The sequence below is a fragment of the Phaethon aethereus genome, assembly GCF_964289735.1.
Source record: "Phaethon aethereus genome assembly, chromosome: 16".
Taxonomy (NCBI): Eukaryota; Metazoa; Chordata; class Aves; order Phaethontiformes; family Phaethontidae; genus Phaethon; species Phaethon aethereus.
The window spans coordinates 16349792-16410739 of NC_138592.1; the positions used below are offsets into that span (position 1 = coordinate 16349792).

Here is a 60948-nt window from a genome sequence, read left to right on the forward strand (position 1 = left end):
CAGTAATGAATTTAAGGAGTGACTGTAAAGTTAAATAAGAAACTACTGGAGTGATAAGAGAAATTGCCTAGAAGCTGACTTGTTAAAAGTGAACTTTGCATTAAAAGTATACTTGATATCGCTATGCTACTGAAATGAAATAGTACAAAAAAATTAACATGGAATAGGTGAACCATAAAAAGGACAAAGACAAATAAAAGCTGAAAATGTGTCTGAGATACAGTTGTCTGAGCTGCTGCTTTAGTACACAGTATAGTGGCAAAGTAAAAAGAAGCAAGAAGGAGCATAATTTAGTGATTAAATTCACACCAGCATTGTGCTTGGTAGCCAAGTATTGTAGTCGTCCAGTTTTTATTACATCTGAGGGTTGGCAATCTCTACCCAGCAGAAACTGTGCGATGGGGCAAAACGGGCTGATCTTAGTCATCCTCAGAGAGGCATAGACATCCAGTCTAGAAGATATGATGATATATTCTAACCTACTTCAAACCACAGGCAGGGATTTTCAGTCCCAGAAGCTTACTCAGGTTCTGTGTTCTCCCACAGCAACTCAATGGTGGTATCCTCTTTGTCCTGCTTAACATGATGTCCCGGGGTCGAGAAAAGCCCTGGCCATGCAAACTCCCTGGCAGAGGGGAGAAGGGCTGGCTGGGGCAACGCTGGCCAGCTGAGGACAGCTAAGCATTAACGCTGCACTCCCTGCTGCTCACTCGCTCCGGGCTTTGGTAGTGTGCTCTGCATACCCGCAAACACAGAGTGCCTTAAAGGGCACTGCCTGTATGACGTGAAATCCCAGTCAGAAAGAAATTACAGGAAGGGAGAGGAGCAGGAACAGTTACAGATCTGCTAGAGAAAAAGCAATCACATCATGCCAGCAGCAACAGCTTGGAGCGTGTGGTGAGCAGTTCTGGGACCGGCCACCAAGACTTGGGTGCTGTGGCACAAGACCCCAGGACTCAAGGGATGCAGCTCTATACATACCATCCGTGCCCGGCTGATCAGAGACCGGAGCAAATCCTTAATGCTGTTAGCTTTGTTTCTTTGGAAAATCACAGTGGCTTGAGTCTGGCCAGACACCGTCAGGAGCGACGTCCCTGGCCACCCCAGTTCCAGCTCTGGGGGGTGCACATCAGACATGAGCGGAAAGTAGGTGCCAGATGTTAGTTCAGAGTTGAGGGAGGACCTGTCTCCAGTGTCCGCATCGCCAGGGTCAGCCTCTTTGTCTTTCATTGCATTTGGATCTGGAAAGCTTTCATTTCTCTGATGGCTCATATATTCCATGTCCAGGGTGGAAAGAAAAGGCAGCTCCCGTTCCTCAGCGATGGCACTCAGGTAACCGCGTTCCCCCTGCTCGAGAAAGGCGTCTATGGCAAGCCTGGCTGTTTCACTGTGCTGGAGCACCAGTGGGGTGGGCTCCCTCCACCACGGCTTCTTCAGCTGCTCTAGGCGGCTCTTCAGTGGCCCAGACACCCCTTGCTGGCTCCCATACCTGCGGTGGAACTGAGGTCTCACCTCTACTGCTAGGTAGTTGAACATGACCGGAGCTGTTGATGCTAAGCCTCTCCAGCTGGATTAGTCCTCTGTCCGACTCCAGGTCTTTCTGGCCCTCTTGCACTCCTGAGCTCCTCCCAACAGGTTCCTTCAGGACTCAGCATGAGTTCCACTCCTCTGCTTGGGAGTTAATCACCAGGTACAGCCTCCCACTCTGGGGGAGGAGCTGGCTTTCCCCAGCTCCTTCACTTGGCTTCCTCAGACACACACCTGATACTTGGTGCTTAGAGTACCCCTTTTGCAAGGGGAGGAAGATCAGCTCTTCGAGCTGCTCCTTCCCTGTAACTGATTCATGTACTGCCCTCCCCTTCCCTACCGAGAGGTCCCCACCCTTGGCCAAGCAGGCTCTAACCTGTTTTGTCCCTCATTGTGCTCAGAGTGGAAATGCAGATGCTGAAACTTGTTCCTGCTTGAAATTTGTTCCAAATCAAACACGCTTCTCAGTGTCAGTTATAATGAAACACAAATATCCCAAGTGGGTAATCAGACTCGGCCAAGAAACTTATTCATCCCTGAACCATAGCTAACGCTCCTCCTTAGCATTTTTTTGGAGCCCGGGCTCTGCCAGGCTGGCACCTGGCAGAGAAGCCAAAAGACCATCTTTTTTTGATATCACAGTGTTTGTATGAAGCACAGCAGGAGTCTTAGCACAGCTCATGTCATTAGATACCACAGGCTACAAGAGCAATAGCTCATGCGGACTTTTAGCATCTCCCTGGAAATCCTTCAGGGAAGGGACATTCAAACTTAGGAGTCTGGTGCTGTGGGAATGTTGATACTGTCCACATGCTGCGTATTTTGGGATTACGTAACTCCACCTTCCCAAAAGCATCATGGAGCTATTTTTGGAGAAACTATACCAGCAGACGTTAATATGTGATTTAAAATGCTGTCTTAGGAACGCACCACCCAGAACACAACGCAGTACGTGAAAAATTGTGCACAGGAGGCAAGACAGGAGTTCCCGGACTGCAATGCGGACCTCCCCCACCCCGTTCAGCTCACTTACCCTGGAGCTACTGAACTCCACAGAGGCTACCCAGAGAATGAAGAACTGGCTGGACAGTTGATCTAATCAGCTAGCCTGTTATCTGCAAGTTACAAAAACCCTGTGGATTAAATCCATCCAGGCTAAATTAAATCCTTGAAAAGCTAAATGTCTGCTCTCTAACAATCACCTGGCTATAGTCAATGGAGCGAGACAGCCATGCCTAATTGTGAACCAGCACATTCAGACACTCACTTCTAAGTCAGCTGGGATGAATCACGTGCCCAGGGGATCACTCTCCACGGACCACATCTGGAGTGGGATTATTAATTTACATTAGCTGTCTAGTCTTTCGATCCCTGAAGTCAGAATGAACTCTTACCGGGACTGTGCAAACTGCAAGAACAGAAGCAAAGGTACATTGAATCAGAACATTTAAGTTGCCTGCCAGAGCTGTGCTGTAATGCAGCAAGCAGGCGCAGAGTTAGCAGCCATGGCCCGTAGATTTGAGACAGAATTATAATAAAGCTGCTGGCATAGAAGTGTTACAGGTGTAAGTAAGTGTTTGAGCAGCTCTAAAGAACAACATGGACTTAAAATGTGAGGTAAACAGCCAAACACAATGTAAGGAAGTTTGGGGAAAAAACAAAGGGAAGGGGTTATAACATGATGGGCCTTTTTCTGGAACTGCTTTGCCAGGATGATAACGTCACCTTGGTGATAACATAAAAGAAGGGCAATATCACCCTACTTTTTGCCTTCCTAAAGAGCTGAGAAGAGTGCGAATTTATAAAAAGTCATCAAATAGGTGTTCTGCCAGAAAAGCAACTGCTGCTGACTCTGTAAAGGGATTTCCACTGTTTCCAGCTGGTGTTTGGTAATGATCTACTCTCCCTCCAGTAATTTCTCATGGACCTCAGCACGTGAAAGCCCCTGTGATGCGCCTCTCCAGACAGGCTTCTCAGGCTGGGCTTCCTCAGTGTTGGTGGGGAGAGGCAGAGATTTCCAGGCAGGCAGTTACGTCACCCTGCAGCCAACATCTGAAACAGGTCAGGTGTCGTGTGCCATGAAAGTGCTTCTCTCTCTCCACTGAGCAGGAGGAGAGCTCAGGCTGCCAAAGTCAGTCAGTGACAGAGGTTTACCATGCAGACACCTAAATTTAGATGAGAAGTATCCTCTCTCTGCTGTTTGGCAAAGAGATAAATGTCTATAATTGGCACTCCACAGACTGATTGGCCAAGACAGGATGTGGGAATCACATCAGCCGATTTTTGCCAGCTAAAAGCAAGGATCTTATCTGGAAGTGTTGTCTACACACCTTTGCCAATCAACAGAGAAAGAAAAGGGGAAAATTCCCACTGGCTAAACACAGACACCAAGTCCCACTTCAAGCCAATGTCCCTAGGCAGCTATACTCTGGCTGATACCTGAGCTCAGCCAGGATCCAAGCATTAGGCAATACTTCATTCTTGTGTCCCACTACAGATGTCCTTGGAGCTCATCAAACACAAATACCTTGCCTGGGCTTTCCAGAAAATGTACCTGCTGCTTCCTCTTCAAGTGCAAATGGAAAGGAGCTTGCCAAGTCATTTCATGGTAGTATAGTTCTTGGAGAGCACTCACTCGGGAACACAAGAAACCAAATTTGATTTTTTCCCTGCTCTTTATTTCAGACTGAAATCCACATCTTAGAATCACAGAATCATTAAGGTTGAAAAAGGCCTTTTAAGATCATCAAGTCCAACCATCAACCCAACACCACCATGCCCACTAAACCATGTCCCAAAGTGCCACGTCCACATGTTTTTTGAACACTTCCAGTGATAGTGACTCCACCACTTCCCTGGGCAGCCTGTTCCAATGTTTGACCACTCTCGCAGTAAAGAAATTTTTCCTAATAGCCCATCTAAACCTCCCCTGGCGCAACTTGAGGCCATTTCCTCTCGTCCTATCACTTGGGAGACTAACCCCCACCTCACTACAACCCCCTTTCAGGTAGCTGTAGAGAGCGATAAGGTCTCCCCTCAGCCTCCTCTTCTCCAGACTGAACAACCCCAGTTCACTCAGCCGCTCCTCGTAAGACTTGTGCTCCAGACCCCTCACCAGCTTTGTTGCCCTTCTCTGGACACACTCCAGCAGCTCAATGGCCTTCTTGTAGTGAGGGGCCCAAAAACACAGTATTTGAGATGCGGCCTCACCAGTGGTGAGTACAAGGGCACGACCACCTCGCAAGTCCTGCTGGCCACACTGTTGCTGATACAGGCCAGACTGCTGTTGGCCTTCTTGGCCACCTGGGCACACACATCTCGGTGCTTAAAGACACTTACCGATAGGTATTTATGGAAGGCATCTGCATAGCAATGTTCCACTGTGCAGAATTCACTGGCCAGAGGTAAACAGCAAGTGCAGCTAGACAAGAAAAATGCAAATTTTAGTTACTGCACTGAGATCTGTGTCTGCACTGAGCTCACAGACAGAGCAGTGCAAAGTCAAATCTCCCAGTTTTTTCCCCGAGGTTCCTGACTAAGGCATTACAGAATCATTCTTCTAAATACAGCGGCAGCACACAAATTCTTTGTTTCATTTTTTCTGTTTGTATGTTAAGATTCTTCCAAATTGGGGGAGAGAGAGCTTTGCACCCACTGGGATGAAGTAGGGCACTGGACACCAGTTGACAGCTATAGGCCAAATGATCTAACTGTTAGTGATGGCAGGGATGGTAGACAACCCTACCTCCTCCACTGGCTCCCTGCTCAGTGGTGTGCCCAGCATATAGGTTCTTTCCAGTTGCCACTCTGAGGTCCCTACCACCCACCTGCCATGTAGTGAAGCCAACATGTGGCCATGGAATCACTCTGGTGGCCCTTCGAGGTCCTGCCCTGAGCTGCTCAGGGTGCTGATTCACAGCTGTCGTGAGAAGGACCACAGCGTGCCTGTTCCCTAGGCTGCTGCCCTGTATTGAAGATGTGAAACAGCACGTGCAGACACCTCTTCCTTCTCTCCTTTCAAAGGAAATACACAGAAGTAGAATTGGGCATTGTAACATCAGTGGCTCTAGTTAACAGCAGGAAGAGGGTACAAAGGGGAGGATGTGGGACAATGAGCAAATCCTCATAAGATGCCTGGCCTTGACAGGATGTGGAGCAGCCCAGGAGGCTGGCAGGTGGGATGGGGAATGAACGAGCCTGGCTCAGTCTTTTAGTCAGTGACATCATCATTAATGAAGGCTTTGCATGTGCAAGACTCCTTGCTTCCTAAATAAATATGAAGGAGCTCTTACCTCCTGGGATTGCTGCAGTAGCACACCAACACTGACAGGATCCAGCCTCAGCAACATGTTGCAGGGTCCTCCAACCTGAACATACCTGCAAAAGGCAAGAAGAACGGGACAGTTGATATTTTCTGGTTCCTGCACTTGTGTGCAGGAAATTGTTTATACTAGTCTGCCCCAGGTCCCTCAAGCAGATCTATTGCCACTTGACCTAAACTGCCTGGTTGCTCCCAGCACATCACATCTGGAGCAGCCAGTGAAATGTAACAGCAGAAGGTGGAATCATGTTTGTGTGAGCTCCTGCTCCACATTCCCAGTGGAAGGATGAGGCCCAAACATCTCTTCTATGCCACAAAGGAGCAGAGCAAGCTGTTAAGCAGGTTGAATGACTGTACGCAAAACAAGTACTCCCTCAACATGTTCAGCAACTTCAGGAAGAACACATGTAGGATGCACAGGACAGCCCTAAACACCCGAAGAAAGGTCAGCAGCAAAAAAAAGCTCACCAGAGGAGTCTGAGAAGGATCACAAGACTATTAATACGCAACTGCCCCATCACAGTGCAGGAAGCCAGGCAGCCCACAGCACCCGTGGGCAATATTCCCTTTGCAGGAGAGAAGAGAGGCTGAGACTTCACAAGCAAAGCACAACTGCCTAAGCAGCAGAGCCTACCACTCACGCAGGTTGATCCTCAGGGTCTTTCCTATGTCCTTGCCAACTTTTCTAGGCTCCTGTGTAAGCTTCTGCCCTGCCCTTGACTTCTCAGACCTTCAGAAAAAGACAGACAGCACTGAGGGCCAGACTGGGCAGACACAATATGCCCAAAAGATGGAGATACTGCACCCTAAGGCATGTGGCAGTGGTAGACTTACCATCACCCAGACTGCTGGAAGAGGTGTTAATCTAGCCTTAGGACACCAAAGGGGCAGTCAAGCCTGATACAGCACTGTTCAGCAGAAAGAACAGGGCACGGGTTTATCACAGTCTCTTGTAGAGAAAAGAGAAAAAAAGTCTTGATTAGAGTTTATTATACAAGACAACAGAGATCAGACAATGCGGGGCAAATGTGAAAAGGAAGATGGGGAGGGCAGGAGCCTATACAAGGGGTGTCCACTAAGAAATCAGCTGCCACCAGCATTATCCAAAAAAACCCCATGTACCCCTAAGACCACAACCAAACATCCGCACTGGGGCCTGAGAAGCTGGAAAACATCACAATAGATGACCGCTGTATTCACAGCACAGTTATTAGCAGTAGAAAGACACTCAATAATTTCTAGGTATTAATGTAAACATTTACGACTCCCAACACTGGTATTTTCATCTTCCTGGAAGGAAGCACACAGAGTCCAGTTTTGGAGCTCAAGACGGGCAGTGAATTGTTCAGCATACCTGTAGAGGGGATCAGCAGACTTTTCCAAATGCTCAAGCAGTACTTCAGCACATCTCTGGGAAGCAGACCACTTTTGCTACACACTCAGGATTAAACTGGTCCCGCAGAAATGCTACAAGCAGACTGCACCAGGTCTATGTTGATTTGAATTTCTGAAGGAAGACCTCCTCCGTAGGGTTTTGGAAGTAGGAGAGTGTGGAAAAATATGAGTGGGTCACAGGGTATGTATGGTATGGCTCCCGCTGCTCCTCAGAGCGGTGTCATGCAGTGGCATACATCACAGGGACCATGCTTGCAGAACCAGCCACCATCCCCTCCCAGCTGATACTTACCCTCCCATGGCTTTGCTATTCTTCACCTACTCTATGTTCATATAATTTAAAGCTCTGGTGGAAAAATTTGCTCTTATTCAGTCTTCAGTTTCTGTTTACCTCATTTGCCAAGCCAAAGGCAGGGTGAGACAGGTCAGTGGTTAAGTCCAACTGCTATGTCAGGAGCAGCAATTCTGACCTGAGGGCTTGGTGTGGCAGAAGCATGGCTAAAAACTTCACTTGGTGGAAGGTGAGGATAGGAGTCAGAAATCTGGGAAGTGGTTAACTGCACTTTAACAGGGCTTAAGCACCTGGAGAGTACAGGAAATGCGGAGGTCATCAAGGATGTCCGTGCTCTTAGCACTTTAGCTGTTCAAAGAAGCAGGAGAAAACCATTACATAGAAAGGCAGTGTGAACACAGAAGCCAAGATGACACAGAAAAACATTTAACCACCTAAAGTACAGAGTAGGCAGCGAACACTATCAGATTACTTCCTCCCCCCCCAATGTGTCATCAATCTGGAGGAAGAGACTTCCCAAGTTTGACCCAGTGGGAAAAAACATGCACCTACTCTCCCACTGATGTAAAACAGCAGAGAAGGAAGGGAAGACAGTGAGCGTTGGTTCTTCTTTTCTGCTCACAGAAACAAGAAAGCCAAGATGTAGCTGAAATAATGACTGCTTCCTCGAGGCTCATGTCTTGATTTTAAGACATCTGGGAAAGTTGGAGGAACAAGTCCTTTGGAATAATAAGCAATGTCCTAATTCCATATATGAGATAGGAGATTGGACTAGATGATTAGGTGCTCAACATGGCTCCTTCCAGAAGAAATGCGCATGCATATAGTCACTTAAAATACAGTGTGTCCCCAAGTCCATGCTGAGACCACTTTAAAAAAACCCAGCAGCATAAAGAAAGAACTGTCCATAAGAAAACACCTTCAATCATTCCCTCTGCAAAACCTCAAAAATGGGAAAAGATGGGCTTTACAATGCTTGGTTAAAAAAATCTGCATTCTGCTGCACTTGAAGCAGTACTGTGCGTAGGAACCACATTTAACTGCTAATCATTGCTGCTGTAATGCTTACAAGGCACAGATTTTGCTACTGGAAACGTAGTCTCTCTCAAAGACTCTAAATTCTGGTTGTAAATATGTCTTATATAAAAGATATTGGCACGCACCTCTCAAGAGTAAGAGAGGTCACATTCTACATCCAAATCCTGTCTCCAGGATTAGTTACTAATGGCTGGGAAGCAAAGTCTTCTCTTGTCCTGTGTAGCCTCCAGTGTATTTTTCATCTCTAACAGATTACCCTTTTAATTCATAGACAGTTTCTGCCTTATTCTCTTAACAGGCCCCACACACTTCTGTCCAAAACAGACCCTGACTGCTGGCTCAGCCCTGTAACAGCAGGGTGGTTGAAGGCATTTTATGGAACAAGCAGAGCACCATGATTATAGGTCTTTATTCTCATATTAATAAAAAGTGCAAAAGCAGATGCCAATGACCACAATCTGGCACCGTGATTTCTGGAGCCTCCTGTCCATACAGGAAAGGGTTCAATTTTGACCACATGGCTCTCCCATATTCAGAGTACAAGAGGCATTGTCATCTCCAGACTAGCGGTCCTGTGAATTCTACTGGCTTGCTGGCTTCACAGCATCAGCACCACAGACACTACAGGCTCTCTGACCCGTGGGCAGCGCCAGGTTGGATGGTGATGTACTCCCAGTCCCGTGTTCCCATGGCACGGATACCATGAATGCAGGTTTAAATTACATAGCAGGAAAGGGGTTAAAGTTTAAATGACTGTTTTGTATATGAATTAATGTATGTAGCTTTGAGCCAAAATATCTACCATTAATTTTTCCACCTATTTCAGGAGCAGTAAGATACACAAAGTATAGTTTATTTTGGTACTTGGTATACTTCACTCTCATTAAAAATAAATTAATCAGCAAATTCCTACACAGCTCAGCCTTCTTTTATGTAAATACAACCCAGCTGTAATGAATTACAAGGTGTTATTATCTCACACACACTGTATAATACTTCACACATAAGAGGTTTCTCTGCTTAGCTCAGCTTTCAACAAAAGCATCTTAAATAAACTGCAAGCAAGTTGTTTGGTCTGTAATGTTTTCACAGAGAAGGGATACACCTCACACATAGAGGGTTTCTTTACATGACTCATTTTATAACAAGTTAAACTGAGGAAGTTCGCCTTGGAAAAAAATAACAAAATGCCTTTTTTATACACAGAAGGCTCCCTAAGAGAAGATTAAAAAAAAAAAAAAGGCAAGCCAGTGTTTGAGAGCCTATATTCTGCATCCCACTGCTCTTCACACAGAGAAGGGATGTCAAATATTGCCCAAAACACACAATATGAAGAAAGCAACTTCAGAAGGAAGAACAGTCACAGCCAGGCACAGTCACACTTTCACCAGATTAAGGATTCACAAATTAAGGATTAATTTCACAAATTAAGGATTATCACCTTTGAATTTTGTTTAATAGTTTTATTAGGAATAAGTCCTGATATTATAGGGTTTATTCTTATCAAAAGCTCATATGGCACAGAAAACACATACACATCAATTTTACCCAGACTGACATTTATTATTGAATAGGATTTTAGACAGGAGAGAAATGAAAACTGTTTTTGTCACCGACCTAGAAATAGCCCGGTGAACCATCCACCAATGCCGTGCACCTCAGCCTCTGCTGATTTAATCAGAGGAGCTCTTCCTCCTGTAACTACTCTGTTGGCATAAGTTGCCTGCACAGCCATATAAAGTTTTCACTGCGGTTGATAAGTCTTGTTAAAAAGCCCTGGACCGCTGCTTGGGGGGATGGAGGATAGGGATAGCATAGTCCTGTCCCATTAAGAGCCATGGACAGAAACAGGGATGTTCTTTTCATAAAGAAATTCTTAGACCACAACTCTAAAAAGAACATGGAAGTATCAGCAAGGCAGACTGAAATACCAAGGACTCCAAGGCAGTTTTTAGTGACAACCCAGCCACAGTTTGGACTCAACTCTCATTAAGATGGCTAGAGTCACAGAGGATTAACAGGGACTGTGCATTAGTCTTCGCATCCTCCTATCCTTGTGCAACAGAGCAGAGAGTTTCTAAAAAGGATTTTCACAGAAAACCCTTCAGAATCTGTTAAAGCAATTCTTAAATCCACTAAAGCAAAAATAGGCCATTCCATCTTGGTATCAGGCTTTTAAAATACATTAACATCTAATATGCAAAGCTCAGATTTGCATTCAGAACCGCACAGTGAGCAGAGGAACACCGTTGTATCTCTATGCAGCAGCTCTCCAAATGAGGCAAAGGACAGAAATGTATTCTTGAGATAAGTCTAAGTCATGGTAAAACATCTGGTTTCCTAAAGACAGAAGGCATGTCTTTCAATTTGTCAGCAAGGACCACTGAGTGCCATAAAAAGGACAGAGGTTCTGAAACCAACTAGTGTTATTTGCGGGTGAATATTCGGAAGAGTATGGCTGTCCAATTTGCTACTGAGTCACCACGGATAGGATATCTAATTAAATATTTTTTTTTTTTCAACAGCAGATTTTCCTTCCTGACCCCACAGCTTCAGTCCAGTTCAATTTCCAGCCTGCTTCCCAAGCTGATCTGACAAATTGATAGAAGTGTCAGGCGCCGGTGCTCTCAGAGTCCTTCATCATTGTAAACAGGGGAAAGGGGCTTGAGGATACTGCGGGCGTTGCTCTCCACGAGCGGCCGCCAGCTCACCTCACCCGTCAGCAGCAGGTCCTCCCCGCTCAGCGCATCCAGGTGCTGCACCTGCAAGGACAGGACATTAGCGCAAGGCATCCCATCACCCATTCAAGTTCCTCAAGAGCTATGCAAACACGCTGCTTTCCAGAAAGCAAGCAGAACAGGGAGATTTTAGCATGCTTTGCCATTTGTGTGAGGCAGACCTAAAAAGATAATTTACGACTGCTTAAGCCATGGAAAGCCTAGGAGGTAAGTATCTGCAGATCCACTGGAGCTAACTGCATAAGGTCTTCTATTAAGACCTTAGCTAATGCTTCCTCTGAAAGTTTGGCAACAGGACAAAGAAGAACCAGGCAAAGCTAACATGAGTCATTTTATCTTCCTGGCAGTTAATTCAGATGACACACTGCTAGCACCATCATCTACATGGAGTGCTCTCATAAAAGTGGTTTCACATAGACCAAGGCTTTTCACTACACAAAAAAAGCCTGACAGCAGGGAACATCTGAGACTTATAAAAGCACATGAGCTGGAGGAGATGAACATGGAATGAATACTCATTCTCACAATACAAGAAATAATTGGGATCAAATGAAATTTTAAGGTGCAATGTAAGCAAAATATAAAAACTCTTGTCACACAACAGAGGGTTAACTTGCTGCCACAGGACACTGTAAAGGCCGGGGGGGGGGTGGTGTAGGGAGGAAGTCCATCAAGGGTCCGTAAAAGACAAAACCACCACCACTGGCTCAGGAAGTCTGTGGACACAGATTGCAAGGAGAGTTCACCAGGGAAATGGTACACATGCTTGCCCTGTTACTATAATCTTCTCTGGCATCCACTAATAGCCACTGTTAAAGACAGGACCAGCAAGAAATTGTTGGAAAGACCTTGTACACAATGCTTACTGGAAACAAAAGATAATTTGACATGGAGTTTCTCAACAGAGGAAAGAATAAACCAATGGCCACAGAGGGTCAGGCTAAACAGCCAACTAAGCACAATATCCTGTTTCAGAGTGTCATCATCAGCAGATTCCCCAGGAGGACTCAAGTACAACACATGCATACAATGTTATTTTCCTTGTTTATTTTCCCTCCCTCTCAAAATTTGTTAGTTCAGGGATTTTTAGCCCAAAATAGTTGTTGTGGATTTAATAGCCCTGGACAGACTTCTCTTCCATAAACCTTGCCAGTGGCTTTGGAACCCACATCCAATTGTAGCATCCCAAACAACCAGGGGCAATGTTATGCCCCCACATTCTTTTATCAGTGATCAGCCTTTCCTTGCTCACCTTTCATATGCCTTCCAAGATTTCTCAGAGCTGTCTCTCATTTTCTCTCAGCTGTTTTTCAGGCAGGGGATCCTACTCATTGCTAATGAAGGAGCCGTTTCAGTTAATCTTTCTTTTTTCTTGATGGTTGGAACCCAAACCATACACATTATTCAAGATCACAAGGGTAATATGGATTTAAAAAGTGGCATGACAACACTATTTTATTCTCTATTCCTTCCTTATTAGTTCTGAGCATTTGTTTTATTTTTTTTTAAACACTACAGAATGCTGAGTTGACATTTTGATAATCCAATTATAATCTCAAGGACTTGTTCCTGTGTGGTAACAGACAGTTTAGAGCTCATCAATATGTATGTAAAGCTGGGACTGTTTTTCTCAAGTGCACCACTTCAGAGTTATCTACAGGAATGACCTGTCTTCACAGAAGCTATGCTGATTCTTCCCCAAAGGTCCATATGTATCTGTGTGATCAGTCTCCTATTCAACTGCTGATTGCTTCTGTCCTATCCTTTGCTTGAACATACAGAAGTGCAACAAATTCCCCACTTGGCAGCAAACTGTCCCAAATGACATACTTTTTATATGTTTGCTCCCTGACAATCTTTAGTTTTAAGCTTTCCTATAGCCTCACTGATACTAAGCATCAGCAACCTTAAGCATTAAGTCTGTCCCTCCTGAGAAGCCCTCAAGCATTCCAAAAGTACCCTCAGTTCCTTACAATGTTCAGCCCTTTACTTCCCATACCATTTTCTCAGACACACACTGAAATCTCTATCTGGTCCTGAACATAGTATTGGAAACATTACAGAGAATGCTGTTGTAGAGGTTCTGGTCTTCAATTCCCTGTCCAACAGCCTACACTCTTCCTCTAAAACATCTCTCACCCCTTTTCTGTCTTTGGTACCCACATGGACTATATCCTGGTACATCCTACCAACATTTCCTAAAAACCTGGTTCACAAACCTCCTAAGGTTTGAGAGCACAAACACTACTTAATATTGGTTCCTCCAGGTAATAACTGAAAGAAACAGAAATAATTCTGGAAAACAAAACCTTTTACTACTTTCCCAGAAAGATCATCAGGAGACTTTCAAGCTCTGTGTGCTTCTTCATAATGAAGAGGATCCCAGTTATAATTCTACAACAAGTTGCAGCCCATTTCTGGCACATTTTGTCAAGCCCCTCCATAGCATAGATCCACAAAAGGATGAGCAAGATTGCTTTCAACATTCTGTGAATTTCTCTGCAGCCATTTTTCAGCAAATTGCAGTAAACATCAGGTATTTTTTAAATTTTTACCTTTTCCTCCTAAAAATAATCACTGAATACAAAAATCAGTTATATTTATGAGGAGAACTGAACTACATAGTATGCAAGCAATAAAAGTAAATATTAAATATTTGAAAACAGAGAATGAAGAGAAGTCGCACTATGAGCTGCAGTGTACCTGTTTGCGCACATATTCTACGAGTAACTCCAGATGCCGAGGGTCCTCACAGTTCCTGTTAAAAAGGTTTCTCCAAAGAGCTGCTGCTAGAACATGATCATCAGACAAGATTCCCTAAAGGAAATACAGAAGGGGATTAAAAGCTGCATGTGAAGAGGGTCTGAACACAAGACAACCACATTACTCTACTTGGCGACTGACAATATTAAACTGTCTCAAAGCCCACAGCTGCTATGGACTGTACATATGAAAAGACATGAACATCACACTTTCCCAGAATGGAAAAACAACACTGGCCTTAAATTAATTTACAGAGCAGCTTGTAACAAATACTCTGGCAAGTTAACTGGGAAAAAAACTGGGTCAGGGTATTCCTAATGTACGAGCCAATAATTGCATTTCTATGTTATGAAATCTTTACCATAAAAATTTTGGCCTTACAGAGAAGATGGCACCACCTCACAGCATTGTATGAAGCCCATGACACTTGGAAAAGAAAAATTAATGGATATTTAATACAATGTTGTAGAAATGTAGTCAGGACTTTGCTATTTTGCTTTGCTTTTCTATTTTTCATTCTAAATGAGAAAGAGAGAACTCCTCCTCAAGAACTATCTAGATTTTTCCAGCTAAATCTAGTATTAAATTTGGCTTATACAAGAACCACATCCATGAGCAGTTTTTGTCTAAATTCTCTCCCACTTTTATTGTCCTTTTAGATTATGTGATGTTATCACCATAGTCTCATAACTCGTGCCTTCTGCTGACTATGTGCCAAAGGCAAAGGAGGACTTCAAAATATTCAGTTAAAAATGAAAAAGGTCAGAATTTGACTTTAATTTAACTACACATTTTGTTTCCAAAAAGACTGTTAACAAAAAAAGAAAAGAAAAAAAAAAAAAAAGACAAACACAGGCAGACATATCCTGGCTATACTTAAAACTAGATTAAAGACTTGCATGCATAACACTGTCCACAACTCTATGAAGTTTACATTTACAATATATTGATAATGCAAATCACCATGCAAAAAATAGTATCACCATGTGAGTAAGAGCATCTGAAGAGCAACACCCACTAGAGAAAAAAAATAACTAAAAGAGATGATGTAATTGTATTTTCTTCTTGAAAGCCCTGCAGACACTTGTGCACAGTGGTGCTTTTGCCTCCCATCTTATTAGCTACTTCCTATGAATACCCTCTCACATAGACTCGCTATAAATACTCTTTGCATTCAAAGTATAGCTGAGTACGATGGGATTCAGAGGGAGGAAATGAGTTATCAATGGTCAAGCAGTGCTGGTGAAGCAGTACAAAGAACATCCCTCCTTCCATGTCCTATGGTTTAAATCGATATGCCATGTGCTTTCTTTTTTCTCAGAAGCACTTTAATTCAAGGCATAAGATGATTGCAATAACTAAGAAGTCTGCTTCCATAATGTAACATTTCTTCACATATATGTACAGCAAATGTTTTACCCATCTAGAGTATTCTGTGTTCATAAATTAGATGGATTAGATGGTCTATTTGTTCTTGCATATTCTCTGAGAACATCTTTCTTACCTCATCATATCCAAATAGAGCTGCGTAGAAATTTTCTGCCATACTTCTCAAATCTTCCTTTAGAACAACAGAATTAATCTGAAAAATAAACCAGAACACACCATCTGTATAGACTGTAAGGAGGAGGTGATGAGAAAATATTATTAATTTCACTCTGAGTAGGCAAAGAAGAAACAGGGCCTTGGCCCACATAGGTTAGGATTTGGCTGCAAGTAACAATTTTAGTGCAGTCAAACATTTGAGAACAACATGCAACACAGCTCTGTTAATTCTGTACACAAATGAAAGTCTGTGTTACTCAGAATATATGAATGGCAGAAAAATCCTCAGCCAACAGCACTGACATATAGCTACCTGAGCAGAGAAAAAAGGCAGCTGGGCAAAGAGCGAAGGCAAGGCTGTCCTTTCAGTGGCAGCACAGGCTAAGATAATGAAGGCTCCGCTGTATTTTATCTATTAAGCAGGTTTTCCAGACCTTGAGTCTTTCACACAGGTCTTTGAGAAACTTGGAGGTTTTTCAACTTTTTTTCTAAAGCATGGTCTCCAGAGCTGGACGTGCTATTACAGTAAAAGTACAGTAATGCTAAAGATAGAGGCACCATCCCTACCACTACTCCTTCCTTACTTGTCAATATTGACTTTCTCATTCAGGAATCACATAAATTCTGTTTCTACAGCATCTCACTAGAAGCTCAGACTTACCTGACTGACTAAATTTCTTTCAGAGTTTCTGATGATCCAGCTACTTCCCCCTATGGTGTAAGTATGACTCAGTCCAGGTTCCAAACTGACTTTTAACTAAATTTAACAGTTGCTTAAATATTTGCTGGTTTGGCCTAAGCCACCCATTGGCTTGCAGAACTGATCCCATGTGAGCTTAAGCCAGAACCAAAAGGAGATCAACTGCTAGGTCCAGAGGGATGGGCTGAAAATACCTCGCGTCCATCTCCCTCATACTCTCCTGTCTATTCCTTCTGCCTGTACCTTTTACTTCTATCAACAAAATGGTTTAATAAACAGTGCCTCTCCCGAGGGCTAAGCTACACTTCAGAGTGGTAAAGCTGCTTCGTTGTATTGACTCTCATGAGAGATCTAAGAGATACTGAGCATTTCTTTTCTCACATACAACGCAAGTATAAATGACAAGGGTAATTACCTTCATACCTGCATACTAGCTGGACACTTACGTATGAGACTGCATCTGGGAGACAGGTTTTAGAAAAAAGAAACCGCAAACAGGAATACAGGGTTGGACATCACTTCTAAGATGGAATAAGCACAGCTGCCTTTGATGTACAGCTTATCACAAGGCTAAAAGCTGTGAAAACTCACATACCTAAAATCTTAATACTTATGACAGTGTGAACCACATGTCCTAAATACTTTCTTAGTACCCTTAAGATTACTCATCTTGGTAATTATGCAACAGCTTTTCTATCAAAATATGAATTAGTTTTTGCCATGCTAGCAAGTCTCCAGTTCAAACATTCTTCCATTAAACCACTATCTTTTTTCATCTGTTGATTTTTATAGAAATGCATATTGTGCAAACACAAGCAAAATGCCTTTTATGTCAGTTACTCATATTTTCCCATTAATATAAACTATTAAAATTCATGCAGATATTTTATAGGCTATCAAGATTTGGAGACTGGCTATTACTGAATGTTTAAAAAAAGAACTAAACATAAGAAATCAGAGGGTTAAATGATGACTGCAACTTCTGTAATGACTTAATTAAATTTTTATTGAGTACATAAACTATGATGTCATTTCTACCCAACCATGCTCAAACTTTCTATGCATGTCAGAGATCGTGGTTTTTCTCAATAGAACATACTTCTAAATAAGCTGCACTTCTACAGCTCTAATAAGGGGGAGCAGGTCTCATGTAACACACTCAATAAATTATCCTTCCATTTTAAACAAACAAATTCCATGAGTTATTATATATTTGCCACGCACTTTTTATGACATAATAAAAATGTTACCTCAAGGATTACTTAACACATACTACAAATGTTACAGCAGGCAACTGCAAGGGGCAAAGAAAACAAATAGTCCCATTACAGAGACAAGTCCTGGACTATACATCCCTAGGGAAGCAGCTTTCTATACTAAAAACAAAGAGCAGCAGCTTTAAGCTAGCAAGAAATAGATTGATGAAGGAGATAACCAAGTTAAACAAACATGGCAATAAATACATCTTAAAAGACAAACAGTTTAAAATATAAAGTATGACTTTGGGGATGAAGCAGTATCTTAGGCAATAAAAATACACGTGAAGGAATATCACAGTTTCTGAAGAATATAACCGACACTGGCTAAGTGCAGACATAGTAGGAAAAAATCCCGCTTTGTAAGAGTAAATCCAAATCAGCATTTGTTGGAAATGCTTCCTCTTTTTAAGCTTGTACACGTTCTTACCTCTGGCAAGTTTCATGGCCTGGTTGGTCATGATTCTGCTGACTCTTCCACAGTTTGTTACTAAGAAGAAAAACTGCTAGATGATTCCAACTGAGTAATTGCTAATAACAAGAAAAAAATCAATAACATCTGGAGCTCTTCTAGGCACTTAGCCCCTTTGCCTTCTGTGGAACAACCCATTGCAGAGCTGTCACCAGAATAAATTTATATACCATCTCCTAAATTGACACACAGAACTATCTTAGTTCAAAACAAGGAATACATTTCTGGTACATCTCTCACATTTACAAGACCTTTAAAAAAAGGAAATGTACAGCTAATGTATCTTCCTAGTACGCATCACAACTTTTCATTGAAAGACTCCATGCTCCCACATTCTGCCTGCAAGATGACTGCAGCATATGACTACTGCATTTTGGTTATTATATTGCAGTAAGAAAGTTCATCTTCAGCCTGAACAAGTTCAACATGCACCAGTCAACAGCCAACTGGTGAGGCTTACTGAGGAAAGTAAGAGCTCACTGCTTTATTGTATATGCTGGACATGTATGAAAAATCTTATGTACGGGCACAGTTTTTAAAGTTAAATCTGCTATAGGATTAGTCCATATTAATGTCTTTTGTTGGACCGAGAGCATTCTTTTGTAATGAATCTCCTCCTCATCCCCACTTACCATGCTTTGGGTTACACTGCAGAGAAGTCTCAGCATGCACAAACTGAAAAATGCACTCCAATGTGCTCTACCTTCTAAGAGGCATTCATCCCACAGGATCAGCCTTGAACCAGCACAAGGTAAAGATCATCCCCATGGAGCAGGGACGCTGGATCATCAACTGTTTCACTCAGCAAATGTGTTCCTGTCAGACCCCACTAAATGCTAGTGTAGACGTAGATGATGTCCACAGGCTACACTATTTGAAAGCACTTTAACAGGAGTTTCCTTCTGTTATGGCTTTTGCCAGCATGTGTTGCACCCTAAAGCTACTTTAACACAATCCATCCATAGATTATAAAGCCAGAAGAGACACTTCTAACTGCACTTTGTACAAGCGCTAGTCATTGAATTTCATGCAGCAATTCCTCTCTTTAGGCCATAAGTTATGGTTGAACTAGATTTTTTTATGAAGAGATTTCAGCCAGAAGAAATGATTAGATCATAGAACCTGACCCTCTGCATATCACAGACCATTACATTTCACTGAGTTACCTCTGAACTAAGCTCAGTAAGTTGTGTTTGGCTAAAACATATCACCCTCACAGTTGAACACGTGTATCTCATTTCATATTTGAATTTTCTGGCTTAAGCTTCCACCCCCTCATTCTTATTAGACCATTCCTGCTAGAATAAAAAGCCTCTTCTGTACAATGTATTTGCTCCTGTACCTGTATGCAGCAGATGTGTCAGCACAGTCGCCTTTTCAAACTAAGATTACACTCTTTAAGGTAACGTTTACACTAGGTGCATTAATGTACTACATCATCAGTGCACTCCTGGAGTGGTCAGAGTTGTAATAGCAAAGTATGCTGATCCAGTCAAAATGAATCCATCTCTTGTGCAAAACAAGTCACACGGGTATGAGTACACTTTTGTTGTTTGACAGAGTCTACTCTGGGGACTTCTGTTAGCCACACTGCCATAAACAGCGACCGACTCCTACTGACACTTCTGATTACTGGAGCATTCAATATCAGTAGAAGTTCCTGAAGGAGATACAGGACAAATCTTTCCTGATAGAAAAAGTCACCCCTCAAACATTTAGGTTTTTTTATGCACCTTCTCTCAAGTCGCATTTGGAAAGAATGACTTATAATATATAATTTACATTAGTTATAAATAATATATAACCACATATAGTTATATATGGATTTTTTAAGTGTTTGCTGCCCTTTTTAATAAATGCACATGACATTAAATTGGAAAACCTGCACACAGCCCTTTTATTAGCTTCAATAACATAACTATTACTTGTAGGACAGTAATTTTGAAAATGATTAAGACTGTAGCTAGGATCAAAAAGATTAAATTAATAAAACAGATTAAAAATATCTCTGTAGAAAGGGGTCAAAAAGGCCAGTTCCTTCAGGCAATCTCACATAGTTGTGAAATGACAAGGATATTGCAGAAATTCTTTTTCCAATCTTCATTCTTTGAGTCTTTTATTTGCAAACAAGCTTACTGCCTTGTAATTAGCTACAGCTGTGAGTCCCCATATACTTTAAAATATTAACTTTTGTGATAAATTCTCTAATTTTCTAATTAAAAGTAATTAATTTTGTAATGCACCTCAGTAGATAATTAACGTCAGAGAACAGTCTTTAAAGCCTTCTTCAGTGTTCAGTGACAACCTACTTCAATATTGTATTAACCTAGACAAAAGCTAAATGTTAGACTGTATCAGAACCAGTTCCTGCCAAAATCTTCAATCCATAAAAACAACATGTTAATCGAAAAAGACTTTTGCATGCTCCGCTACCTTCATAATAATTGCATAATCATCAATAACACTCCTCAGAGCATGTTTATTTCAAGCACAGAAAAACAAGTTATACAACATTACCTTCATATTTCAGCAAAAACAGATGGTCACCCGTAGCCATCTAGTATCAAGAAAAGGAGGTATGTTTCTATCCTGCAGTCTATTAATTTGGAAACTCTGCCATGGTAACAGTTTAAGATGCAGAGTATAATCACAGTACAATCCTAACTATATTAAATACATGAGGGCTTATTCCAAATGCCTTTTTCTCTGTAGTATATGGCTGGCAGAGCTCATTGACAACTTCTCAAGAGAAGCATCAGGGAAAAGAGGTCAAATCACTGTGCTCGTTAGCATAAGCTAGTTATGCTTATTCTCTGTAAGGTTGTAGAGGGTTTTTCCTGTAATGCCTCTTTTAACTTGCTAAAAGCCTAAAACTGATCATGAACATGTTTCTGAACACACCAGAATCAAGAATTCAGTCTGATAAACTGAAAGTAAGTTACATAACCAAGTGTAAAAGAGGCACTTGGAGAAGACAGTAGTAAAGGTAAATCAATTAAGATGTTCACCATGAGCACTTACAGAGATGCTGGAAAACTTGATCTCTTTACTGAGACAAACCTCAGTAACTGTCAGAGAGAGTCACACACAAGAAACACTGTACTGGGTCAGAGCAAGGGGCCACTTAACATGGTACCTTGCCTTCAACAGTAGCCAGACATGCTGAGGAAAGTAAAAAGACTACAAGCTGATACATGCTTCCTCCAAGTATTCTTCCTGTCAATTTCAGCTCAGGACAATTCTTAACCCTTGATGTTTGCTTATATAGCAACTTTCAAAGGGTCCCTATGACAAACAACTTGTCCAGTAAACTTCCTGCATCCACAACATGCTTCAGCAAGAAGTACCCACGATGAGAATCTCCATCTCCTCTATGTTTCTTCTGAAACTGCCTCCTGCTAGTTTCCTCTGGTGGCCCAGTTTTTTTCACTGGATGAGACAGTGAATGCACATTGCTCCATCACCTTCTCATGGCACTCAGAATTCTGAGGGTCCATCATATTTCATGTGATATGATTTGCCCATAGAAAAAGATTTAAGATGACTTATTAAAAGTCAAAAGCAACAAAATCCCTGGGATCATAAAGTACTAGACTAATAATTTAATAGGGCTGCAGAGCCATGAAAGGTGGCATCCACTTCGAAAAGTATTTCAGCAGAAGGAAGTAAGTACAAATTAGTAGAAAACACAATAATAAATGAAAATAACAATCACAGATGTCCCTGCTCACTGCAAGGGGGCTGGACTAGATGACCTTTAAAGGTCCCTTCCAACCCAAAGATTCTATGATTCTGTGATGATTCTATGACCAGTAATATTCAGTGCTGATAAAGGTACTAGTAGTAGGTGTTAAAAAAACCCCCACCATAAAATTTATATAACAATGTGCACACGTTTAGCAGCTTCAACTGTGGAAATGGATCTTAAAGAGATTCTGTGGAGAAATCTCAAAAAAAATTCAGTTCAACAATTCAACAGTTTAGAAAAAGACAAATAAATTTTAGGAATTACTATGAAAGGAATATAGAACAAAAGAGGAACCCTATACTGCCATAAATCTAGTGTGCCCACACATAAAGTGCTGCACATATTTATTACCTTTTCATCTCAGAACAGATCAAAAAGAAACAAAAAGACACACAGAAAGGACCAAGGTGCTTAGACATATGAGGAAACACTAGTTATATTCAGGAAGAAATGAGGAGGAAGATGATAGAGCAGTTAAATCATGAGTGGTATCATGCAGGTAAACAGGGAATTACTGTTCACCATTTCTCATTAAAAAAGACGTAGAAAAGAAGCTGATGAAATGACCAAATAATACTTCAAAAATAAAAGTACTTTCTCATGCAACACAATTAAGTGGCAGAAGTCATTGCCGCAGGACATTAAAGAGCAAAAAATAGCAAAGGGGTAAAAAAGGGACTGCACATTCATAGAGGATTTCTGTTAGTAGATGCTAAATACGATGGTCCCCATGCAACTCTCATATTACTCGTTAGTGAATGCTGAGAGAATATACCAGAAGAAATACTGATACAAAGTTCTGTTTCGTATACTTTTTGCCAAATATCTCTGGTCATTGCTAGAAATAGTACACTGGATCTTCATTGGGCACTAGAAGAATGACTTCTGAGTATGCTTGGGTTTGTTCATTTTTTGCTGATCTTTGCAGACATTGACTGGTATCTCTTCTGTCTGTGTGTGTCTTCCTGCCCTGACTTGCAGCAAGACAGCCACAGCTCACTGGATGACCCTGGACACCAGTCATCAGGTCACTTTACTGACTTGATAGGAATTTCACCTGAAATATGGCAGTGCGATTAAAAAAAAAAAGAAAAAAGTTACCTTTACCCCAGCTTTTAGTAACCTCATGGGAAGAGGCTAGGAATAAGAGCAAGAATGATCCTGCTCATACCAAATAGATCATCCTCCCCTAGGGGGGAAAAATAATTTAAAAAATACTTTCTCCAAGAATTTTGGACCAGAATAAGTTTCTATTGGATACGAACAGCAAATCACCTATCTCCTCTCCAAAAGAGCAAGGCACATCTCTCCTAAAAAACTCTCCACAAAAAAAGTTTATTTCATTTCAAAATGGAATGACAATTGCTAGGGTCCATACAATTAGTAAGCAACTAACAAGCCTAATCCTTGATGCTAACACCTAGTACTGCTACAATCTTTACCCAGTGATTGAGTCCAGGACAAATGTAAATACTCACTCTTACTATCTCACTTTCAAATTAATTTTTGCAGTGCCTAGCAGACTGCCTTATTTCTGTTTGCTCTACCAGGCTTCCCACTATTTCCTAGCACAGCCCTGTTTGACATTCTCCCGTCAGTTCCACATTTGGGTAAAATTCTAATTTGAAGTCACAATGCTTTCACCTTCCACCAATATTCTGCACCTTCTGGTTTCAATCATAAGCTGAGAAAAACCCGATTTCCCCAAGCACTCCTCCTCCCCAGGGCTTCAAACACACACATGCCACAGAACAGTTAACAGTTAAATAATTTCTTGCCAATATTTTAAGAGTGCAGAAGGTTCCAAATTGCTGGTAAAATAAACAATGCCAGATTGTGAAAACTCCTGCCTGCCATATACTCTGATGTTAACAAGAGTTTCTTTATTACTGTAACCTTTCAGAAGCGAACAAAAATTATTTCTCTACCCTAATTCTGCCCTCAAGTAAAAGGCAAAGGAGGAAAGCAAACCATGAAAAAGCTGCATGGTAAGATACTGTGAGTTTTCCATCTTACTTCTGTATTTCATTCAGGCTTGATGCTGCTGTGAATAAACTTCCAGAAGATCCTAAAAGCGTGGGCAAGGATTTTAAGAAGCCAAAAAGTTTCCTTACACACTGTTTCCTGAATAACACAGATTAAACCTACATATGGGCCATCTTCCCATTTACAAGTACATAATAAAACAGGAAATACAAAAGGTCAAATTTAGATGCTCTTAATGAGACACATTGTTTTCAAGCTCCTCAGCACATAGCTCTGTCCTATGGGGCTTTAGCCATGGACTTCCATCAACTACAAGGTCTCTGCCATTTCCTCACTTTTAAAAAATTAAGTCTTCAAATAGCCTCTACAAATAGAAGGAACTGCTAGAACTTTTAGCACGAACGAGACAAATGACTATATAGTTCAGGTGACACCCCCTAAGGCACTGGTCATTCACAGGCTTGACAGCCTTCCTTACCTACCAAATCCAAAATCCATACCCAAGCCATCCAAAAACCAATTCAGATCAGTGTTGCTCATTTCACATATACCAAGATTGTACTGACCCCATCTTCCATCCACGATATCCACACCTAGCTGAATTTCCCTAGTTATGAGCAATCATTCTTGTGGCCACAAGGCCACCTGACTAACTTGAAAGTCAACATGATGTGTGTTTTGCTAGCAACAAACTGAGATCTCTAAGATCAGATACGCTGGTATCTTGGTCAAATCTTTTAACCTTTTGCGTTATTTCCTGCCCTTTGAATATGGAAACAACAACATTCAAGTTCTTAGAGAAGTGTAATGATGATTAACTAGTTATTATCAATAGAGATACAGCAAGTGCTGTGTATGACCAGAAACAGAAGAGGAAGACACAACAACTGAGGACAGACAAGGGAATAGAATGTATCTACTGAGATTCCCAAACCAGAATGGAAAACAGAAAACCACATCAGTTTGTCTAGACGTGTACAAAAGTATCATATGCCATTGCTTATACTAAAGCAGTAAAAGAAATCAAAGGGCCAAGCAAGCATGAAAGCAAGCACTGGAATTATTGAATGTATTGTATTTGCACTTCTTGATAATTATCATCCATTCTACTGTGAGAGTTGTTAGCAAAAGCAGTCAAAAATAAAGGGCTTCACAGAGCTGCCAGTTTTTTAAATGGATAAAGTGGGACAGAGAAGTCAGAAAATGAAGTAGCAAAATAAACTGAGTTCTAACAGGAAAATACAAACGTTTGCAACCTGCTTACCTATCTAGGCTACAAGGCACTGCAGTATGTGTACCGTAAACACGGAGATATTGTGTCTGCAGCAGAATTTCAACTGGCCTTTGAAGGAGTTTGATAATGGAAGTCACGCAGAGCTTCTTACAGGAGCAGCTGATGCACACCGCCAGCACTGCCAGGTTGCCAACCCACTCCCCCAGTATATACTACAGAAGCAAAAAAAACACTAGTGGAGACAGTCAGGAGATGTAATGCCATAGTGAGCAATAAGCCAGAGAGATGATCCTTGCAGCAGTTTTTGGAAGACATAATGAGTGATGTCTAGGTCAGAGAGAGAAAAAGATGAGACATAAGGATACTAGCAGAGGAAAGCACTGACGATGGCAAATATACAACTGGGATTTAAGGTAGGAAAGTGAGCGTTCAGATGAAGAAATAAAGGAATCACAGAAGAAAGATCTGGAGTTGAAAGAAGCAAAGTCATGAAGACACTTCAACATGCAAGGGTGGGTTTGAAGCAAGCAGACGAGGATAGATCCTGAGTTTCCACTGTGGACCTTTGCAACAGGAGGCTGCTGGATTAGCATGTTGAATAAAGGCAGCATGCGACCATTGAATCAGTGAAGCGGCATGCCAGGGATGGACAGCAGGCACAACTGGCCCTGATGGTTGTAAAAGAATTAGTTGAACATGAAGGAACACAAGGGTAAGAAGAGAAGTGGTGGTGCCAGTCTGACGTACAGAAAGGGGTCCTCCAAGAAAACAAAGAGAATCAACAAGAGAGGTAAGAAAAGGTAGAGAGATGAACTAGTATGTCTACAACATAAGAAGCAGGAAGGGAGTGTGTGACATACTGGCAGAGGGGAAATGTGAAAACAGGGGCATAACCTGAAAAGGGAATCAGACACAAGCTCCAATGAATTCAGGCATCAGGATAACACAAAGATGATCAAGGACAAAGAGGGGAAAAAAACATTCAGAATGGGTACAATGAATTAAGACCTTAAGTAATTGCTTATGGATTGCAAGTAATGCCAAAATTAGGCGTACCTGAAAACACTAAGGCAGTCAGCAAAGCAAACAATGGGGAAGTGAACTTTGACTGCACCTGACAACACAAAAGTGTCTGGCAACAAGGCAACCCAGGAAACAGGACCATGCTCTTCTAACAGGATAGCAAGGACTGAGAGAGAACAAGGCTAATTACCACAGTTGTACAGATAAAAGCTTGATGAAGATCCTATGAGCCTGAATGTATTGGCTGTCACAGAGAAAAGAGAGAAAAGAATTTCTTTTGCACACTGTGCCTCTTTCTCTCCTGGAAACAATCACTTGTAGCCTGTAAAGCTGCACTCAAGTTTTGCTCTGAGAAAGAAAGCAATAAAACAAAGTTATTAATCCTTCCCCAAAACAAAGGTTAGAGAAAAGATCCCAAGTACTGAACAGAACTCACTTGTGCCATCTGTGCCCTATGAAGACAAGTCCAGAATTTGTGCAAAGTACAGCACTTCGGCCATTCCCTCCTTTAGCCAGAATTAGCATTCGGAAGCATTCAGCGGAAGCTGGATGTGTACAGAAAACCAACCAACCCCTCCTTGTCAGCAGCAGCTACCAAACACCATCAGGTACCTGCAACTAGAGCCTCCTGACAGAGGAGGAAGGGAGCAGCCAGAGACACTGCAGAAGGTGGCAGTGGTGACTGGTGGGCTGGGGGAGCCAAGCACAGCTGCAGACTGGTTTAATCAAAGCCACAACACATGGGTGCTGTCGAGTCTGCCAGAGACACGAGAAGAAGCTGTGCGAGGGGAAGGGAATGAGCAGCCTCTCAAACCCCCGCAGCACCTCTGCACCGTACCAGAACCTTAACTGATGCTTATGTTACTGTCTTTCAAGACAGGAAGGCACTGAAAACATAAGGAAATGCTATGTTATTCATTCCTGAAGTGGAAGGAGAAGATATCAGTGACATTCTACCAGCAGCAAAAAGCACAAGCAACAATATGATTAAAATGTATTGGGAACAACACAGAACCTCTCAGTGGTTTGTTTGATTACTCTGATTTAGGAATCTTAGTATTTTTCGGTATTTACAAAGGAGCTTAAAAGTGTATTCATGTTTTCACTGCAGCAGCTTAGAGTTGTTAAAAAAGAATTACAGCCACAACATGAGATACCTTGCTCTCAAGAGTCTCAAAAGGCTTAGCCAAGCAGACCAGCTGATCTCAGTTGAGGAATTCTGGGGCAAGCTCCAAGAAATAGGAAGCTGATAATGTAAATGTCCAAAATACGTAGCATCCCACCATGTTACTTAACGCTGCAGTGACCGCAGGCAAATCACAAACTGGATCATGAGTGATGCACATAGCGCTGGCAGGAACCAGGGAACAGCGACAATGTGGCTGCTACCCATCCTGCTGGGCCTGGAGACTGCGGCAGGTTCTGCAAGGATCATTTTCCCGTTTCCATCATCATCTTTACACTGCCAAAATAAAAATTATGCAGTCGTGGTGAGTCGTAATTTCATTGCTCAACATTTGAATTTTGGCAACTACATTATGTTCTGCAGAGTTTGAGGAGCACGGGGCAGCACTTAACACCTACAAGCACTGCATGGTAAAATCGATGTTGGCATGCAAGTCCCACTGGTGCAGAACGTGGGGAATAATGAGAAAGGCATTTCTAGAAAAGGTGCTATAAGGCAGCTTCCAGTGAAATTCTTGCAGGCACCAGAGGGAGGCACAAAACAGGCCAAGGACACTACCTTACAGTTACAGGATCCAACACATCTGGGAAATTTAAATTGATTTTTTCATGCCAGACTCTACAGAAAATTAGGGCAGGCCAGTTGAAAAGAACCCAAGCTTATATTATACCTTGATTTCAACACCAGGTATCCTTGGCATGCCCCAAACACACCTATATTTCACACAGCCAGGTGTGTTAGTTGCATGGGCACTGGTTCTAGAACAACTACATTAAAAACAAGATAAGAAAGAGACCCCTATTTCAAAACTCCATGACCTGGTAAAGCTAAATTTGCATCACCATGCATACTGTTTGTTCCAGACCTCATCACAGTCAAGATATTTTCAAGGTAACATTCCATACACATGCATTTTTCTGCATATTTAAATTATTAAGATTTCCAAAATCAAATGCACTGAATTTACTCTGGAACTGTACCTGATACTATTATTCATCTATGAAATGACAAAATACTGGAAACTTGGTGTGAGCTTTCAAGCTCTTTGAGAAAGGATCAAGGGTTGATGAACTATTTCTTTTGTGATGTTCTTAAAACACTGAGTTCAGTTAAAACATATCATACAATGCCTGGTATCCTATTAAAAAAAAAAAAAGCACAAACCACACAATTTTGTATCTCACTACTTTAGCAAGTTGTTTATTTTAAACAGAAACTGGTAAGACTTTATATATTATGTTTTCTAAATAGTCACCAAGAAACCTCATAACATTTTTCTCCTTAAAATGTCCTAGTAAAGTTATATGTTTCAAAATATACATAGACCATTTGAAACGAAAACTTTCCCTCCTTAGTTTTATAGGTTTCTAAAAACCTTTTTCAGCTGTACTAAACACTATCCTCTATCTCATATCCCAATTCATTTCCTCAAACAAAATCACTACCTTCTCTTCAATATTTTGCTTCAGTACACTTCCTCCACCTCAACTCCCCCGTCCACTGCACTGCCAGAATACTGCACACCCTTTCCTTCGGCCCCAGCTCTGCCCCTCTTCTCCCATGATAATGCAGGTTCTGTTCTGTGCATCCCAAATTGACTCCATGTCTTCCCATCAGATTTTAGAGACAGGCCTGAAAAGGGCCACCTGAGCGTTCAAGTTCAGGAGCTTCCCACTGTGGGTGAATAAACCACAATAGTTCAACTCATACAAAGATCAAGGTCTATTTCAAAATTATACCTATTTTACACCCTGTCCTCTCATCTTCTGAAGCCATTCTAGAATCTTATTTGTCTCACGGACCATGATTTCTGAGTCTTTAGTTACAAGTGTCAGACTTCTTGTTCTCCACAGTAAGAATAACTCAAACTGAACTGTATCAAGTTTAGGAATTTTTGTAGCTTCTGGAAGGTAAAATGGCATTTTTAATCACCTGAAGTCTTCTAATTGTGAAAAGAGTATCAAGACAGAAAATGGTGTTCAAGTTCACAGAGCTAAATCCTGCTCTCAGTTACACTGATGTGAACCATGTTATTGGTTCTGACGGCATTACTTCAGATGTACAGCAATGTAACTGAGAGCAAATCATGGGTCACTGTATATAAACAGCTCTAGCTAAAAGTATAACAAAGACTGTATTGTGCTATGCACAGCAGAGCCAATAAACGAATTCAAAAGACACCTAGATGTGTTCCTGGAAAAAAAGGGGGCAGGGGTCTAAGTGGTCTGGTGGGAAAACAGGAAAGTGAGATTAAGATAAATTAAAACAGATTTGGCACACTAGGCTTGACAGCCTCTCCTATGTTATCTCTCTTGCAGCTTTTAGAACATGTATGGTTATAAAATGAGTTGTTATTTTGCACTGGAAGAAAAAGGTAGTCATTTCAGAAGCAGAATGCCACCAAACACACAAGACTAAAGCCATTAAAATGAGCCTACCACAATTTACAGGTATTTGAATAAAGCCTGATGGATCTTTCTAAGACAGCATCTGATTTGCACCCAGAAGTATTAGTATGGGGTTCTTGGAGGAAGGGGAGTGGGGTGAGGAAGGGGTGTTGAGATTTTTGGTGTTTAGTTTTTTGGGGGGTTGCGTTTTTTTTCTTGGGGGGAGTGGGGTGGGGTGTGCGTCTATTTTTTTTATTATTTTAACTTCATATCTATTATCAGCTGAAATCCCGCTCCAGGGAACTCTAGTATCTATAAGTCCTGATCAACTCTGCAGCTTTATCTAAGGGTATTAAACTACACTGAAACTTCTACCAACTGCTTTTATATACACACAGTTACCAAAACACAATACTCGGGTCAGTAAGGTTAATATTCAGGTTGCTAAAGAACTCTGTTAGGAAGACAAATACGTATTTCTAGTGCCGACTGAATTCTCCTTACAAACTGAGTAGGCAGCTGCCAGTTTGCATAGTATAAATTCACTGCAAGCCACAAGGTGGAGATCTCTGGCAGAGCAGGATCGAAAGGAAGTCTTTTACCCAGCCTAATGTTACTATTAACACTTTGAGCCATTGCATCAAGCCAATTTTTCTGTTTGTTTTTAAAGTTTGATAGAAATGTCACTAGTGGAAAAATTAAGTAAAGAGTACTGGTTAGCCACAGAACTGGACACACCTGGCTGCAAACCCACCAAAAGAAACTGACTTCATTAGTACGAGGGACAGCAGAGTAAAATTTATATCTGAAATATGCCTGCACCAGTAGAATTTGCTGAGGCCACAGGCTCTCTCTGTGTTTTTACAGCTGTGTCAAGTTTTGGTTTCTGACTCTTGCCGACATTCAGGAGGGCTGAAGGAGCTCAGGCTAACAGGTCCCAAAACTTTGTAGCTGAGATTTAGATCTCAGCAATTTTAACAACCAGGTTTTGAAATAATACAAACTCCATTTGGGAGTTGGAACTGATGTAAATTAGTAGTTAAAATGCCTTACATTCCACCACTTTCGGCTCCAATGAACTTCTACATTTAAGAGCAGATGGCATATTTTAATAAGAAAATCAATATCAATTCAGGAGTATCCATTTTCTGCATCAAATGTTGGAAATGTTGCTAGATATGGAAATGAGTTGAAGAACTGTAGCTTTGTCTGTTAACAACTTAAACTAACTGCATCCTAGTTAAACTATTTCATACAAGTGCTTTGTCACTTATACCACAATACAGGAATGTACTAATCGGAGTTAAATATTGACCTTTGATACCCTGCATGAGAGAAAAAGCAGGGAATGGAATTTCCCAGCCTCCTAGGAACTATGCAGATAATTTAGTGCCCTAAAAGTATTCAATAAAATTTCTTTCCATTTAACTTCTGAGAAAGGCTCAGACTCTGAAATTTGAAAGCATCGACAGAGGAACATTAATGTCATCTTCTTTTTATCTACTATTCTTACCTTGATATATTTAACTATCTTCTTTTGGAGGCAGAATATATACTGATTGCAGGACTAAATTACTTGAAAATAAACAGCTATTACACATACTCCTCAATCAGCTCACAAACCCTTTGTTATCACCTCAGCTTCATTTTAAAAGAACCAGTAGGGATAAATACACCAAATTTAGTAAGTAGAACCTACCATCTAGAATAACTGCCTGATACTTATCACTTAAAACTTCTTGCAATTGCTAAAGCTGAGATGTGAGAAAGAGTTCAATCAGGGTGCATCTATGTGGTGGGGAGGAAAGTAAGTGAAGAATAATGAAGCATGGAAGAAACAGGAACTGCCCAGGCAGGGGCAGGGCTGAAGTGGTATATTAAGCTAGGATCACCAGCACCAAGAAAGGAAAATAAAGCAATGATAAGGAACAAGGAAACAGCTAACCTCTTCAAATATCAATGCATAAATTGTTTTCATCTAACATACAATAAATACTACCAGAAGAGACTAAAAAGTTCATTCATCTTGACAAAATAATGACTGAAAGATTAGGAGTAATTAAAAGATGAAAGAAAAAGAAAAATCACCGAGGTTACGAAGTGCCCTATGCCTCCACAAACACTACAGGGAAGAGAACAATCTAATTTCCAAGTTTACAATCTGGGAGAGTTCACTACACTTTCTTACACACCCTTAGTGCCTGGTCTAGTTAGCTGTTACCTCAAGAGTTCACATTCTCTCACAAGGAGTCTCATTAAAATCAATGGGCCTCTGTGCAGCTAAACTATATTAAATATACACACAGATGTAACTGTTTTTGAGATCAAGCCTTTAAATGTATACATGCTTCATTTAAGCATCAGCTATTGCCACATAAAAGCTATGTTAACACTAGGTTACAGTCAGAAGTATATTATAGGAATCATATTCTTGCAAACTAAGCATGCTCATTATTAGATTGCATGATCACTATTACAAACAAAGATTGCAAAATTTAAATTCAAGGATAAACTGAATAGATGCCCAACCTGCCAAAGCAGAGAACAATGGCATTCAAACAACTTAAGATCTCCTTCCAGTTGCATCATACAGCAACCATACCATTATAATTGTCCTGGTTTCAGACGAGATAGAGTTAATTTTCTTACAACTCATGTACTCATGCCTCTAGGGTCGAGGAGGTTAAACCACAACAATAATATGCATGTATTAACATTTGAGGCTCCAGATTGCATGAAAACATAAGGACACTGGTGGTGTTTTTTACACTTTAGGGAATTTTGGGGAGCAATGGAATAGTTTAGTTTGCAGAAATGGAAACCCTGTGCCTCCCTTTACAAAGAACTGACTGTAAGCATTATCTTTTTTTCACTTAAAAAGTTTACTGAAAAAAAATCTCAATACAGGTCTAACCTACACGATGCTTCACTTTTGAGTTCTGCATGCTTGTAAGGGTAGCAAACAGCTAGCTTTGCTTCTCTTTGCTGTTTGGTGCTGCTTCAAATCCTGCAAGGAAAACTACAAGATGGCATTTGAGGTTAGTTCATATAAGGAAAAATAAGGGTCAAAAGGAACAGAGAAATAATTTTCTGTTCCAAAGCAGCATTCTCTCTGTGCAGAGATGGAATCAAAAGATCCCTGAAGAGATTTTGGGGGCCTTTGGGAGGTGGGGTGTTTGGCTGGGTTGTTTGGGGTTGGGTTTTTTTTGCTTTTCAAGAAGAGCAGCCTTAAATTTACACCCGGAATGAAGATCTGAGCTGTCTCCAGTTCCTACAGAAAGCAGTATCACAGTATCAACCACTGATATGACATGGAAGGCATTGGATAAGAACAAAAACGCATAAGCTATTTCATTCAATCTTCTTCTCTGGTACTATCATCTAATTTGTCTAGGCTCACTTACACTGCCCTATGGTATCTGACCAGGAAAGTGGAGATTCCCATGTTGGAATTTATGTAAGCCCACTAATGTAGCAAGAAATTCTAAGATGCCTGAATTTAGATATAATCCAAAAGAAGATTAAGAGGATGACTTGTCTTTAAAAGCAAGCTGTAACATAGTAAAGCTATGAAATTCCCAACAACTAGGAAAAAACAGCCATTGCTGACAGAATAACTGAAGTGACACCAGAATCAACACTTCCTAAAACTACATACAAAATAAAACATCTGAGAGAAACTTCTTGAATTACTACTGCGATTGCATACCAAATCCTAACTCACTAGTTAATTCTCTTGTTTGTCACCAATAGGAATACCCTGGCAGCCTCTCCCTTTGTTATTTGGCTGACAACTAAGATTTGACAATATGCCATTATTGCTATATGAAAACCATCACTTCTCTAACAGTCCAATTTATATTAATCACAGAATCATTGAATATTTCTTTTCTTTTTCCACAACATAGGAGATCTTTCCCAGCCCTATTCTCCTACTAGAAGTGTCCTGAACATAGGCATAGGCATCCTCAACTGTATCAGGTCTCCCATCACCACTGTGATACTGGGGAGTTATGAAAACCATCTCCCTACTTCCACTGCCTCTGCACTGCCTTCTCTGAAGGTTAACACCAACACAAGGCTGGAGAAACGCACTTAAGAGATGTTAAGGCCAGAAATGACCATTACAACCAACTAGCATAACCTTCCTCAGAATGGGCCAAAGAGATCCAACCTTGTTCTTCCTTTAAACTTGCAAATGAACTATCCTTGGAGCTACTCTCTCCTTACAACATTTCTTTTGTGATAAAGACTAGGTATACTAAGAATGCAAAATGAAAAATAAACTAATGACTAGTTATAGTCACGTACAGGAACTTAACGTAAAAACCTTGTCCCTTAACTTTCCTTTTACTCACCATGTAGATACAGAGAAAACTCAAAGTTCTGCTGGAATTACTCAAGTTGTGGTTATACATTTGGCACCAGACATGCTTCTGCCTACCTTAGCTGCTTATTCCTATCCACAAATGCCCACTCTGTTATAGCAGCATCCATTTCTGCAATCACATGGTAAACCACATGGAAAATTAATTACTTTCAGACAAATCAGTATCTTCATCCAGGCCATGGTGCAGTTTCAGAAACAAGGTCAGTGGCTCAACACAACAGACAATTCAGTTGCAGGAATGAACGGTCAGGAGTGAAGGCTACATATACCAACTTAAGCTAACAAAAAATGAACAAGCAGCTACAGGTTGATTCTTGGGCATTCTTCTAAGATATGCGAAGTTACAAAAGCATTGAAAGATGTGAATCATCAAGATTATCAACACCAAAGATGACTTACCCCCATCACCTTACCACGCTGTTCAATATCCTCCCACATGCAGTGAACTATATAGCGACACATGTATTTTCCTGTGCGACCCTCCTGCTTCATTCGTACCAGACACATCCTGCAAGAACATAAACACCAAATTCATAGCTTCTAGTTGTTCTTCAAGTGTAAAGAGTAAATATATTTCAGCTCATTTAAGATTCTGCTTACAGTATGTGTTTTTGTGATCAGGAAAACAAACATATACAAAGATTTTTTTTGTTTTTGAATGTACATGCCGTACATGCTAGAAGAACTCACAAGTTTGTAAGTGCATTGTGGAATCTTAGCAAGAATAACAAGTTGAGTTGTTTTACTTTTTTTTTAAGCATTAAAGCCACTTGAACTTCATTGCTCCTGTTCTGTCTAAAAAGTAAATCACGAGAACAAATTTTATTTTGGCTCTTTTACAACATCTGTAAACAGTATGAACTGGAATAGAGGCTAGTTCTTCACTAAGCTGCAAGACCAGTCCCATCACCAGTCCCACCTTCCCTACCTCACTAATCAGCTCTGCTCCTCTGTTATGAGTCAGAAGTACCTGTCTAGGATTGACTGAGTTACTGTAGCCGAGGTGATGCTCAAGCACTGGAGCTGAAAGAAGTCACTGCTTTGCACAGAGACATGCTACAGGTGGGAAACTACTCGCAGGAAATGCTTCTCGCAGCTTATGTAAAAGCAACAGAGCAGAGCTGCTGGAAGCCGCTTTGAAGCAGTTGCACACTAACAATAGTGAATGAGCCACAATACTTAAGAGGCAAAAATGATTTTTTTTTTTTTTTTTTTTAAAAAAAAAATCTGTTCATTTCTTTAGTGGACATGAGATCTGTGCCTCTCTACAGGCATTAAAAGTATTTGGTGATTTGTGAATGCCAGCTCAACAGGGAGAATCATAAACACTTGAAGCTTGCCAGTTGAGCTGACCTGTAGAAGGACAGATGCCAACCTTTATGATGGATTCTATCTTGTCTACTGATTAGTAAAGGAAAGGTATTTTTTAACCTGCAAAGGAAGCAAAATTTATTGCCAGTGGAGTCACAGATACAAAACAAACTGAAGGTAAAAAAAAACTGCATTAGTCTTACATTCTTTTTTCTGATTAGAACCAGACATTTAAGTCCCATACAAGGGCCATTCAACTGAGACACCAAAATTGAAAGAAAAGCCCATAGACCAGCATCTGATTTCTAGATGGAGAGCTTCTGAAAATGGCACTGCCCATACAAGAGATGGCTCGGGCTCCAACATAAGCCAGGTGGAATGAGGTCAGAAGACTGGAGAGAGGGACTGAGGCATGACAAGTAGACCAATTAGCAAAGGGCAGAGTGACTGAGAGAATCTGGGTAGAGGGTGGGTAGAGAAGGGGAAGGGCAGCAGTCAGCAAACAGAACGTTGGGAAGACTGTGGCAATTTCTGTGTCAGGAAACAGAGCTGTGTAAGGATTCCCAAGGCTTATATCGTGGCAGTGACAAGTTGGTATCTGTCCAACAGCACCACTGTCCCAGGAAAACAAACATAATTAAGATGGTATCAGGAAATGAATCCTCAACTGCTCACAGAAAAATGACAAAGATTTCTGCTAAAATGGTGGTCCAGAACTCAGAAAACAGATGTCCAGTTACCAGTCCTTCCACAAAACAAATGCACAAAGAGTTTAAAACTTTTGTGTCTCCTTCCACCAGGTTCAAAAATCTTTGTTCCTCTTGTGCATTTATGTAATTGAGCTGTATGAAAAAGTTAATTAGTAAGAGTTACTGTATCCCAGAGTTCTACCCAATCTTAACAAGTCAAAAAGAAAAAGACTCAGTTTAAAAGACTAATTTTGGGCTAAGAAAAGCATTTTTATACTCCTCTTGCTGAATACGCAAGCTCGGAGTGGGGGGCAGGGAGGGAAGTAAGTGTGGCTTGGCAGGAAAACCTCATCCCAAGCATAAATACTGGTTCCTATCCAGTTTGCCTTCAGTGGTGGTGAAGTAGGAGGAGAGAGCAGTGCACAGACCAACAGCTAACAATTGGTCACTGATGAGCAGGACTGGAGTGGTGTTCAGAGTAAAACCTGCTACCCACGAAGCCTAAAAGGCGGCTCTGTGTTTGGATGCATAGTGCTGTCACAGAGCTGTTCTGCAGCACCATGAGTGAGATCACGGTATTTTGCAGTTTATTTGAAAATTTGGTAGTTTGTTACTACACCTGCTGTCTGAGGTTTAAAAGACACAGAAGACACAGACTCTTTAAAGACTATAAACCTTCTTACTAGATCACAGTGTGAAACATTTTATCATTTCACTACAGAACCTGTTCTGTAGTTCAGTCAAATACTGAATCATCTTTGTCAAACCAGAAAAGCAAAATTATTCCAAACTATCTTTAGAAAGCTGTCTACCTGACATTGGTTGGGTTGGATAATTTATGCTGTATCTCAGTTATGCAGAAAGGCTATGTTAGAAGAAAATGACATGAAAGGATGCCTGAAAAGGAGCAGGAGCACCTATAACTCAACACATCTTAGACGAGATGTAGCAGCTTCCCAGAGCAGCCTCAGCTACAACTGCTTCTGTCAGTATTCTCATAATGCCAACAGACCGGCTTAAACACCAGAAGCAGTAGTCAACACCACCCTGTCAACTGTTGTGAGGTGGCTCAGTGCCATGCAATCAAGGTGTGATGATGCATTACTCTTCTAAGCGCAAAGCCTAGTCGGAGCTTCCCACTATCCCCTGCATATGGCCACTCGTTCCTGCTTCCTCAGTTGCTCCAGAGCAACCATTTCTGGGTCTACGTTATACTTGTCAGAGAAATTACTCTGGCATAACAACACACGTATCAACAGCCATTTCAGAAGGCTTTATTCTGTTTAACCCATTCACTAACTGCCAGCATCTTGGGGCACAGGAGAAGCTCCTGAATCAACTTTGTCATCAGCTATATGTTGTGACATACACTTCTATGAATAATGGTAATGAGTAGAATTCTCAACTCTTCCTAATGAGGTTTGCGTGTTATCCTGTGCCCCAGCCCAGCAAGTTCACCAACTACTGTATTTACAGCCACGTACAGGTCTTTGCTGGGGCACAAGCTAACAGAACCAAGCCTGGCTGTGCAGTCTTCCTCTCCCCTGCTGCCTTACTTAGGCCATGCATCCCATTCACTCATATCAAGGCAGGATCAACCAAATGCCTAAGACATTCCAGATAAACTTGTTCTTAAGATCTGTCTCAAGCAAGACTCCTCTGATGTAATTTAAAACCTTTTCTCCCTGCCCTCTCTACCATGAAACAGAGAGTTTATCTCCTTTCTTCTGAAGCAGCACATTTCAAAATGGTATGGTATCCTCAGTCTTCTCTATGCAAATCTGAGAAATCTTTTCCTGCAGGAACCGTTTTCTACATGTTTAGTGGCTCTTGCTCTCCTCTGGACTCTCTCAGACTGATCAACACTTTCTCAAGTGCAGATTTCCTTATGAAAAACAATGCTCAGATGAATTCATGCAACAGATCTTTGAGTCTTTCAGAACAGGAATCGTAGCACCACTCTATTTTGATCCTAAATACTTTAGAGATGTCACCATACTTGGTGTGGTAAAAATATGAAGGGAGCTGTAGGTATCTGCGTGATACATCCTGCACTGACACATTTCTTAGTACAGTCACCAAAGTCCTATCTTTGGCAGTTTCATAACAGCTCCGTACAAAGTCAATACTCCTTAGACAGCCACTGCATGGGAAAAGGCAAACCCAGTGGTGGAGATGAACAGCTTGAGATTTTCTAAAAGGTCTGGACTTCTATACATAAAGATTCCTCCTGACATCAAAGGTGTGAAGTAACAGAACAGCCTATAAAAATGTGATGTTCAGGAAAGAATACTGATAGGCTGATTTTCTAATGTATAATTTTAACACTGCATTGGAAGGCACTGGAGTGCATCTAAAGGAACATTATCTTGAAAGAAGTTAGCGAAAGCAGAGGCTAAACATGAGAGCCTGGATTTCCCCCCTTTCGGACTGGAGGTAAGTATGAAAACTCTATTCACAGACAAGAAGAAATAAGAGGCAGAGATTCAGAGGACCCAACAGAACCTGTACCACAAGAACGTACGCTCTGACAAGGACCTTAAGTCTATAAAAGGTGGGATGCAAAGAGCACAGAAACACATATGACTACAACATGATAGGCAATGACAACAACAAGAAAGGAGGCAGGGTTTACCAAACTAGGAAAAATTCTCATCTTCTCCAGCTCCAGAAGACACACTAAACGAGTTGCAACTAAAACTCTGAAGAAGAGGGAAGAAGTAAGTACACCAGAAAGTGATCCCCCTGCATTGCAAGGGGGAACAGGAACACTTTAACAGATGGTGATCATAATCTACATGGTCAGGTCATTGACCACCACATCAGGAAGGTTTCTAGCCTCTGAGGCAAAAGGTCCAGCAGGAAAGACAGAGGTATTGGAGCCTTCAGACAGGGGTAGGATGTCCTTGACCTTGCCAGAGCTAGCAGAATCAGTAATGCTCTGTTCCCACTTCACAGAGGTCAAACTGATTGAAGAAGGAGAATCACAGAGAACATAGCAATAAACCTGACTGTGAAAGCAAAATTATGTCATGGCAGACTCCTGGTCACTGAGCTAACCACAATGCTGCAAAATCACTGCAGCATTGACCTAGGTAGCGAGCAGGCCTATCACGGGCTTCTCTGTATCCTGGAATATCAAACTGGATCTCTCATTTGTGCTCCAGTATGAGAGTGCTCCTTAGGTCAAGCTGCTGGGAACATGGAGGAGCCAGGCACAGAAACCTCTGAAAAATTAACCTTTAGTGCTAACCTCCACACTCGCATTTTCATTGCTGTCATATGAAGTAGAGGGATTTGGTGCCTTCCTGCTTGTGTAGCATATTGCTGTCAACCTGTCCACCCACCTTAAACATAAAAGTACTTCAATTTCCCTCATTAAATGTCTCCTTAACGTCACCATCTCAATTTGTGGCAACTCTTGGCCTTCTCCAATGTAGCTTTGATCTTAGAATTTTTGTGTCTGTCCCCTATTAGTTTCATCTCTATTGTAGTCCCTTGGTTTATTTTTATGCCTGTCATGAAAGAAGATTATGTATCTTGAATTTGATGCTGTGTATCACAGGGTACATTTGCCTGTCAATGCAAAACCAAGATGATGTGGAAAAAAAGCGTGCTCTTTGCAGATTCATGTTACCCCTCTTCGTTTTTCCCCAGATACTTACAAACAGTTTGGTTTTGAATATTTATTGCAGTAGTTTTCTGAATATTTATATCGATGATTAGGTAATCAATTAATTTTTAAAGTCTTTTCCACAGGGAACAGTAAGAAATATCAACAAACTGCAAATCTCAAGGGTCTTCCTTACTTGATTCCACTGATTTCATTAACTGATTATAATTTCAACGGTTCTGCTAATTTATTAATTTTTTAGTGAAACAACCTGTCCCATCTTTCAATATATTGAGGAGACAGGAAATTAAAAGGAGGGAAGGGGAAAAAAAAAGGAGGCAAGGAAATAAGGGGCCTATGCTTGAGTGCAGCTATTTCAGTACAAACTTCCTTTCAGCCTTTGTATAGCTGAATGTAAGTCCACAGACTTCAGTTTCCCGAAAGATCTGGCACTTAACAAAAATTACTGTACTCCCTTGTGCATCCCTCTGACCTTTACAAGTATGTAATACTAGCTGAAAACCTGATTTTTTTGGCTACTATTTTCACAAATGAAAAAAGGAAAAAACTTAATGTTTAAGGTGTTAAATATTTTTACACGTAGCCAAGCTAGCATTCACCAACCTGCATGTACATTTCAGAGGTACAAGAATAAATGCCAATGCTATAATTTGTTAAATGCTTCTGACGAGCAGCAACTTCAATCACCACAAATTCTCCCAATTTAAACCACTTTTACATAAATTTAAACTTTTCCTACAACACTCAAGTAAGATTTTTCCACATAGGCTGAGCAAGGCTTTTAGAAATCTCAATGGCAAAGATCATTCCACTACTGAGGAATTTAGAGATGTAAAGGATGTTAGCTTCTCTATGGGACTTCTTGTTCTTTAGTAGAAAACTGCTAAAATTCAGTAATTAGCAAATTATTATCCACTATTATCAATAGCCATGGAGCCTACTTTTTCTCACATTAAGGTACATATCACTCCATTTCCTGAATATAGTTATATTAGTGTTTTACTTTTCACTTACCAGACATGAAGCTGGGCTACTAGAAACCATGAATTCAAAGTATCAGGCATTTGGCACCCTTGATGGGGGGGGGGGGGGGGGAAAACACAACACAAAAACAAAACTAAATATTAATATGAATTTCATCACATTTTGCGCCCAACAAATTCATTACACCAAAATCTAAATACATTTTAGTAATTTAATTTCTGGCCCTAAACAGTACATACATATCAGAACATCATTTACTGTCACACTTGTGCTTGAACTCTAGAACATGCAGCCACAGGACTGTAGATTCCAAAAGATTTCATGTGTTTAGTGCTCACTTAGATAACATTTACCGGGGGCGAAAGGGGGAGGAACAACTCCAAAATGGGGAATTAGACAAACATGTGGCTTCTAGCTCAGAAGTCCCAAAGCAGTAGAGAATAAGAGGGAAGAACCAACAGACGCTTTGCTCCATTCTTACACTCTTCCTTTAACATGTACTGTTGCCTCCTGCCAGAGACAGAATACTGTGCTAGCTGGGTTTTTGCTCCAACTACGCTGTTCTGATTTACTCCACAGCCGTACAACCCACAGTACTCTCAGCGTACCTTGCCTCTAGCCTTTCTATGTTAGGATTAAAACCACCAACCAACCATAGAAACATTTTCTATTTTCAGATTTAGCTCTACTCTGATAGCCGCTGCGTTTCCCAGAGATGGTTAGTCCATATGCATGTTCACACTATAGTTCTGCATGTGCCATTAGGATGTGAGGATGGAGATTTACGCTATATGGCAGAAAAACCATATTCCTATTCCTCACGCTTGAAAAGCATGGGCCTATGGGTTATGTGCACATTAAGTCCTTCAGTTCCTGTCAATCTTAGGCCTTCCTCCTAGGAAGTCACCTCTACATCTGTTTCCCGGACAAGTTTTTAAGAGGAGTACCTAATGAGAAGGATCTGAGACAGTCACCTTGGCCTACCCAGCACTTGGTTGTGTCTTCTGGACTGTTCAAACCTAGCTGTAAGAAGGCCAGAGAGTATTCAGAAATGGACTGTCCAGTCAGATGTGCCTCAAGGAAGTCAACCTTCTCTTTTCTGCATTGAATATATTCCCTCCTGACTCCTATACTTCTTGACTCTCAAGTATCACCAAGGAGATTCACTTGGATCATGAAGAGCTTTTCACAGCCTCTTTCTTTTTACATGCCAACTATGGTCAGGCAACCACCAGAAGAACCAAGCAAATCATCACTATTCCTCCCTCCTCAGAGAGATGACTCCATCAGTGCCTAGGAAGTGCCAACCTTCAGCATCAGTGCTCGTACATCACCCATGCCAAGAGATAGGAGATTAAACACAAGCTTCCCTCACCTTTCTCCCCTTTTGGCTCTCTCATTCCTATTAGAAATAGTTCATGTGCCTAGAAATGACTACTTTGACCTAAAGGCATGCCAAGGCATCTCTAGCCAGGGCAAGAGTACACAATGCTTGCATTAATCAAATATTTCACTAAATGAAGGTTCCACAGACAAGATTCAGAATAAAACACTTAGTTCAACAGACAGAGGTTTCTGAAGTAGAAGTTAACCATGTATCAGTCTCCCACCACAGAAATCACTCTTCAGTGGAAAGCAAAGCTCACACCTCTACTGCTGGAAGTACGGAAAGTTTTAAAAGACTTATTCAGTACTCAGGAGGGAAGAATTTTTTTCTCTAACTTTCCCAGTGTTGCACTTCTATTTTTGTAATTCATTTTTTAACTTCTATATTAGGACTGTCTACATTGTAAATTTAAAGGAGGGATGGCTTCTATAAAGCAACAAGCTTGCTCTCAGGCATCAGTTTTTTAAAAAGAACGCAATTATAAAATGTGGGTGTTTGGAACACCTTAATCTGGGAAACTAACTGGGAAGAAAGATCCATCCTATAATTAAACAGAAAGTTATTCCCTTCAGAATACAGTTAGATACAGAAAAAATGTCTGAAGGTAAAGCAACCTATGAAATTACTGTGATTATAATCACCTGGGGAATAAATCTATTTTGCCCACAGAACACATCCTGTTCACATGCCTGCATACAGTACGAGACATGAATGCCCAGGATTATGAGGACATACCTCTTTCTCCAGTCATATTCTGCACTTAAAAGTCATCAGGTAAGGTATACAAAACTTGAATGTGGACTTGCTTTCATGACAGATCATCCCTGCCACTACCACAATTTTAGGAAGGACACAATTGTATAATAACCCTGCAAAAAAACAGGGCACTAATGTCAGTGTTCCCCTGAGCATGACAGATAGCAGCAAGTGCCTATGAAGCACCTGATGGGCTAAGGGAGACAGAAGAATCCAGAGTCCTGGAGGTAAACGCCAGCCCTTTTGAGCTGCTTGGTAGCCCCAATAGAAGCCATCTCAATGGCTCAACCCCAATAGGAGGGTTGTTTTGATAGGGCCAGCTCTTTCTTCACTACTGCAGCTGCATAACAGTGTAGCAATTAACAGCATTAACAGTTCAAGATGAATTCAAGGTAACTCTACACTCCATGTTCATCAGACAAACTTCAGCTCAGCTCTCAGTATCACCTACCTAATCCTATAAGCTCTTAAAGTATAAGGTTAGGCATGAAAATCTCTCCTCACAGGTGGCTACCTCCTTCATTTTGTTAGAACTACCCAAGCTCTGCAAGCTGTGTGCACAGAAAGCCTGGCACCAGTAATCTTGCTATTCCCTCTACTACTTCCCTGTTCTCCTTTAAACAAGAAACAGCCGAAGTCCTAAAACAGCTCCACTTTCCATATAAGCAGCACAGTATAGACATTTGGGATTGTCGTGGTTTAGCCCCAGCCAGCAACTAAGCACCACGCAGCCGCTCGCTCACTCTCCCTCCCACAGTGGGACGGGGGAGAGAATTAGGAAAAACCTCGTGGGTTGAGATAAACACGGTTTAATAGGACAGAAAGAAAGAAGGGAACAATAATGATAATACCAACAAAGGAATGTACAAGAACAAGTGAGGCCCAATACAGAAATTGCTCACCACCCCGTGATCGACAGCCTGTCCCTGAGCAGCGATTTCCACCCCCCGGCCAACTCCAGTTTATGTACTGGGCATGACGTCGGATGGTAGGGAATATCTCTTTGGCCAGTCTGGGTCAGCTGTCCCGGCTGTGTCCCCTCCCAGCTCCCCGTGCACCCCCAGCCTGCTTGCTGGCAGGCCAGCACAAGAAGCTGGACTGTCCTTGACGGCTCAGCAACAACCCAAAACATCAGCACATTATCAATAGTTCCTCATCCCAAATCCAAAACACAGTCTCACACTAGCTTCTGTGAAGAAAACCAGCTCTATCCTGGCTGAAACCAGGACAGGGATGTAGGCTCTAAAGCAGAGTTTCCACAGTTTTTTCCACAGATGACCACAAAACAAAGACACAACAGAATGGGAGGTGAACATGAATGAACAATGAACTGTGGTAGAATACTAGAGAATCTCAATTAAAACTCCTTTATATACTACAGCGGCCTCATGACTTGCATATCCACAGTCCATGTTTTGGGAACTGCTGTTCTAAAGGCATAATACAGAGAAAGGCAGTTCACAGGGCTCGTACTGCATAATAGAGAGTCTCAGAAATTTCACTGGGTATCGGTGAAAATGTACTGAGATAGCAAGACAGCCTACAAGACGTGAAATGCTATCATTGTCCTAGCCCTCAACACTATACCATCCAGTTTTCACACTCTATGTCACCTCTGTCAGAGAATTACCTGACAAAATCTACATACCAATCCAAGTTCCACAAGGTCACATTGCAGTTGTTATTCATGCCACAACATAACCACATCACAAAAGCATGTGCAGAAACACTGAAGAAGGCTCTCTAAAGAACTGGTTCTGATCACACAGTGTTAATGAGCCCACAAATAGTTTTACACATCCATGGATGTACAGTTTCCAAGGCCAGCTCAGCAGGTTAACAACTCTCACAGACAGCAGAGAAAAAACTAATAAGCTCTCCAGAGACCAGAGCTGAGTCTATGCAGTTCACTTGGATACCTCAACAACATGCAACTAGAGCCAGAAATGCTGGGGACAGCAAAGCATAAATATACCACTAAGCCTACACAGTCAGCTTTGGCTCAGGCAGACCTGAGCTGGGTCCCATGCAGCACCACTACTACAGTGCACTTCATCATGTAGGTGTGCATCAGCCACATCAGCATAGTCTCAGGCACACCTTTGCTTGCTGCATCACCAAGGGAAAGAGTTAAGAGTTAGTTGCTTCCTGTTCCTACTAGTTCCCCAAGCTGCTCTTTTGCAAGTTAGCTGCAGTCCTGGCTTAAGCAATGCCCATCTTTATTTGAAAAAGGAGCAATTCAGAACACAAGAAAACAGCTCCTGACTGACCTAGTTTGATGGGTTGGGGCAATCCCTGGTATCAGCACAGGCTGGGGGATGAAGGGATCAGGAGCAGTCCTACCGAGAAGGACTTGGTGAAAAGCTGGATGCAAGCCAGCAATGTGTGCTCACAGCCCAGAAGGCCAACCATATCCTGGGCTGCACCCAAAGCCACGTGGCCAGCAGGGCAAGGGAGGGGATTCTGCCCCTCCGCTCCGCTCTGGTGAGATCCCCCCTGCAGTGCTGAGTCCAGCTCTCGAGCCCTCAGCACAGGAGAGACATGGACCTGTTGGAGAGGGGCCAGAGGAGGCCACAAACGTGCTCAGAGGGGTGGCACACCTCTGCTGAGAGGACAGGCTGAGGGTTGGGGTTGTTCAGCCTGGAGAAGAGAAGCTCCAGGGAGACCTTATTGCAGCCTGATAGTAATTAAAGGGGGCTTAGAAGAAAGATGAGGACAGGTTTTTTAGTAGGGCCTGTAGCGGTAGGACAAGGGGTAAGTTTTAAATTAAAAGAGGGTAGATTTAAACTAGATCTAAGGAAATTTTTGACAATGAGGGTGGTGAACCACTGGCACAGGTTGCCCAGAGGGGTGGTAGTTGGAAACATTCCAGGTCAGGTTGGACGAGGCTCTGAGCAACCTGATGCAGCTGAAGATGTCCCTGCTCATGGCAGGGGGGCTGGACTAGATGGCCTTTAAAGGTCCCTTCCATACTATTCTATGATTCTATGAAGACATGCTGAATAGAACTGCAAGTTGGATATCTTGCTTCATGCCATGTTCCCCTCTCTTAATGATGTACTCCTCACCACCTACTTTATGCCACAGCTGCTTTCCATCAGACCCTTCCATGTGCCACTTGAATTCACTAACACAGCAAAACAGTAAGTCAGTAAAAAACTGGGCCATTTTCTTTCAGTGAACAGTTCACCGGAAGACATGATAATTGTCCAGTCCAGAACACAGGGAGAGGAGGATGGAGAAGTGAGCCTTTTCTGTTTGGCCACTACTTTGACCCAGCTGCCCACAGAACCATAGCCTAATGCTTCTTCATTGGCAAAGTAAATTTAAAAGGCTCCTGCCCACCCCACACAATCTCTGTTTTAGGGGAATTACTTTTTAAACATGGATCACATCCCTATTAAATTTTGAAGCTAATTCCCCAAACAGCTGCAGCTCTAAGCAGACAGAAGTAACAGAAATTTCTTAAAACTGTTTTTATATGAAAGCAATGATTTCTTTGGAACCACAACCATAGATCCCAACACCACAGGTGCTCTTATAATACCAACTGGTGCATCACACACACTGTCAATCCCAGCAAAATAAACTATGTTGTTCCTTACGTAACATCAGTCTCAAGTCAATGCAAACACAGGTTTCCCTAGGTGTAAATTCAGAGATGGACTGGCTACAACTTGTACTACAGAGCAAAAAGACAAAAGCAGAAATTAGGACATTCTGGAGACAATGGTGAAACCTGAAGGAAAGGGTGTCTGCTGTTTGTGATATGTTTAAAGTGAGGGGGAGCTCTGGGAATTTTCCCTTTAAAACAGTAAGACAATATCAAGAATACGACTGAAGTCATTTTACTCAATATTGAGCCCGAAAATCTGTGCCAGTATCTTTTTCACAGACATGTTTTGAAATTCCTTTACATTTTAATCTAGGGCAACATTTATATATATTTGTATAATTAACCTGTTAGCAGAGAGAGTGAAACACCAGTTAAAAATAGCAAAGCCTCTATTTGAGAGGCAAATACAACAAACAGAAGAGAACTTATCTGAGAAAGCCTGAGAGGGCACACAGCTGGGGAGAGGTGTGTGCACAGGAAAAATGAGGCTCTAATTTTTTGATCACTGATGATGAATCCTACTGCTTACAGAGTTCTTTCACTCCTGCAACCGCTGAAACCACATCACAGTTTTGGAAAATCTTCTGAAAACCATTGGAAAAATCTTGCAGCAGCAACGTCATGTACCAAACCACCCTCAATAAGCTCTGCACTAGATGAACACACAAAGATGTCCCTTCAGCTGATCTCTCAAGAGGTGACAGCAGCAGCCCCAACCTGTGCTGCATTGTAAAGTCATAAGAAAGCATCTGGTAGCTCAGAAATTCAGGTGACAGGCCAGATCCAGACGATGGTTTTACTACCAGCTAAATCACACTAACATAAGAAGTAATTCACACAAGAATAAAATATTACTGAAGCTTACGTAAGTCTCAAAAACACATCTTCCCCACTCACCAGCCAGATTTGATACTAATAAAAGCAGCAACAGATTTTTTAGCTAATAGCTAAAAAAACCTGTGTGCAACATGGAAAAGTCACCCCAACCTAAGCCAGTATTATTCCTATATACTTAAGAGGAACTTGTGTGCCTGTTCTAGTCACACTCTCTACCCAGTCAAGACGTGTCCTGGTTTAATGCTGTCATGGTCAGTAAAACGTAGAAAGTCTCTAAGTTCTAGCCAAACCCACCCCAGCCATGAGGAAGAGAGACAGGTAGGACCCTGTGATCTAACTGACCCTGTATCATAAAAAATGTTGTACATCAGCGGACAGGGATGGTTCTCATACCTGCATCCCAGCTATACAGGACCATCTCACAACTGGTCATGGGCCACAGGACAGAGAGACCACCTAACCACAGTAAAAAGGGAAGAGATATCTGGATTCTTAGTTTACCCCACCCCTGGTAATAAAAAAGGCAATATCCTTCAAAGTCCAGGATATTCTGGGTTTTACCTATTCCCCCCTTGTTCCTGTTCTCCATTGCAGAGGGCAAAATGTAACAATCCCAGACTCTGCCCTTGAACCCTTGCCACTTCAGAGCTTAAGGGAACGCTGTAGTACAGTCAGCTTCTAGGTGACTACGCACTGTTAGGGTCTGACAAGTCTTTTTGCTGTCATATTTAATGTGATAAATATTATAGAATCATAGAATCTTTGTGTTGAAAGAGACCTTTTAAGGTCATCTAGTCCAACCCCCCTGCCATAAGCAGGGACACCTTCAACTGGATCAGGTTGCTCAGAGCCCATTCCAACCTGACCTGGGATGTTTCCAGGGATGGGGCATCTACTACCTCTTTTTATTAGTCATCTGATGAATTTTCATCAGAAGTTCTCTCACCAGGGCAGTAGTCCAAATACCATCAAGTCCATTACTTACGGTTAAAAAATTCCTCATAGTCAGTTTTCTCCACACAGCATGTGTACATGCGCAAAGCTGCTACCTTAATTTTCTAAAGAAAAAGAAAAGACAATATTTAAAGTATTCATCATGAGAACTAGTGAATACTACTGTTTTTGTTAAATACATAATCATTTTCTGAAGAGACTTCTTTTGAGAATCACAATAACTTGAGATTTTCAGGAACACATTAAACTATTATATCTTCCAGGAATGAAACAAGTGTAACCAAGGTTGCCTTGAGGCAAAAAAATTATTAAATGGCTTCTTGAATACCCTTCTGAATCTAGCTTAATATAATACTGTCATTACAGAAAAATAAATGAAATTGATTTCCTTACAGAGACTGCAAAGATCCCAATTCACAATTCCTAGTTTCCTCCAATAACTTTAACTAATAGATACCACTCAAAGTGTTTGTATAATTTAAGTTTTAAATATTAAAGAAGTGACATACTAGACATGTCCTAAAATTTTTTTTTTTTTTCCTACAAAAATGAAAATTGACCAACTAAGCTTCACAAGTGAGAAAAGAATCCCATATGATGAATGACATGAGGTATACTTCGGTGCTTTGGCACTTCTAATTTTGTTCTTGGCCTGCCATTGCACCAGAAACACCTTCAGTGCATCATCTGTAATGGATACATGCTTCAAAGAGCACAATAACTGATAGCAAAGATCTTAAAGAGCAGAGCTGTCAGCCATTCCTGTTTACTAACACCAAGGGGAGAAAAATTAAAAAGTTTGAAAAGTCCAGAGCCCCCTCCCCTACCTAAGCCAGGAAGCAGCACTGAGTTTGGGTTGTTTTCTTTTCTTCTGTTTTTTTTTTTTTTTATTTTTAGTGACATATACTAGTGCTCACTATACAACAGAGATGAGCGCTATGTCTGTCAAATGGCACTTCAAATTACCGAAGTAATTATTTGTGTCTCTTCCAACCAAAAGAAAAATAAGAAAGTTACCACTGATCTGCTGTGGAAACACAGGAGCCATTATTTTTCTTATTCAATAATCTCAGGCTTCTGTCAAGAATCAAATATACATCCAAACTTCTTGCAGTAAAATAATTTACACTGCTTACTGGAGTTCTGAAGGTTTCCTTTTTAAAGGAAACGGTGCCTGGCCTGGGAGTAGAGATGTCCCTGGTGAAAGCCATTGCCTCAGACCAGGCATTACTAGACATGAAAAAACATGTTTTAATAAACAGTACCCGCAATCTAGCCCTTAAGTAAGGCAGGTAACACAGGAGAAACTGATGAAATTTAATCATGGAAGTTTTAGGGTGTAGAAGAGGTGTGGAGGGAAGGGAGAAGAAAATGGAAAAAAACAGAGAAATATTAAGAATCTTCCCTAAGATTTCACAGAGAGCACCGGCAAGGCCAAAAATGAACTCGTCTCTCCTGGGCCCTAACCACAAAATAACTCTCTCCAAACCCAAGTTCCCTAGCCAAAAGCAGGCAGTAAAGAGTAGCAATTAAGGAGAACTCCAAATCAACACTTAGAGCTAACAAGAATCTTTATTACAACAATATGTACACAAGCACATGGGAGAGAAACTGCTCACTCACAAGGTTTAGCATCATGTGATTAAAAGCAACCGATTTTAACCAAAATACCTAACCCCCCTAAGTGTCAGTTATCTTTTCTTTATATTTTCTTTCTGAAGAGCGAGATGCAATCAGTAAGAGTTTCAGCTCAGTCTCAGGAGGCCCACTCCACCGTGCAGATATTCAAAGTACCTTATAGGTTTTAATTCCTGCACAGCTGAGCTCAGCCCTTCCTTCAAGCGGCTTTTTCCTTTCACTGCTTTATACTGTGTTCTGCTTCAGAGCAAAGAAATTACTAATTTAATCTCTGCCTTTTTCCTTCTGCATAAGGAACTGAAGGTGCTTCTTGCAGAACTGCTCTCATTTAGCCAATATTAACAACTGCTTTGTGAAAGAACTATTTAAAAAACATGAAAGAGGAGGACCTATTTGTGACTCTGCCCCAGTCAGCTCCCACTGAACAGTGACTCAAACAGCAATCATAATGTAACTGGCTACTGTCTGTTTGGGAGACTCTCCTGTCACAGAAATACAGAACACAGAGGTTCAGAGAAGGGCAACAAAAATCAAAACATGAAAGAGCCTCAATAACAGAAACAAGTTAGACAAAGTCTCCTTAGTCCAGAGAAAGACTGCAATATGAGTCTATAAAATCATCAGTGGAAGGGAGAATGTGAACATACAGTCCAAGGAAAGAATAATCACCTTTTTTTTTTTAAGTACAAAATTAAAGGGCACCAACTGAAAACAACTGTGCTTCTTTCCCCAGTAGGTACTCAAGCTATGGAACTCTCTGATAACGAATGCTATGGATGCTATAAACTTAGAAGAGTTCAAAGTGCAACTGTACAAATTTATAGAAAAAAAACATTAATAGATATTACAGAAAAATGCCTAGTTTCATGCAGGAAAAGTCCTGAAGTCCTGAAACAGACAACTGTTGTAGGCTGGAGGAGTACGTGAGACAAGTATCATAGTATGCTTTTCCTGTAACTAAATTCTTTCTAGATAACTGCAATTGGTCATTGTTAGAGACAAGATGATTGTCTATATGGGTGTTTGACTTGGATAGTAAGGCTGTTATTGTATTCTTTGGTGCATAAATGAAGTGAAAAATAAGATATCTGAAGAACTTCATGAAGGCTTAAGATTCTACAAACCAAATACAATACTCCTACTTATGTGAATGACAGCAATGCATAGATCAAGGGAAGTTCAAGCTATGGATTATTATTCCTCACATCACAATCCTCACAGGAATTTATGTGGGTAATAATTAGAACTTTTCCATTAAGTACTACTCCTGTCATAAGGAAAAAAAAGGGGGAGGGAGGTTTGCTTTTTAGAACTCAAAATATTAACCAACCAAAAGTATCATTAAATGCATGCTTTACCCATCTGTTATACTTCAGTGGTCCTGTGAAACCCATTGCTTCTATTATCCTTGTGAAAGCACCCACTTTCTCTTCAGATGGCTGCAAGGAATCTGTTGCAGAAAGATGCTGTAAAATTGAAATATCACATATTTCAGTCTTAGCAATTAAATATGACATATCATTTTAGTTAGAAGAGCTACAAGTTTAATAGAGAATTTTAGGGGTTTTGTTTACTTTCTTTGTTCAACAAAACAAATACATGTTTAGGTCTTCTCTGCAAAATATTAGCCTGTTTGGTTTTTTATTAGCCTATGTGACATTCTTCTGTTTATGAATGCAAACACTGCATAACCATTTCGAAAAAAGCATCCCACTGGAAGCTCAGACTCAAATGGTTTAAACAGAAACTTGCTTTCCAAAATACGGCTCCCATTCTAGATTCCCATATTCTTTCTAGACTGTGTGTCTTTACTTGTGCTTAAATCTTTTGCAGATAAAATGAGGAAACAAATCACAGAAACAGAGTAAATAAAGCTAACTTTTCACATTCCCTCTCTTACTCTCACTGGCATACCATGTTCTCGAGTAATTATATATTATATAAACTAATCAGCTCCATCTTAAAACTAATGAAGCTACATCAACCCACCATTCTTACCAAAAAGCTCCCTCGGATTGTTATTTCCCTTACAGTTAATCTAAATGGTACTTGCAGAAAATCTAGATCAGAAAAGTATTTAGTCCTCAATTATTTGCAGCATCTGCAAACATGAAGATAAATGTTCTCTTCCAGATTAACTACATACCTTAAACACCACTGGACTGATAAGAAATCTTCAAGGCGTTCTGCCTCTAAGCATCCTGGCAGTAGCAATCAGCCATCAGTAATTACCATTTATACTCCAGCAAATAATTTTAAATTAATTAAGTATGCAGTATAAATATTTTGTTATCAACAAATTACTCTACTTTTAACCCATCTAAGCAAAATCTAATGCACATAAATCTCCTACATATACTTGAGGAATACAGCTGAGAGCCATTATAATCTGAGAAAATTCCCTGACCAAAGAAATGTTAAATTGCTTTAAGTTGCTGGAATTTTACTCTAAACACTTCCTCCTAAGACATGAACATATTAAGAAAAGAATTTTCTTAGTACGGAAGCAATTTAGCAACCTGATGACTGCCATACATGGCCAGAACAAACACTTAGACCAGGACACCATCTCCAACAATGACCAGTAGCAGATACTTGGACAGGACAGAAAAGCAGAGAAATATGGAACACACACTGCAGCTTTCTGGAGTGAACCCACCCAGCTTTTGACAGTCATGCACCAGAAAACCTATCCACACATTCATTTTTGGCATCTACCATTGAATGCACCTTCAACACATCCCAGTGTTTGAAACCATTTAAAAACTGTATCAAAAATTTCTTCCTTCGAGCTAGTCGAAATCTCCCCTCTTTCAGTTTAAAACCGTTACCCCTTGTCCTACCGCTGCCGGCTCTGCTAAAAGGTCTGTCCCCAGCTTTCTCATAAGCCCCCTTTAAGCCCTGGCAGGCTGCGATAAGGTGTCCCCAGAACCTTCTCTTCTCCAGCCTGAACCACCCCAGCTCTCTCAGCCTGTCCTTACAAGAGAGGTGTTCCAGCCCGCTGATCTTGTTTGTGGTCTCCTCTGGACCCGTTCCAGCAGGTCTATGTCTTTCCTAGGCAGATTTAATTTTAGTCTTAATAATTATATTAAAAATATTCAAATTGAATTTTAATAATTCTACTAATTAGTACACACCTCTTGTCTACAAATGCATTGTGAATTTTCCCTCAGTATGGACTTTTCACTGTGCAACGAAAGTTAAGTTAAAAACCAAAATTATCTTGATTCAACTGCCGTTAGCTCATCACCAAAAAAGTGACTGACTGGAAAACAGTCTTTTTCTAGAGAAATGCCATGATTCTTGCTTAATTCTTCTGCAAGTCTGCCTGGACTAGCTAAGGAGATGGAGAGGGGACTTAAGCAGTGAGTGTTTGGTTCAACCTATGGATAGAGGTATGCAGTTCATCCTGCCAATGCTAGGACTGCAGCCAAATGCAGTTAAACAGTCCTATAAGCATATAGAAAATCAGATCTAGAAAATATCAAGAAAACTTCAAAATATGTTTCATAACACACTCCAAACAAGCTCATCAAGACACTGAAAGGGACATAAATCCACCTCAGGCTGACTTTCCTGCTCAATACCTGAAATTCAGTCCAACCACTTTCCCACCAGAAGTGCATAGCATTTCAAAATAATGAGATTGCAGTCCAAAAACCTACCTCAAACCTTACCTACACTGCTGTAAACAGCTACCTCTCCAGTCATAAATTGTGCCTGGCTTCTTACACCAAGGCTATTTTAACCAGGAAGTTTCCCCAACTCATCTTTCAACCTTTGTACCTCTGCTCTCGCCCTTACCAATACATCAAAAGCAAGTCTCTGACCCCTGCCTTAAAGATCTTCACGCCACTCCTGGCTTGGTCCACCATTTTGTCAACCATTGCTCTCCCAGATCTGCTCTGCAAATAACGCTTCCACAGGTATAAGAGGGGAGGCGCTGACCGGCGAAGGGTCTAGGGATACGCACCATGTTTGACAGCCTGGATTCTATTCTTAGCTCTGGCCATGGTAAATTGTGCACCGTAACACATGTAAAACGTAACACATGTAAAACGTAACACATGTAAAACGTAACACATGTAAAACGTAACACATGTAAAACGTAACACATGTAAAACGTAACACATGTAAAACGTAACACATGTAAAACGTAACACATGTAAAACGTAACACATGTAAAACGTAACACATGTAAAACGTAACACATGTAAAACGTAACACATGTAAAACGTAACACATGTAAAACGTAACACATGTAAAATCTGTGTTGAAACACACATTTTGTGTGTTTCAATCCCTTTGGCTGCAAAATGTTTGGTTTACCTCTCCAGCTGAAAAGCACTGAAAAATTGACTGAAAAAAGGAAAACCTCTAGTTAAGAACTAGATGCAAACAGCAGCCAGAAGTTCTTCCCTTCCACCCATCTCCTTGTTTTCTTTCATTTTGTCTATCCATGTCAAAGTAACCAATTTTAAATACTTCTTAGTACTTACTTCTAACTCTACATCAGCAAAATACACAATTAGGCAGAGAGCAAACTGGGAATGTTGCTTTTATGCAAGTTTTACCCATCAATCCCTAACTTTCTTATTCCTTCTGTACACATTCCATTTTGCCATTTTCTTCACATTGTGTTAACAGGAGTGGGATCAGGATATTTATTAGTTGAGAGATGCTGACTCCCTTGGGTTAAATTCTAAACTAATCTTATGGAGATGATTCGTGCTCCAGAAAACTTCTATTCCAAGACAAAAGACAATAAATAAGAGATGCAGAGACTGTAAATTAACAAAATAGTACAGATGAACAGTAAATAAATTATTACATAATAATTAGTTGTTATTGCATGACAATTTTCAGTGTTTAGCAAAATATAAGTATATATCATATATAATATATAAATATATATAGTATATGTTTATATAAATTATAAAATACATAAATATATATTAAAAATATAAAAGATAGCGGAACTGCCATTACACATTATTCCCAAGCTAAAGAATCAGGAAACATCTTGTCACTTCTAATATGTATGGGCAACTTCTGTGTTTCCCTTTTTAAAGGCAAGAAAGGAACATCTGCCCCCCACCCCAATAACTACTCTCCTTAACTTAGTTTCTTTCCTCATTGGAAAGAAGCCGTCAGGCTTATCTCTGGAACCTTCACCCCAGATAATCCAACTGTAACTGCACCTTCCTACGCTAGCACTTCATTTTCTGGAAAGGAACAGAGAGCACTTCGCAGATTACTGGACCTATTGTTCACTCTACACTAAAACATTTCATATAAAAGTTGAATCATCTCCTACATGTTTTGAAAAGTGTTTTGTTGCCTGTATCTGTATAATCCCTAGCACAATGTGCCCTTTGACAATAAAAACATCAAACTCTTCTAACCTTATTTGTATTGTAAAACGATCTGATTTGCTGCGTAATGGCTCCATTGGCTTGAATCAATCCATCACTGGATTTAGACAGTCGGAATTGACCAGCCTTGCATCTCTGTTAAAAATGAGAAGAGAACATTGACTAGTATAACTTCACACCAATTCCCCTTTGCTTCCAAGACAATTAGAGCTCAGTCTAATCCTGAAAAACTTTATATCACAAAAAGCACAAATTTATTATCATAATTGTTACAAAGAGAATGGTTGTCAATGCTTAATGCTCTGCACCACACATTTTTTAGCATTCTGTAAACGCACTGATGGAATGGACTGGCAGAACACTGCACCCTCAAAAACCACAGGCTATCTGCTTTGACTTTCTCACACCCTATTTCTAATTATGGGTTTTGTCTCTTTATTAAGAGTAATTCCTTTTCCTGGTCTTGCAGAGAACAGAGTTTATGCTATTTTTAGGTACAACTTTATAGTCCATTCATCTATCTTTGTGGCCAGGACTTGAGCAAAACAGATTACAGGGTAAAAGCTATCACTACAAAGACTCTAATTTCACAGCACATGATTTGTATTACAGAGCTATTGCACAATAAAGAAAACTATCCAGTAGGAGTGAGTGGGATCTCCAGGTAAGAAGCTGCACACTGAACAGAACATCTATCATAGCCTCCCAGCACACCCAGATTAGCAGTAACTTGTTTATGAATAAATTCAGACAAAGCAAATATGCTGGTTTGTTCAGAGCAGTCATCCCCAGAAATCTACTGAATCTACTGGTGGCGCAGAGTAAGCCCAACTTTATCAATTAACTTCACAACTGCTCATTTCCCTTGCTACTCCCAATATCATATGCTACTTGATATGGACTGGTGCTTTGTGTCACAAAAGCACAGGCAATTTTCCCAGGACTGGAAGGTCTTATCTGAGAAAAGACATCCAAGCCAAAGAGCTTACAGGTAAGTTTCTAACTCTGTAACTCATGGCTCTATGATACAAGTTGTAATGTACAGGAGGACAAAGAATAGGCTTAATCTCCTCTCATTTCATTACATGCAAGACGGAAACACCAAGAAATATACTCTAATTCTGTTCAGATAGCTTCCATCTATTCCCATTTTCTACACGTTTCTAACTTCTTTATTATTAACTGCTTTTACATGATGTTCCAGTTAATCTACTATGGGCAGACACAATCTGACACTATGCATGCTATTACAGAACTGGAAGCAAAACTGCAAAGCAGCGGTTTCCACTGAAACAAGACCACTTAACGTTGTGCTGTGCTAGGTAAACATACCATCAGTACGAGAAAGTCCAAGGCAACTGTACACTGGAGGAGACGTTCTACAAAATAAAGTGCTGGAAATTACAAGCAATCATGACTAACTTGTAATAGCCGCTTTGGAAAATGACACCTACATTTGGACTTCTGCATTTAATCTACTCACTGGATCATTTGGATCCATTAAAAGACTACATGGCTGGAATGAAGACAACTGTGTAATAAAGAGTGGGAGCTCACCCTTTTAGCTGCAGAAAGCTTTTAACTTCTCTTGATATTTCAGCAATACACAGTGAAGACATCACTTTTGGAAGCCTCTTTATTAAAAACCATGACTTTTTCTTACTAATTTAAGCTTACCCCATTACCCCACTTTAACATACTCTGATATCCTACCTGGAAAATACCATGGAGCATCCGTCTACACTGGCCTCGGACTGCAGTTGTCTGTAATAATCCACTGCATGCTGCTACCCATTGAGTTACTCCAGTCTGGCAGCTCTGGAACAGAGAGATTAGCAATGAAGAAAAGGACTCTAATACTCAGAAAGAGTTTAACTGTCCTCCTGCTTTCACAAGTTTTATTCATTTATATAACAATCCTCAGATTAAGCTCCCAACTTGCGCTTGACAAAGTATAAATTTTGACTTTAAAAAAATCTTGCCTTACAGTACAAGCATGCAACCTAACTTTGATGGCAGAAACAGATGAGTCAAAGGAAGTGGCGGGCTGTGTACATCACAAAACTATACTATAATTTTTGTGTCTATACAATAAATTCAAATGTTTAAGAAGCATTCTTCAATTGACTGAGTAGTCTCTAAAAAACCCTCTTCCAACTCTCAGCTTTTATGCATCTTTGTCTTACTTTACTCAGGTGCAGCTAAGAATTTCAGTTGTTCAAAAGTGTGTATTGTCCCAATTCATTTCAGTGAAAATAATTATTTTCTGTAATGAAAATGTCAGGTAATATGGAAAAGAGGTGGGGTTTTCTTCACCTGCACTTTTTTTGCACACTTAATCTTCTGCAATATTCAAGTTAGTACAATATTTGCCTCCTTCATACATGTTCCACATTAATACTGGAAATAATCTATATATTATTAGAATGTATATGCTTTTTTAAAATAAAAATGGCTTCATTTTCAATTGGCCACAAAGATGATACAGGGATTGAAGCATCCAACATATGAGGAGAGGTTTAGCGTTGAAAAAAGAAGACTCCAGGGAAATCTTATCAATTTGTATAAACACCCAATGGGGTGGGCAGTCAAACTCTTCTTAGTGGCACCCAGTGAAAGGACAACTATGACGCTAGCAGATCTGCCCAAAGATTAGGAGGAACAGACACAAAACCAGCTTGAGTTCCTGTTCCCTATACCTGCACGGTTACTGCTGTCCCTCAGGTGCAGTGTACAGCCTCCTCAGGCTGTCCCTCGTCAGAGGGACACAGAGCTCCCTCACTGCACTTTTAATCCGTTAAGGGAATTGATTTGGGTTTTTAAAAACTGCAAGGGAAGAGCTGCTCTACCATAATAAATGTGATTAGTATTCACTGCTATTACACCTTCCTACTTCTACTGTGGCGAGACTTACTTAGTTTCTGATCTTTCTCTGCAACATCACTACCCAGCAAGTAAAATTATGAGAATGATACATTTCTATCCAAAAAGACATTTCAGCCGAGTACCACAAAGTACTTCTTGAGGTAATGCAGTGCTCTGACATAAACAGTTTAATAAACATTTAAGTGAGAAAGAAAATTCACAACTTTTTATGAATAATTACTACAAGATTTGAAGGCATCTGATGGAATTTTTTGAGGCTTTTTCTTTGTAATAAGAACGAAAACATGCCTAGGTTGCAATACGTCTTAGAGCTTGAATATACTGGGGTTTATAGCTGTTGAAAAGCACTACTGCAACAAAACTGGACAGAGACATACGGAAACATAAAATAAGCATACGCACACTTAAAAGGTGAGATGTGATAAAAAAACATCAATAAAGAAAAAGACAACAGCAGAAAGCAGCAGAGCAACAGAAAGGGAACACAATGAATCTTCCCTAAGCCAGCGTCACTGTTTGCAGAACATAACCTTCCTTTCAAATTGCAAGTGCTACTTTTACATCTCCATTTGGCCGAAAGAAAATGTACCAAGCATAGACTGAACAGGATTACTCAAGAATAATCTGAGACAGCTCAAGCACCTCCTGCGGCTAGCTGCCTTGTCAAGATACAGATGAAAGAATATCACTATGGTCTTCTAAATCCTCCCGGTAACCATTAGGAAAGCCTTAGGTAGCAGACAAACTATTCATCAAGATGTCTTCTTAGGTAAAGAACAGCTTTATCATAATGGCAGTATTAACTAGTACAGCTGAAATGTCTGGACAACAGTCAGGACTGTATCATACGCTGTGAGCTCCTGAGAAGGCTTGAAGAGATATAAAAAAAAAAGTCTTATTTCCAGTACAAAGAAGAGACATTTAAAGCTTGAAGACTTATTTTCATACAATTAGGCAAGTATTAAATTCTAATGCAAAAGCAAATGCTGGGAAATGCCAAGGATCAGCAAAGCTTAAGCTGAAGCATGTTGCTGCTGTCAGACGTACCCTGCCTCCCAACGGCGTACTCCCACCACTTGCTGCAGCTCAGGTGCTTCTCCGATTACAAAGGCACTTCAGATCACAAAAATGCCGAACAATTACATCTCCTCCCCTCCAAAGTGAAATTTTTCTGGTAAGAATCAGCTTACTTCACCATATGAATGCCAGAAGCAGCTGGAAGAGGAGGAGCTGCCCAGGAACAGGTAAGCCGCCTAGGAGACAAGTCCTTCACCTTCTGCAAGCAGGTATTCATTGCAAACAGCACCCTGGGGGTACAGCTCCACAGAGAGCTGAACCCATCCAGTGACTCACTGCTGCTCTATCCCTCTCCCTGCTCCCCTCCTGCCTGGCTTCCCCCTCTGTTTTTGCTAGTGATTGCCTCTTTAACACATTAAAACTGCAGAAAACTATTTTTATGTTACCACAGTTCTGCTTCTCCAGCATTGGAAGACCAGGGGCCAAGAAAAATGCTGGAGGAGGCAATGGTATGGCAACAGTGCAAAGACATGAGCAAGGAGAAAGGATTAGGAACGGGAGGAAGAAGCAGCAACTCAAGCTCACTGCATTTCAGTTGCTCTCAGGCAGGTTTGCTCTCAGCTGCTTTCATGCATGACCATGCTTGTAAAAACCACACCCTGAGAGATCACTTCCAAGAACTTAGTGAATTAATTTCACAAGTGGGTATTGCCCTCTGACTAAAGGCCTTTCACCTCGCTGACAAACCTGCCCCCACCTAGCAGTGCTGGCCGTCCCTCTGTTTTTGTTGTGACAGAGTATCAGACCCAGGCACAAACCTCCCTTTTCTAGACTGTATGCTAAAAAGCGGTACTCTGCTGCAAAAACTTTAAAGGCTAGTAAAAAAAACCAAAACACACACAAACGCATAAGAAAGGTGAAGGGGGTTTCGTGATTAGTAATCCACTCTCACTCATTGATAGGAGCCCAATCTCTTGCACTTAACGCAGAAATTGGAATCTTTGTATTATCCTTGCTATGAAACACCTCTAAAGTGAGAGGGGGATCTCCAAGAATGGCAATCCCCACCTCACGGGGCACACATACTGCGCCCAAAGCAACAACAGAAGGTCAAGGCTGAAAAAACCCACCCCTCAACCCCAATCCGGAGTACCAAAGCCTTGCATAATTCTTATGTAAACACAAACGCTGAAGGAAAAGCTCGACCCGCTCCTTCGCCAGAGACCCCTGGCGAGAGGGCCGCAGGGAGGCGGGAACAGCCGTTGGGTGCCGCAGACACCCCCACGGCTTCAGGAAAGCGGCCGGACCGCCTCCTCCTTATGCACGTTGTCCGGGGAGAGGCCACGCCGCGCACAGGGGGGGCCGCGGGACGGTGCGGGACAGCCCAGCCACCACCGGGGTGGCGCGGGGACGCGCCCGGCCGCAAGCGCCACTCGCTCCCTCGGCGTCGCACCGCCCCGGGGCGGAGAAGGCGGCCCCAGCCATCGCCGCCACTCACCAGGGCTCGAACCAGCGCCGCCATGGGTCCCCTGCGCCGCTTCCGGCGGCGCAGCCCCTTCCGCCCCGCCGACTGCGCATGCGCGGGCCTGGACAGGGGCGGAGCCCTGCGGCGGCCGTTGCCGGCGGGGGCGGAGCCCCGCCTGGTGGTGATGTGGTGGTGGGGTGGGGGTGGGCGCCCTGGCGTGCGCACGCTCGCTCGCTGTGCTCGCTGCAGGGTCGGCGCTCCACGGAGCGTCCTGGGGCGGGGCGAGCGGAGTGAAAGCGTTTCCTCCGGCTGAGGTTGACCTGGCCACTCTGGTTGCCCTCAGCGGTGACAGCGCCTGTGTCAGCCTGCACAGGTGCCAGTACGGGGGTTTCACAGTG

General features: G+C 41.3%; 2 protein-coding genes across 2 annotated transcripts in view; both read right to left on the minus strand.

Annotated features, from left to right (window-relative positions):
* Nucleotides 1–1655, minus strand: part of FAM83C (family with sequence similarity 83 member C) — a gene marked incomplete at both ends in the record, with an annotated part of 25814 nt that extends 24159 nt beyond the window's left edge. The window contains 3 exon segments of the mRNA XM_082007057.1: nt 982–1558; nt 1560–1606; nt 1608–1655. Coding sequence (XP_081863183.1) covers nt 982–1558; nt 1560–1606; nt 1608–1655 — 672 coding nt within the window.
* A 9179-nt stretch (nt 1656–10834) lies between these two features.
* UQCC1 (ubiquinol-cytochrome c reductase complex assembly factor 1) lies at nt 10835–60607 on the minus strand (the record flags this gene model as incomplete). Its single annotated transcript, XM_082007014.1, has 10 exons — nt 10835–11335; nt 14015–14128; nt 15579–15656; nt 34401–34509; nt 40650–40707; nt 48201–48273; nt 51166–51273; nt 55213–55317; nt 56896–57000; nt 60584–60607. The coding sequence occupies 10 exons, from the start codon at nt 60605–60607 to the stop codon at nt 11201–11203; spliced, it is 909 nt and encodes a 302-aa protein (XP_081863140.1). The 3' UTR covers nt 10835–11200.
* Nucleotides 60608–60948: the final 341 nt, after the last annotated feature.